The sequence below is a fragment of the Ostrinia nubilalis genome, chromosome 27 (genome assembly GCF_963855985.1).
Source record: "Ostrinia nubilalis chromosome 27, ilOstNubi1.1, whole genome shotgun sequence".
Classification (NCBI taxonomy): domain Eukaryota; kingdom Metazoa; phylum Arthropoda; class Insecta; order Lepidoptera; family Crambidae; genus Ostrinia; species Ostrinia nubilalis.
Window position 1 is genome coordinate 2,982,173 of NC_087114.1, and position 60,683 is coordinate 3,042,855.

General features: G+C 39.1%; 2 protein-coding genes and 1 long non-coding RNA gene across 3 annotated transcripts; 1 reads left to right on the plus strand and 2 right to left on the minus strand.

Annotated features, from left to right (window-relative positions):
* Positions 1-11,804: 11,804 nt before the first annotated feature.
* LOC135084852 (putative ATP-dependent RNA helicase TDRD12) lies at positions 11,805-19,970 on the minus strand. The gene is made up of 3 exons (XM_063979588.1): positions 19,595-19,970; positions 17,450-18,270; positions 11,805-17,009 (listed from the first exon to the last, which is right to left on the minus strand). The coding sequence occupies exons 1-3, from the start codon at positions 19,867-19,869 to the stop codon at positions 12,406-12,408; spliced, it is 5,700 nt and encodes a 1,899-aa protein (XP_063835658.1). The 5' UTR covers positions 19,870-19,970; the 3' UTR covers positions 11,805-12,405.
* Positions 19,971-20,355: 385 nt separating this feature from the next.
* Positions 20,356-45,034, plus strand: LOC135084789 (dymeclin). The gene is made up of 25 exons (XM_063979527.1): positions 20,356-20,466; positions 22,079-22,224; positions 22,826-22,972; positions 23,940-24,081; positions 24,664-24,782; positions 28,673-28,792; positions 30,079-30,221; positions 31,712-31,982; positions 32,368-32,593; positions 32,790-32,999; positions 33,383-33,592; positions 33,979-34,188; positions 34,385-34,594; positions 34,791-35,000; positions 35,243-35,452; positions 35,826-36,039; positions 37,596-37,666; positions 38,295-38,417; positions 39,020-39,145; positions 40,044-40,206; positions 40,998-41,096; positions 41,415-41,473; positions 42,387-42,557; positions 43,594-43,719; positions 44,587-45,034. The coding sequence occupies exons 2-25, from the start codon at positions 22,085-22,087 to the stop codon at positions 44,737-44,739; spliced, it is 3,873 nt and encodes a 1,290-aa protein (XP_063835597.1). The 5' UTR covers positions 20,356-20,466; positions 22,079-22,084; the 3' UTR covers positions 44,740-45,034.
* On the minus strand, positions 31,991-33,777 carry LOC135084946 (uncharacterized). The gene is made up of 3 exons (XR_010259979.1): positions 33,362-33,777; positions 32,337-33,246; positions 31,991-32,284 (listed from the first exon to the last, which is right to left on the minus strand). It is a non-coding gene; the product is annotated as an uncharacterized LOC135084946 (long non-coding RNA).
* Positions 45,035-60,683: the final 15,649 nt, after the last annotated feature.

Sequence of the window (60,683 nt, forward strand, 5' to 3'; positions counted from 1 at the left end):
TAACAGTAATTTTAAATTGATACATTCTAATTATGTATATTAAAGATAAGCAATTTTTCTTTCCACTGTAAAGTTGCTACTGACTAGCACAATGTTAGAACTTAACACACAACAAATATGTTCCAAAAATATTTGGTTCTCCATACAAATCATGAACTCGAAATCACAGAAAATCAAATCAATATTTTGACATTTTAAATGACTGTCACTTTGACAGTTGTTTACGGCCCAAATGTTAAAATATTGATTTGATTTGATAAACCAACTTAAATCCATATAATTTGTGAAAAGAAGCGAATATTTTTTAGGTAACTTTAATTTAAAATATTATTATATTTTTTCATTTGTGTAACTTATCTTAATTTTTAGAAAAAAATATTATTGTGCCCTTTCTTTAAGGCTACAAGTACGGTTCGGTTCTAAAGTATATCTTAATACGTAGCATCCCTACTACTTTATAAGCGAAGGGATAAATCGCCTATTATTGTCCTGTACCTGTATTCCACGCTAGGCAGGCGGGTTGGAGATCGCAGTTTAAAAGATTGATGTTTTTCAGAGAGCGCTGCTGCCCTCTCTGATTATGGCAAAACCCTCCACTATAGTGGAGGAGGCTCATAGTCCAGCAGTGGACTGTAAAGGGCTGTTGATGACCTGTATTCCAAATTTCTATTAATTTTGATATCATTTATTTTGTAGATTAGTTAACTTTTTTCACACAAAGTTACAATCTCCAGTAATTAATATGGATTTGTCACGCAAATCTGTTTTAAACCTAATAAATCAGTAGATAAATTTTATTGTAGTAGTATTTTCTTAATCAATTTATTGTTGATGTAATATCAAATGTATTGAAATGAAATGTTTGTTCAAGTCTATGTTATAGAACAATAAGTAAATGTAAGCGTATATAAAATTAAATAAATGGTTGCTATCGAAATATTCTTTAATTTCTTAATAATTGCCATAAGTTTTGACGGTAGCTTAACTTTAAATAAAAGCCCGGTCGGCGGCCGTGACGTCACATCGACGCTCAAGACTGTGTGAGTTTACATCAAACGTCCTTAGTGAGCGCGTTAAAAAAATATATGAAAATTTTAGTTCTTGAAAGTTTCCGCTAGGGGCGCTGTACAATCCGTCATACATTATTTTTATTGCTGTGTTCATTTTCAATCAGTGCTAGGGAAAGTCGCATTAGCGAGATGCACAGTTAGCTCGATGGAGTTGTAGATTTTTAATTGATATTGACGAATTGCCATTCCGTACCGCACGTATTTGTGATGTGAAAAACGATTTCCCTTTTGAAGTAACTAAAAATTTGAGTGTTTTTGTACAAGTAAAATAAAGTTTGTATTTCGGAATGTTAGTCGTATTAAACTAACCATCATTGCATTGTTAAAAGTTAACTTGCGCAATATTTCATTTTGTGGTGGGTAGTTGAACAGAAACCATGCTTGATAGTTTGAATTCTTTAGTGTACGACGAGCCTGGTGTTATTTTGTGTTTGTGAAGTGTGGTGAACTGTTAAAAACAAATCTGTTCGACTGTTGAACCTACTTTGGACCTTGGGGGTACCTGATGTCGTCTTGAAATCATCATCTACTAAAGGTAAGTCGAACCCTAACTTTTTTATGATGAACAAGGCAGTTATTTGACCGCAATCGCACCTGATGTTAGGTGAGATGCTGTGACTTTTCACACTAATTACCACTAGGATAGTACATAATCAAGTGCTTATTCTTATTATGTTCGGGAAAGACAGCAGCAAGTAACGAATAAAATGGAGCATAAGGCACAAAATAAAACAAGCATTTATCACATAAAGACACATTTATTTCCAGTAGGTACAGATTTGGCACATTTACTTATAACTAATGCAGATCTTACATTAAAGTTTAAACATTGAGTAAACCAGTCGAAATTTTCAAGTATATTACGCTGAGGCAGCGTTGTTTCATAAATGCTGGGTAAAGTCCGGTCGCCGAGCACGTAGAATTTCGTCCAATGACCCCAAGCTACCCATCCTTATCGCTCACGCGTAATTATATTACTGTCAGGCTCGCACACTCACTGCGGCCGCCCGTCGCACAGTCGGATGGGTCATTGGACGAAACTCTACGTGCTCGGCGACCGGACTGTAGTATTACCCATAATCATCCAACAGAAATATTGTTATAAATATTAAACAATAGCTGGTAGGGCCGAAAAGACATGTAAAGTGCCCTTAAAGGCTATTTTATGTTTATTTTGACGTGTCAGAATCAGGCGCGGATCCAGCCCTCAAAAAAGGTTGTGGGCACAGCCACCAAAAATTAGCAAAGTGAGAGTTGGATTGGAGTACTAACTCACTCATGAACAATCATGGACTTACCTGTGTTTTGAACAATTTTTTAATTTGATATTTTTTACATCATCAAATCAAACTGGACTTGGGCAGGCGCGGTAGTAGCGCCAAGTGATCGGTGTGGCGGCGGCGTTTTAGTGGAATGGCTGTGTTCCAAATCACGCTCGATTTTTTAAAGGCTCATCAGTCAGCCGTTTTTATCATCAGCCTATCGATCTTATCAATAGATCATAATATTAAAACAAGCAAATTAGGGTTGTGGGCATGCCCACAGTGCCCACAACGGTGGATCCGCGCCTGGTCAGAATATTGGTCAAAACTGAATAAATATTTTTCATTTTCAATCAGTTAAGTAACAAAGTCGACCAAAAAGCAAGATATCATAAAAACCTGACTAAAAAAGGGCACAAAAAGCAGAAAAATAATTGCCTTCCACCCCTTGTTGTGGATAAAAAAAATCTTTGGACATTTTACACTGTGCCTATAGTCCCAAACTAAAAAAAAAAAAAAATCTGGACACCGCGGTACAGCTTTTCGTCCCTCAAAGAGCAGTGACATCTCTCGGAAAATAACACAAACAAGTTTCATGGAAGGTTTATACATAGGTTCAATTCCCGCCTTAGGCAGTTCGATTTTTTCAAGTTATTTATAATTTTCAAATTAGTTTGAGATGCAACTCTTAACGCTAAAAAATTAAATAATAATATCATGATTGATACTTTCGGAGTCAGTACTTTGAACTATCAATGAAGTAGTGTAGGTTATTCCCGATGTCCCCCACTATTTGTCCACCACTGGTGGACATCGAGAAAAAAAGTTGCAATGTCCACCAGTGGGGGACAGCGTTACTGAAATCTTCCCGTTGGGCCCTACTGGTGGACACTGAGAAGAAATGAGTTGCTCTGTCCCTCAGTGGTGGACATCGAAACCAAAAAAGTTCCGTTGTCCTCCACTATTATATTTGTGTTCATGAATACAAACATTTTAAGTAAATCTTATACTAATAATTAATTATAATACATTCATTTTTAAAGCATTTTTATTATAGTTTAAAACAATCCTTAATTTATACTGACGCCCCTTGGAATTGTGCTTACGTAGACAAAATATGAACCGGATACAATTGTTGAGAAGGCGGAGAAGCTATAATAAAAATGCTTTAAAAATGTATGTATTATAATTATTAGTATAAGATTTACTTAAAATGTTTGTATTCATGAACACAAATATAATAGTGGAGGACAACGGAACTTTTTTGGTTTCGATGTCCACCACTGAGGGACAGAGCAACTCATTTCTTCTCAGTGTCCACCAGTAGGGCCCAACGGGAAGATTTCAGTAGCGCTGTCCCCCACTGGTGGACATTGCAACTTTTTTTCTCGATGTCCACCAGTGGTGGACAAATAGTGGGGGACATCGGGAATAAACGGAATTTTGTAATGTCACTCTGTATAGTAATACTGTAGATAGAAAATTTTACTCAAAGAAAACATTCCTTTATTTTTGAAAAGAAAGAGAACTGCATTCAAAGATTTTCGAAAAACCGCACATGTTAAGCTCACTCACTCGCCTTTGTGAATTGCAACAACTATAATTACTTTCTTCTTAATACATAAATAGAAACTACACATACAAACTCTTTTTGAGTATTGGCATAGTATACTTATAACTACTTCCCTGATTCTCAGTACATAGCAGCATAATAAAAAATCAAAGGTAAATATTTTTGAAGGCCAAATTGCAAAACATAAACGACTTTTAGTCTTCATTTTCCAATTGTGCCCAAGAACCGAGAATACTTAGATAAATATGTTAATAATACACTTACTTAAGTCTAAATATCAATTTTATTGCATGCAATATTTAGGAGCAAAACTCATTTATTTTTGCAAATGGGCTTTTAAAAAGCACCTACACGTCCCAATATTAACCCTACCACTGCTTCGGGACAATAAATGGGCCAGTGCTGAGAAGAAGCAATGCTAGAACTAAGTCGAATAAAGAATAAGAAAATCCTTTAAAAAAAAGGATACTATTAAAGTAAATGATTATTTAAATGACAAGAGTGCATGTACTTTATACTTGCCTAACTCACTTATTACTATTACATTATCTTGTTTAATGTATATGCTGTATCTAATTGAAAAAGAGGCTGACAAAAGTGACTGAGTTTCTTCCGCCACTTCTTCTCAGCACCAGCCCATATGTTGTCCCGAAGTGGTGGTAGGGCAAGCTATACAGGGTGTTAGGTAAATGGGTATATGACCCGACACTAGCCTATGATAACATGGGCTTATAAATGGTATGGTGAAGTCAGAAAATTTATGTCTTCATTTTAATTATTTAAATTTTCATACAAATCGGATTTTATAAAATTTATTTTGTATGAAAATTAAAAAAACATAAAATGATGATATCAAATTTCTGACTTCACCATACCATTTATATGCCCATGTTAACATGGGCTAGTGTCGCCCATGTTAACCCAGTTACCAAACACCCTGTATTTGGGATGTGTATAAGCGCCCTGGAAAGAGCCCAAGTACTGAATAACATTTTTGACTTTGAAGGTTTTTTTCTTGTTTAATTTGCTGTGCACAAATTACTAATAATCCCGCTAACCCCTTCAACTAAGCTAAATTATGCTTATGTTGGTAGTAGGTTCACAACAACAGACCAGCTTTTTTCTGATGTTTTTTTCTCCTATAGCTAATATCGCACGCAATAAAATCAAAAATAATATGGATAGTCCGCACTAATAGAATCTAGCAATTTTCTTAATATAATACGATAAAAACCGTCCAAGTGCGTATCGTGCCACGCGCAGTATAGGGTTCCGTAGTTGCCCATTTCTTCTTTCACCATTAAAATCCTATATTATTGAATTCTCTGATGAACACAAATGGAACGAACTTCGCTAGGTCAGTGTTAAGGAAGCGTAAAACCTTTTAGTAAAGAAAATAAAGAGTCTTTCTGAAATATACAGGTGGGAATTTTAATAGAAATTTTTACTCGAAGAAAATATACCTTTATTTTTGAAATAAAAAAAACTGCATTCAAAGATTTCGGAAAATTCATTCACCACCATTTCATACATTTCCTTTCATTTGATTTATCAAGTTTGTTAGAGATTTCATCCTTATGGACCGTAACGATCGATGCAATAAAAATACAGGATGTATTTTTAAACAGATTTTAGTCAGTTCGATTCCGGGTGTGGCAAGCGAATTTCCGGAAATCTTTTAATGCAGTTCTCTTTCTTTTCAGAAATAAACGAATGTTTTCTTTGAGTAAAATTTTCTGTCTACAGTATTAAGAGTACTTTCCCTCCAAGTGGCATTACAATATTCCACCCTGTATATTTCAGAAGGAGTCTTAATTTTAAACGATTAAAACTTAAGTTTTAACGCTTCCTTAACCGACCCGGCGACCTTTGTACCGCCTATGTTCACCAGAAATAATGTGGGATTCTAATAGTGAAAGATTTTTTTAATATCGGCCCATACTTTCTGAGCCTATTCAATACAAATACAAAATTACAAATTTTTCTTCTTTATAATATTATTGTAGATGCACATAAGTACATCTATTCATATTATGTATCTAGAAAATTGCAAGTTTCTATTACCATAGACTAATAGGAATCCTAAAACTACTTGATACATATTGATACGATTTAATTTCGTACGGAATGTCTAAACATCAATCACATTTATTATGCGCGTCGCGCCAGATCTAACACTAACTTAACTCTATGGATATGGTAGACATTGTCTACTAGACACATATTAATTAAAAAATTAACTAAAAAAAAACAAACAAAAACTCAACATTTTAGGTACATTCGATATGACACGAGATACGTATATTTTAGGCTGTTGCGTTGCACCACGTTATTTTAATCATTACCGGTGTTTTTGTATGGAGTTTGGCAGATTTTTGACGTTTGTCAAAGTTAAAGTATGATGGTGCAACCCAGCCTTAATGTATTGGAACAAAAACTGAATTTTCAAAGTTTTGATAAAGCCTAGGTAGATTGTAAAAGAAATATTTAAATCTTACTGGAAATAAAAAACATAGACGAACAAAAATGCAAAAGGTCTTTGTCCAGCAGTGGACGTCATTCATTTGGCTGTAACGAACGAAAGAAAGAACACGAATAATTGAGAACCTCCTCCTTTTTTGAAGTCGGTTAAAAAGATAAGTATTGAATAATGATTTAATTTGATTAAGCGTTTAAACTTCGTATGGAATTAGCTGAACGTGAGTCACATGTTATATTGACGTGGCAAGTGACGTCACGACATTTCAGTTATATTTTTTAGATCATCATCATCATTTCAGCCACAGGACGTCCACAGCTAAACATGGGCCAAATTGGTAGCGGCCTGCATCCAGCGCCTTCCTGCTACCTTTATAAGGTCGTCTGTCCACCTTGTGGACGTCCCATGCTGGGCTTTCCAATTTTTAAATATTTTTAATGGTCCAGTGTCAGTATGGTCATTAATGTCATTCGCGTGACATTATTATGACAATCGGGAGATGTCAGATTAGCTTAGCACGCGGAAGATTCACGTGCTTTTAGAAACTTTTCTAGTTTAAAAACTATTTAATACTATGCAGTTGTAAGCACTATTTTAATAGTCCATACAAATAAAGAAATTTTGACCATACAAATAAAGAAGTTTTGGAGACAGATTTGTCCTTCACTGCTGCCAAGCTGTAGATCCTACACAGGAGTTACGGTGGGAACGAGAGGTGGGAATATTCCCGTGAATAAAGAAACTTTTGACTTTGACTACAGAATAGTCTACACTCGACTTACATACGTATAAGCTCGCCTTGATATAGGTACACCCTGTATATTGCGGAGCCGCGATAATTGACAATTTGATTGGAGCAATCCTTCACGTTTAAAATCCTATAACTGTCAACTTGAATACGTGAAATAGGCGAAATCGTGGTTTCCAAACCCTAATTGTCTTATTACAAAACATACACTAAGGCCCGATTCGACCATAATTTTATCCGAGAATAACTCCAGTGGGTCTAGACAAAATGCATTTTTGAACGAATCGAGAATAGAATCCGTCAAAACTCCATACCTACAAAAAAAAAGCTTTTCGACCACTTTTCGACTGGTTTGCGATTATAATGTGCACTTTGTCTAGACCCACATCACTGGTATATCTGGCACATTGACAGTTTCAGTATGGGAAATTATGTCAAAACTGACGATTTATTCTGAGATTATTATTTACTCTTGTTTGGTCGAATCCACCCTTTTAAATACTAGGTTTATTAAAACATAGACAAAAAAAACCTTAATACAAAAGGTCAAGGATTATCACTTAACTTAGAACTATGTGTTGTACTAAACTTAACATTTAAAAATAAGAAAAAAGGAGAAGACACAAACATTACAATGAGGTCTCACAGTGTGCGTGGACGCACAGGGTGACACAGGAACCAATAACAGAGCTCTATTCAACGCTGTGCTTTCGATTTGCTGCTTCACTTAAGCAAGTATCGTTTGTGAATACGGGTGTGAATCATCACTTTCTATCAGATGAGATGCAGGGCAAGATCTTTCTCCCATACTCAAACATATCTTAGGCCTGTAGGCGTATTCACGTAACAAAACTTCAACGACATGCAAGCGATTTGATCGCTAGTCACTTTTCGTATTTAGGTGTTAATAGCCTCATTTTGTTTTGATTTCGTTTTTATGCGTTTCAATCGTTGCCTCCGTGGTATTCACCTATTACCTATTTTGAAGTTTGGTTCAAGTGATTAAACGTCAAATGACAAATCGCTGAGTTGCGATCCTATCGAGTAATCGTTCTATTGAAATGACTCGTGAATACGGATTTAGAACTGTTTTTCAATAGGATGTAGCGTTGCAGCACGATCGTACATCCTGCTGCACCGTCAGCATCGACCGCCGGGCGACCCATGAACCCTGAACGTGCACCGTCGGCACTTTACACCGACGGCACACTAGCAAATACCTATAATTGTGTATACTAAGTAAATCATGTATAAATAGCAATTAGAAACAGCAATAAAACAGATATCAACCGTCCGTCGTTGTGTCTCATTTCCCCCCGCTGCGGCCAAGACACCCTTAGCCGTCGCTATGATCAGTCCGGTGAGTCTGCCGGGCTGGCAGCGGGACCCCGCCGCCTACCTGCCGTCCTAACGCTGCTGCCCTAGGCGACCTGGGCACAGCTTCCTTCCTATCAAACCTTATTATGTCTAAGTATTTATTGTTAGGCAGGGCTAGGGCTCTAGGGACTTAGTGTCTTAGGGAATAGGGACTCTAGGCTCAATAGGGAATTAGTTCCCTTCCTGACCTCATATCCCGGGCACGGGAGCGGTGCCTAACAACCAGTGCCTCCCGCCCGTACAGACGACATTTAAACGTTAATCAAAATACGTGAATTAGGCTACTGGACTATCAAATAGATGCAGGACTGGACTAGGGGATTTGTAACATGGCTGCGATCATTATAGATCAAATCCTATAAATAGAAAAGACGTCCATGACTGACTTTTAAATTTTACGCACCAAAATCGTGATCTTCTTTCCTAAACCTTACTGCACCACAATCATGATCTATTCTTAGACCTTAGTGCACCATAATCATGATCCATTCTTAGGCCTTACTGCACGAAAATCATGATATATTCGTAAGCCTTACTGCGCCATAATCATGATATATTCGTAAGCCTTACTGCACCACAATCATGATCTATTCTTAGGCCTTAGAGCACCATAATCATGATTATATTTTAGGCCTTACTGCACCACAATCATGATCTATTCTCAGACCTTACTGCACCATAATCATGATCTATGCTCAGACCTTACTGCGCCATAATCATGATTATATCTTAGACCGTACTGCACCATAATCATGATCTATTCTTAGGCCTTAGAGCACCATAATCATGATTATATCTTAGGCCTTACTGCACCATAATCATTGTCTATTCTCAGATCTTACTGTACCCTAATCATGATCTATTCTTAGACCTTACTGCACCATAATCATGATTTATTCTTTCCTAAACTTTACTGCACCAAAATCATTATTATCTCTTAGACCTCACTGCACCATAATCATGATCTATTCTTTCCTAAACTTTACTGCACCAAAATCATGATCTGATCATCTAAATCACATCAATCACTATGATATTATAGTCTTTGGATCACTCGAAACTTACTAATACCCGCTTAGAATTTGTCAAAGCAGTCGTTTATTGTTCTTACATACATACAGTGACTAGTTATACATTCAAGGTCAACTTATCAATAAAAATAACTTAACAGTCCATTGAGAAGAATTGGGAATATGCATAGGTTTTAAAACTTGACAAATCCTACTATCTATACAGGGTGTTAGGTAAATGGGTATATGAGCCGACACTAGCCCATGTTAACATGGTCATATAAATGGTATGGTGAAGTCAGAAAATTGATATCTTCATTTTAATTATTTTTATTTTCATACAAATCGGATTTTATAAAATTTATTTTGTATGAAAATTAAAAAAATCAAAATGATGATATCAAATTTCTGACTTCACCATACCATTTATATGCCCATGTTAACATGGGCTAGTGTCGGCTCATATACCCATTTATCTAACACCCTGTATAAATGCGAAAGGTCACTGACTGACTCACTTATCACGAAGTCTCAGAAACTACAAGTGCTAGGAGTCTCAAACTTAGCATGGGGGTTCCTTTTAGAAAGTAGGTGCTCACTAAGACGGGATTTTGCAAAATTCAACCATTAAGGGGGTAAAACGGGGTCCACGCGTACGAAGTCGCGGGCGCCCGCTAATAATATTATAAATGCGAAAGTTTTTGTGGATGTATGTTTGTTACTCTTTCACGCTAAAACTACTGAACGGATTCTGATGAAATTTTACAGTATTATTGTTTATACATCAGAATAACATATAGGCTATAATTTATAACGATCTGTGATGCAAAATTTCACGCGAGCGAAGCTGTGGGCAAAAGCTAGTGATTTTATAAAGCCTACTGAAATATGAGAAATATAAAAAACCTTGCATTTTCCCTATTCTACAACCATCTTAATAAAAATCTTAAAGCAAATTAGTTTGCTAAATAATAAAACTACATTTTTGGACCTCAGTCAATTTTGAAAATAGCGAAGTCAAATAGCACCCACTCTAGCCACAATCTTATTCTTAGCAAGCTCATGATTTTTGTGGACCGGACGAAAAAAATAGTGATACAACGAATACGAATAATCGCATTTACCGAATGTTCGTATTCGGCGAATAAATAATTACGAATACCTACTTTTTTTATTTTGTCACGCACGTGTGTATCCGGAAACTATAGCCACAACGACACGACGAGAAAGCCCCGGTCATTATGTAACGAAGTAGTAAGTTCTCTTCCGGAATTTGACAATCAATAGCAGCTCGATTGTACAAGTATTATTTTGTTTTGTGATTAGTTACAAAGTAAAGTGATACAATAACCAAAAAATGCAATTAGTAAATTTTAATTACTAAAACAATAACCATAATAAAAAGAGTTAAATTAATGAGTATTTCACGACTATGTAGATTGTAGAGTATTCGTATTCGCCGAATAGAATATTCGTAAAAGTAGTATTCGTTGCATCACTTGTAAAAATCACTACAATACTGAGAGAAGAACCTCTTTTTTTGAAGTCGGTTAAAAACCTTAACTAAGCCTTAGACATAGATACCCCGCAGAATACAGATCTTTATAGGCCGATAGTTTGGTCGGGCTTTTAATCAGTATGAACATCATCATCATCATCATTTCAGCCATAGGACGTCCACTGCTGAACATAGGCCTCCCCCAATGCTTTCCATATTGCCCGGTTGGTAGCGGCCTGCGTCCAGCGCCTTTCTGCTACCTTTACGATGTCGTCGGTCCACCTTATGGGTACATCCCACGCTGCGTTTTCCGGTACGTACGAACACGCATGTGTGAAAGTGCTTTTTAAAAGTGCTTGCAAAAATAAAATGAGTTTTATGACGATCCAAATTATCGGCCGATTAAAAATCTGTAGTCTGCAGGGACTTTTAACGAAAGTAATGCCCGTTTTCACTATCAATCCCTAATTTTTTTAAATGACCCCTATGAAAACAAAATACCTGTTGTCACCATAGGGGTCACATAAAAATTAGGATTGATGGTGAAAACGGGCATAAATTGTATAAAAATTTCATAAATGTTAGGGAGAGATTTATGAAGTCTCCTAGGTTAATTGTTAAATCGCTTAAATTGAGCAAATCTTTGTATTTTTTAAAACTGACATATCTTTTACGTATAATACGAGTACCTACGTATACTCGGTTTTCACCTTAGTTGAGTGACTTTATAAGAATTTTTATTACATATTTTTTAATAAAGAGATACTTAAAAAATAGAGAGCTTTACATAAATAATACTCGGGGGATGTAAATATTTTTCAAAATATTTTTGAAAGGAGGTATAAAATATAGAAATTATTGTTCTAATATTGGTCGATGAAATGGCAAAATTTTTACAGCAGTAAAAAAGTAAGAAGTATCTAAATAGGAACTAATACTGGTTTTAAGTAATAAAATAATAGTAACAAAAATATAAGTTTTTAGGGTATCACAAAACGAAGAGAAAACTCGATTCAATAAGTAGAAACTTGATAGATTAGTTCAGTCTGCACATATTTGATGTACTTGAATTTGGTTATTCTTACCGTTAGATAATTCCTGGCAATTAGTGGTGACTGAGTTTGTTCCGGCGTTTCTTCTCAGCACATGCCATTATGTTTGTCTCGAAGTGCTGGTAGGGCCCAAAAGATAAGGAGACATGTAAAGTGCCCCATAAGGGCTACTTTTTCTTTTTTTATTATTTACTATATTTTGACGTTCATAACTGCCACTTGTGGTCTAAACTGAATAAATACTTTTGATTTTGATTAAAATTCAATATTAAGACCAGAATCTATGACGAATTGAATCGAGTTTTCGCCGTTTTGGAATACGGACCTAAATCACATTTATCCTTTCAGCGAATCGATATCTCGTTTATATTCGTAGCCTAAATCATCAAGAAAGTCTTCATCGCTCTCCGAATCGCTTTCTCTATTGTGGATCCCCTTCATTACATCCGCCAAAGTATCCCTATAATTCTCCTCTTCTTCCGATGACGCGTCTAGATTATCCACATCATAGACAATCCATTTCTTTATGGCATTATCTTTGGTCAGAGACAGCCAGTTCTTCTTCATAACCTTATTCATCTTCAGCAGTATATACTGCCCTTTATTGCTATGCACAACACTTTTGCCGTCGATTACCCCGTACAACTCGATATCAAAACCATATTGAGTATCATTCGATACAGCATCGAACTTAATCGAGCGTTCTTTCACATCCAAATCGTAATTTTCAACGCCTATGAGTTGGATTTTAATCGTTACAGATGTCTTATTCTGTCGCCAACACAGTTTTGGCTTCCGCAATTCGTCTACGATCAAATCGATGGGAGGATTAGTTTTCTCATTCTTTTCTGATACTTGCGTGCCTTCAGCCGACGATAAATCGTCAGAATCTAGCGTGGTTGATAGACTTTTAACCGCGTTCGATTCGTCGACCGCTTCTGACAAATCTGCATTCTTCTTTGCAATCATTTCTGCTTCATCTTTTTTGGTTTCTGTCGGCATTTCATCAACTTTTGTAGAAGTGCCCGCTTGTGTCTCATCTTTTTTCGTTTCTGTTGGCTTTTCATCAACGTTTGTAGAAGTGCCCGCTTGTGTGTCATCTTTTTTGGTTTCTTTTGGCTTTTCATCAACTTTTGTTGAAGTACTTGCCTGTGCATCATTTTCGTTCTTTCCTTGATTCATATTTTTTATGTGGTCAAAGTAATCTTTTACCATTGGTAGAAACTCGTGAGGGTCGTGGATCGACCAAGACCCGTCAGAATCGTCATCCGAACCCACTAAAGGAACCGACCTGATCGGTTTCTCCGGGAACAAATCAGATAATCGATAGTCCTGTGCAGGAACAAGAGCTTGGGAATCTACATTGTCATCTGTCTTTGACACCTCTTCGAACTCATTATCTGACGTTTCTTTACAGGTTGTCGGTTCCACAGGCTTGTTAAGTACAAGCTGGTCTAGATATTCCATTTCTTCGGTTTCTTGAGCCAAATTCAGGTCTACCATCAACTTATTTATAGCTACATCTCCATCGCCGTAAGTATCGACAATAGCAACTCCGTATTTGTTCCCTCCGGTAAATGTGGACTCTTCTTTCGTGAAGTATTTTACATACAGCTGTTTCGGATCTCCGCTGTTCGTCTCGCACTTATCACAAAGCCAATTAATCGCATAATCAGTCCAGTTTTCTCCGACGGGTTTTATTCCAATCAAACTGCATTCAATCGCTTGGAACGGCAACTGCTTTATGAATTTGTCCGGGATATCCACTAGATCTTTTAATAGAACATCGCGCCAATCTCCTTGGTCAACGAAGAAACATTTTGCTAAGGATTGCGACAATATTTCTTCAACTCTCGCCCTTTCGTACGTAGAATCGTCTGGGAATTTTGCCAGCACGATATCTCCCTTAGCAACTTGACTCACGGGCTCTGGTTTTTCGGTGACGTGCTTTTCTATATCTTTGAGCATAAGCTTCATACAGCTTTCGAATTTGACAAGACGTAAAAAGAGTGTGTTAGGATCGTCAGCTGACGCGAAGAATACTTCAGTCATGTCCTGCTCCAAATGGGCCCATTGGGGCGTGGCTTTGTCTTTCTTCTGCTTTATAACTGACTCTTCTGGAATTGCATCTCTTTCGTCCTTACGCTCAATGCAACCTTCGCAGAGTTTCTCCAACTTGCCAATGTGTTCCGGATTGGCAATGGCGTGTTTATCCAACAATTCCTTTTTGAAATTATATCTGACGACAGTTTCGTTCAATGACGTCAGCTCTTGGCAAGCTTCGAGGGTGTCAACGAAGATGCAGTTTCCAACAGTCAAGACGACTTGGCCTCTCAAATAAAGGTCTTCGTCTTCTTTTGTGATTTTCATAAGCATTTTCTTTGCTTCGTTCGAAAACGTTATATCTTTGTCCCTGGGGCAGATATTTACCAGCCTCACTTGGACTACATGAGACTCGAACGACTTAAATTCTTCCGGCAGGTAGTACAAGTATATATCTCGCGACTTTTCTAATTTTTCCTCGTCGATGAGCTTGATAAGGACCTCATTTGGTGTTCCGTTGTTGTATTTGGACAAAATCTTTAGCACTTGACAGCGGACGAAGAAATTAATTTTCACGGAGACCGCGCACACATCGCCTACTTTGGGTATGCCGTGTAATCTTTGATTTCTCTCGTGACTGAAATACATACCCAATTTGAGAGAAAGACTGCTGTAAGCTTGAGGGTATTTACGCGTCTGCCCTTTAGTTATGTTCGACAGTAATCGAGCTGAATAATGCAGTGGAGTCAAATAGTGCAGGATTTTAAAAGTGACCACACCATTTTTAGGCATCCAATCTTTGGGCTCGTCGCAGTTTTTGAAAACAGCATGACGGTCGTGGCAATTCCAGTAATCAGGGCACTCGCCATACTCGAGCAAATTGCAGCAGATTGGCACAAGATTTTTAGCTTTCACAGCGTCTTTTTCGTGAAGAATAGTCTCGCAGATCTTGTCCAAGAATTCGGGCACTTGGTCGGTGCAGCGCTTGATGAAATTGAGGATTTTAGGCAACTGTTCCACGTTACTGTCTTCCAAGAATACTTTTATTTTGACAGCTTCATTCTCAGTCTTAAAAATCGAGGAGTAGTTGTCGTTCAGAACGGAGAACCGTTTGCAAAACATCGAGAACAGTCCAGGCAACGAATAGTGAATCAAATGATGAGCATTTGTCACGTTTAGATGGTTCAAATTACCGTCGCAGCATACCAGAATTGGACCTAACAACGGTTCCTGGTAATCGTGCCAGGCCTTGCTCAAGTTGTACAAATCTTCAACAGTCATTTTGTTGTCGCATGAAAACACAACATTTTTGTTCTTCGTCAGCTCATTCTTTAAATCATCGACTTCATCGTCTGAGCGACATACAATTACCGTACTCTTGGTACCGTCAATTTCTTTCAAATACTCCAAAACTTTGCCTTTCTTGTTCTCCTTTTTGACAAAGTCGACTGAAGTGCTAGCCTTAGAGTACAAGACGCATTCCTGAAAAGCCCCGATACATATAACTGAATTCGGTGATTTCTTTGCGAGTGGTTCGAGAAAGTCACACCAGACACGGGATAGGACCACGAATTGCACCTTCATCTCTTTATTGGCCCGATTTTTCAACATCTCCTTGATTTTGACGAGGAAAAATTTGACTTCGTTGGAATACACTTGGGACAACCTTTCACAATCTTCGAGGACAAAAGTAGAGAGCCGTCTTAGATCAATACCGAAATCAGTAAGTTGCAATAACCTGACCAGAACAGACGGAGTGCAAATGAACAAATCACAACCGTTCAGCAAGGACGTGGTCATATGAAGCTCGTCCATCCCAGGATAGCAAGCAACGACTTTTTCTTCCAAGGCTAACATCATTTTGGCTAGTTTTTCGACCTCAGAAACGGACTGTGCGGTCGCGCAAACTATGATGCAAGTAGGGCCAACGCTATCCACGAATTCCGACCTAAAATCAGAGATGAGTCTGCACACTGCGGGCAGATATCCTAACGTCTTACCGCTATTTTTGGGGCTGATCATAAAGAAACTGTAGCCCCTCAAAATCACTGGCCAAGAGACCATTTGCAACATCATGGGGCGTTCGACGCCATAATTCTTTAACACCACATGAATATGGTCGTTAAAGTGTATGTCCCTAATATTAGAACAAGGCTCGATTCGCTTATCATTTTTGCAATGGACCATCAAAACTGGGGACACTAGTTTATCGACGAAAACAGACATGTCTGCATCTACGTTTTTGAAAGGATTTACATTGTTTTTAATTGCGTTGGGAATAACTTTTACTGTCTCTTTGGGTTTAACATCAGTTTTTAGACATTTAGGACGATATTCTACACTAATTTTCTCAACTAAATCAGTCAATGTATCATCGTCAGAATCTAGAAACTCAGCTTTGTTCCGTTTAGTTTGGCTAGCGTTTATATCGCTGGAAGAATCTTTATAAGAATCAGATGAAAAAGAAACGTCGCTTTTTGATTTATTTTTAAGTAGCTCTAACTTTTTCCGCATGGCAGAAAACTTTTGCAACCCTTCATGTCTGCGTTTTGAATCTGTGGAACAGTTTGATTCGTTGAGACTTTTATCGGTGCTGTCAAAACTATCGTTTTTGTTTACTTCGGTATCTTTTGGTGGGTTTTGTTTGTGCATTTCTTTTAAATTATCTTTATTGGTAATTTCTAATTCGATATGAGAATCAACGTCATCAAAAAATTCCAATTCATTCGCGACTTCTTTTCTATCTTCGGTATTGCTCACCAGTTTTTCGTCTTGTTCTTCTTGCTCGTCTTTTGTTTTTTCTTTTAGCGTCCTAGTGTTTGGACTCATCCCCGGAGGACCGTAGGATTTGAAAAAGATGATTTCATTCTTCTTATTTTTTAACACTCTCTTGTGTCCTGAAATAAAGTAAATTATAAGTTTCACTCGTCTCAATCAAAATTACTTTTTCGGCCGCGAGTGATTCGCTTAAGTAGCCTTTCGCTCCAGCGTACCACCATAGTGTTTTTCGCTAAAACGTACTTCGCTAAATCAACCTTCGCCACTACGTACGGGACCCCCACGACGCTGGTTTTGAGTGGTCGCCTGATTGCAGTGGTGGAGAGGCGCATGGAAACATTTAAAAAACAAGACGCAACTGAGCAATAGTAACACATACACATTTTGAATGATCCATTTTTGCTATATTGAGAAAATGGAAATTAATAATGGTTTAACTTGTTTTTGTCAACTGTACAAAGAGAATGCAGCTGTCACTTAACACAACTTGCCGCCTTACAAAATTGTATTGTTGCCTTTTAATTAATCATCATAAAATATAAATCAATAATGAACTTACTGCGTAAGAAATAGCCTTTTCCAGTGTTTGTTCGTTTGTCCACCATTACAGGTTTCTCAGGTGCGTCTCCTACATTTGGAGTTGCGTTCTTGTCTCCTGTGTTGCTAGAGAGATCCTCAGAATTGTTTCGGTGGTCATCGATTTTTTTCTTGTCTTCTGCGTTGCTAAAGGAACCATCCTCAGAATTGTTTCGGTGGTCATCGATTTTCACAGCATTCTCTTCCAAATACTTTTTAGTGGCCAACAACACTTGCATGGGATCATTGGCCGATTTCAGGCAGGGTTTCCTCGATAATTCCAGTTTCTTTTGTAAAAACTTTGGCAGTTTTGTTGGCTCAGGGGTTGGCTCCAGGGTTGGCTCATCCACAACTGACTTGCTGACATGGCTAGCTCTCCCGACCGATACTTCATCAATATCTTTACATTTATCAAAGTCCTTCGACTTAATTTTCATATAGTGATCTATTTTGACACCGGATAAATGAAACTCGTTATGCCTTTCCAAATTCCTTGACGTTAACATAGACTCCAAATTTTGTGCGGCCTGAAAGACTGTCGTATGCTTTTTCACTGATTCTTCACGCTTCTTACTTGGTTTTAAAGCGATGTGCTTCTCAATTTCTTTTACGACTTCTTGTGTTCGTAAATGGTCAAGCTTCGTATTGAGATTGCCAAGGCTCAGTTCTTGGTGGAAAAGAACTATATTCTCGATAGCAAGCCCTGATTTAGTTAGAACTTTTGAAAGATCGAATAGCTGTTTATCTTTCTTTATTATGGTGATTTCACCGTACTTGTGAATGTTGTCATCGAAAATTGAATTTCTGAAACAACATTATGTTTTATAAAAATCATGACAGTTATCTTGTAAAAAATATAGGATGAAATGCATTAATTTTTTTGTCGCAAAGGTGTTTTGGACATTACTGAACTTTATAAATATCTATAATATAAAAAAGAAAGTTGGTTTTTGTCTCTGTCCCAAGTAGCAGAATAACTGTTAAATGAACTGGAAGATTGAAAAATATAAGTTATTCTCATACAAAATATTTATTGGTTTGTAATTTCTGTTTAATACCTATATCTACCCATGCGAAGCCTAAGGCCCAGAACACACGGTGAAACGCAATTGCAACGAAACTGCAACTTCTAGTTACTTTTGAGTTGCATCTAAGTTTCTGTCATAGATTCCGTTGAGAGAACACACATGACGCGACCATTTCCAACCGGTTTCAAACTGGTCGCGTCATGTGTGGTCTTTCAACGGAATCTATGGCAGAAACTTAGATGCAACTCAAAAGTAACTAGAAGTTGCAGTTTCGTTGCAATTGCGTTTCACCATATGTTCTGGACCTTAAGGTATTTATTTATCTACCCATGTGAAGTTTAAAGTGAGCCACTAGTTTAGTAAGAAAAAAAGGATATTGAAATGTTTCAATGTAGTTTTGCTGAAAACTTAAAGTGAATAAATTTTCATAACCTAGTTTCATGCAAATTTTTGCAAATTCGCTCTCAGAAACATATTTTATGTAAATTAAATATCTTTTTTTTATATTCAATTAACAATAAATAAGCTTATTTGTCTTTTAAACTACATAAAATTCAATACATCAAAAATTTATCCTAAAATAAAATAAAAATTTTCACACCATGTGAAAAATTGGTGATTTTTAATAAAAAGAGAAATTAAATAATCAGTAGCTATAATGAGATTGTAGTTACCTTTTTTTGGGAAATATTATCTTTAGGAATAGTTCTTGCAACGGACGAAGGCGAGTGAGCTTTACTTGTGTGTGTATGTTTATTTATATGCACATAACGTAGTGTAATCAAAACTTTTGAAGAATGAACAGTAGAGAGCCACCACACATGTAAAGCTCTCTCGCCTGTGATTTGCAACAACTTTAATTATTGTAAAAGAACAGTGATGTTGGACAAACTATAATCATTAGATTATAATAATAAGCATGTCTTTCGCGCAGCTACATCAATGGATGAATTTTATGGATACGCAAAGAACACAAAATGACAAAAAGTACTAAAAAAATATTTTATTTTGGTAGCTGTAGAAGCTCCTAATAATCGATAGACCATTATTTCAATCAATCCGGCATTATTGAAAAAGTATTATCAATGTTTTCAACCTACCTGCGATCTATGTGTGTCGGGCAAAACCATACTTCCTTAGCGTCAGCAAACGTTTCCTGCATCATTAAAGTTACAGCCGGCACCCAATCTCGACATCGCTGATAAACGGTGCTTTCTTTACCGCTCTCCAAGTCTATAGTATTTTCAAAGGGTAGAATACCGTATATTCCTAGTTGTTCGTAGTTGTATTCTTTATTTTCTGAGACTACTTCAACCCATATCAAATGGGGGCTCCGATAGTGGAGGACCTCCACTAAGTAGCGGTCAGGCCCCATGATTATAGTTCCTAGTGCCTACTGCCCGGCCAATTTAGCTGCATCGATCGGCTGAAGACTTCACACAACTATAGTTTTTATAATTTTCAGCATCTCTCGTGGTGGACTCGATTGAAAATTCAAAGAGTGAAAGAGAAAAATAATGAGTGAATGGGCAGGAAATGAGACAAGCGGTCGTCGTTCATTCGTTCCTCGCATATTTTGTCTATGACCATTCATTCAATAATGTTGCCAGTAATGCCAACACACTTTACCCTTAACCCTTAACTTTATCCAAACTCAAACTGACTGAACACGTACTTAATACGATTTATTTTAACAATCGAATTATAACAATCAGGGGCATTGCCGGTAAATTACGAGCCATCATTTTAATTTTCTTGTGTATTTTTTGCTTTTGGTCCTGGATAAAATTGTGTTGTCTGCATGATAGTTAATATTAAAAAAAAGAAAAACAATGACATTGTCAAAAAATTGACAGTTCATGTATGACAAAACGGCAATGATTTCGTGGCGAAAATAGTTTTCGGCGTTATAAATTAATTATTTGTTGTTGTGCTTATGTTCTTGTTATTGCCGAGTCAGTAAACTATCCAGGTAACTTTTTGTTCCTATTAAAACCGTCTGAACAAACGATACTGCTTACTACGCACAGTGTATAGATCTGTTATAGTTTTACCCATTAACTTCTAATAAAACGCATATAGGCTTTAATTTACGACTCAATTCACTCAATACACAGCCTTAGTACATGCTTTACATATCTGATAAGAAATATTGATCTACAAGACGGTTACAAAAGGATTTTCAGCTTAAATTTCAGTTTACTAACATACAACTGCATAGTATGTGTGAAGTGTTGGATCAATGCAAAGAGTATGCAAATCACAACACTTTGAACTCCGACCCCACTAATTTCAATAACTGCAGTCATGTAATGGCCATTCTTGCCTACTATGCTGAATTTAAGAGTGAATATTGTAGGTTTTCTAGCTATAGAACATGAAAATACTATGCTTATTATCTTCTCATAATGTACTTAAGTGTGAACAGAAAACAAGTGTATTATTTGGTAGTCTGTAACACCAAGTTTGATTATAGTTTTTATTGGGATCAACTTCATATCAGTTGTGTTTCTAAAAATTTCTTCCATATTTTAGAAAACATAATTCACTTTCTTTACTCTGATAAAATATACAGATATAAATTACAGTGTGAATCATATTTGATTCACAGGATAAGTGGCAATCTAGTTTGTTTATTATATTGTGATTAGAAATAAGATTATTTTATTGTATTTAAATTGTTATCAATGAAGTGAATTAAAACACACAAGTGTAAGCCTAAAAGTGTAAATCAATAGCTCAATCAGGCATTGAATTACATAAAATTCAAGGCTTAATTATAAGATTTTTGTGTTGCAATATGGCCAATGTTGGGAATTTGGACCAAATCTTCATTGCTCTGCTAGAGAGAGATGTGCTCCTGCAGAGACTAAGGCCCAGAACAGATGGTGAAACGCAACTGCAACGAAACTGCAACTTTCTGATGATTCTTATGAATGAAACTGAAACTGAAAGTTTCAAACTGGTCGCGTCATGTGTGGTCTCTCAACGGATGCTATGGCAGAAACTTAGATGCAACTCAAAAGTACTAGCAGTTGCAGTTTCGTTCCAGTTGCGTTTCACCGTCTGTTCTGGGCCTAAATGACCATAATGATTTGGCTTATTAATCTAAACAAGGGATAAATATTTTCACACTCTTAATGCTCACTTGTATGTATAGTTTTCATTGTTTTTATCATCATCTTCATCTCACCTGATGGAAAGTGATGATGAAATGGTATTAAGTAACTCTTAGGACTTACATAAAGGAGTATTATAACTTAAGTTTCTAAGATCAATCAAAATACTTTTATTTATTTTTTTAAATTCAATGTTTTACATTACATGATGATTCAAATTTCTATACAAATAAAATATACTTGATTTGTACAACCTTATCACTAATTCGCTACCTGAATATTCGGACTGGAATTCGCTGCCCGCTGCTGTATTTCCTGAACACTATAATCCGGGTGTTTTCAAGGCTAGAGTGAATAGGCACTTACAGGGCAGATATGTACCATCCTAGACTGCATCTCACTTAACACCAGGTGCGATTGCGGTCAAATACCTGCCTTGTCTAGCATAAAAAAAAATTGTTACAGTGCAAAATGGGCGTAGCAGTGAGCAAGTACAGTGAGCTGACAGCCAACGAACTGCTGGCTCGGTTCTGCTCGTCCGAAGTGATATGCGCTAACGACCCATTCTGGAACCAGATGCTGGCCTTCAATATCAACCCTCCGGCTAATGCGTGAGTAAAAATGTGGTGAAATTAATAAATAGTTATGTCGCTAAACATACTTTAATAGTAAGAGAGGACATTTATCCATTATTATAACATTTGTTTGTTAGGGCGTGTGTTTACGAACCGATTTCAGACCAGTCCGACATCGGTTTGGGTAAAAGCCGGCTAATCGAAACACGCCCTTACTAGAAAAAAAAACTACTGAACAGATTTTGATAAATCTCAAAATTAATTCATGGCCGACGACGTGTCGCCGCTCATCAGTAGCATGTCTATTTAATTTTTTAGCGTTAAGAGTCACATCTCAAACTACTTTAAGGGTAGGTATACCCAACATTGATGAAACAGACGCTGGCCGTAACAGCATATTACACTTGAAAATTTCGACGGGTTCATCCAGTGTCTAAGTAGCTCAGTTGGAAGAGCAGTCGCCCGGCAAGCGTGTCGTGTCGTGGGTTCAATTCCCGCCTTAGGCAGTTCGATTTTTTCAAGTTATTTATAATTTTCCAAGTAGCATGTCTGTTATGAACCTTAAAACTGAATTTCAAGTTCATCAAAAGCTTGTCATTTGTAAATTGCAAAAAACATTTTAAATGTCTGTTCCCAGTGAAGAACAGCTGATGTTCGATGCGAGCACAGAACCACTACTCCAGAAGTTTCTGCAGAACAACCCACAGACTGGGAACCTTGGCTCCTTGGTGCAGGTGTTCGTGACGCGAGCTACCGAGCTACTGGCCGCGCCCAACAGTGATAAGTAAGTTTGATTTTAGAGGATGTTTCCGTTGGTAAAAAACTTTTTAACTCCGTCAAAAATGACAGATGAAACGCGCCAAAGCTCAAAAATAAGGGCTCTGACTTCACTACGTTGCAGTGTACCACGGCGTGACGTCACGCGGAACTTCAACTTACGAACCATAACTTCGATTACTTGCTATATTTTTTTCAATCTTGATTGACGATCATTTCAGATAGTATGCGAAAATTAAATGTCAATGGAACCAATTCTTCTGAAGCCCAATGGGAATACTAATTGAGCCACCCATAGGTGTGCTCCAGGGCTCTATATTAGGACTTGGTTATTTTTTAATCTATGTAAATGTAAATCTACCTTACTTTGTCGAAGATCTTTGTGGCATGTAGGTAGGGATTATATCTAGGTAGTAAGTTTACCTTACTTAGTGACATAGCCCAACGGATTAGCAAGCTGAAGTGGCAATGGGCAGGGCACATAGTACGCAAAACTGACGTCCGATGGGGCAGCAAGGTTCTGGATGGCTACGTAGCGGAAAACGCAGCGTGGGTGGGACGTCCACCCACAAGATGGGCCGACGACATCAGACAGGCGCTGAACGCAGGCTACCAATAGATCCACATGAAAAATATTGGGGGAGGCCTATGTTCAGCAGTGGACGTCCTGTGGTAGAATGATGATGATGATGATAAAGTTTACCTTCACACGTGAACTTCAAAAATATTGACGACTAGCTGACCCGGCGAACTCTGTTCCGCCTTAAAGGACCGTTTAGACCTACCCTGGACTACGACAAACATTTTAAAACCAAAATCAGCTCAATCGGCCCAGCCGTTCTCGAGTTTTAATCAGACTAACGAACATCAATTCATTTTTATTTATATAGATAAATTTTTTGACTTCACTGGGAATCGAATCCGGGACCTAACCATTAGATCAGAGACTAACATAGTCGTTGTTTTCTTTCCAGTGTGATGCTGGCGTGGCAGACCTTCAACGCTTTGTTCGTCACGCGGGCGGTCACCAAGTATCTGGTCGAGATGGTGCCGGAATATGAGCTATGCCGGCATTTGGACGAGCCACCTAAAATGAGGAATACTGGCTTGGACACGGTGAGTTATGAACTTGAAGTCTTTTTTTCAGAAAAGAAACAATATTAGTAATTAATTTGTTTCGCACAAATAATAAAGTACGGCCAGTCCGATACCTTCACCGTTCGTCAGGTATTAAATTGCCCCAGGTGGGAATTGAACCCACGATCTTACACTTGCCGAGGGAGTGATTTAACCGCTGAGCTATGCAGACATTGGGCAGACGTCACAAATAGTTTAACAAGAACAAAGGCGTCAATAGGCTTAGAGTCTTTAAGTCCAGAACTGTTCCGGTGCGTAGTCGTCACTCGAAAACTTTTCGTTACTGCGGGGTTACTCCGAAAAACGTTGCCCCAGGTTTCGAATGTTGCCATCCCTCTCACGCAAAGCGAGATGCCAGCATGACCGTCGGTGACAGATGGACTCGAAACTACAAACAGCATTTGAAAGTACCCCTGCTATTTACAACAAATTACATATTTTTCAAAAACCATAACTATATTAATACCTCATCATTTCAGCCATAGGACGTCCACTGCTGAACATAGGCCTCCCCCAATGATAATACCTACTTTATTCTAAATCAACCTACCTTTCTTCCAGCCGCCCAAATCGGAGCAGTCCCCAGAAGTACAGACATCCCCCAAAATGAACGGCAGCGAGAGCAAAGTGGAGGTGCTTATAGACGCGCTCATTGGACTGATCATTGACGTACCTGTCACGTGAGTATATGACTTTCATCATCATCATCATCATCAAGTTCTTTAGGCTCCACTTTATGCATGATGACGTTCTTTAATTTACTAGAGGCAAATTGATGATTTGGCTTACACACACGTCTTGCTGTATAATCGATATTGTATTGATTTGTGATCGATAATGCTAAAGGGACCGAAAAATAGTAATTATTAATCGACTAGCTTTCCGCCCGCGTGGAATTTTCTCTATCACAGAAAAACTATCTCGCGCGTCCCTGTTTCAAAAACCAGGATAAAAACTATATTATGTCCTTTCCTGGGACTCAAACTCTCTCTATGCCAAATTTCATCAAAATCGGTTCAGTGGTTTAGGCGTGAAAGCAAGACAGACAGAGTTACTTTCGCATTTATAATATTAGTATAGATTAATCCATTAGATTCCAAATTTTTTGCAATTTATAATTTAATAAATACATAAGGTCATAAAAGTCATTTATTTTTTGCAAGTAGTACAAAATAATCGTATTGATTGATATCCAGTTTTGACAGAACAATGTCGATTATACAATCAAACAATTTAAAAAAAAACATGGCTCAATTTCAGCAAAATAATTGATATTAAGCCTTATCGAAAAATCTATTATTTGAACAAGGGGAGCCTAATAAAAACAATTAAAAAAACCGTACAACTAAGACAGATTTATCGCTAGTAAGCAATCTCTTCCAGACATTTTAAAAGACAGTCCATCCATCTATACTAATATTATAAAGAGGTAAAGTTTGTGTGTTTGTATATTTGTTAAATTGTAAGGGGTAATCTCGGGATCTACTGAACCGATTTTAAAAAATATTTCACCAATAAAAAGCCACATTATTGCTGAGTGTCATAGGTTATATAAAAACCGAAAAATTCCACGCGGGCGAAGTCGCGGGCGGCCGCAAATCTATATATATAAAAGAAAGTCGTGTTAGTTACACCACTTATAACTCAAGAACGGCTGAACCGATTTACGGCCGAATACTGAAACACTACTCAAATCTGTCACTCAGCTGACGGGCTCCTAAATTTAAGTATCCTTCAATTTTAAATGGTATTCTCAAACGCTACTCAACGGATTTGAAGCCGTGATCAGCTAAGCAGCTCTCAAATGTTTACATAATGGCAACATTTACCAAAAAAAGTATGTTTTCATTTACACAAATGATAACTTTACGTCTTTTATCCATTACACGCAGCATCGTTTGGTTATGTATTGTCTTATAAGGAAATATACTCAATCAACTTAACATAGAACAGTTTATTTTTAGTTTCTATTATATATAAATCTCGTTTTATCATATAAAAATTAATGCTTGCATTTTTATTTAATTAAAAAAATAATTTTAAATGTGATACTTTTTATTGCTGAAATCTATTAAGTAGCGATCGTGGACCGAAACGTAACCACAATTGACATTTGTTGACAGAGCATCAAATTGACAAATCAACAACTCTTGGAAATGCTGCTATGCGTGCGATGTCCCCTTAATCCTCAGAAATAGGCATGTTTATGTAAAGCGATTTCATAGCAGCTATTTTGGTTGTTACTTCGTGTCTTCGTGCACTATACGATGCACAGTTGGCTGTTAGATGTGGAAGATATCACCTAGTACAAGTTCATAACTTCCCGTTGCGTAGAACAGTAGGGTTATAATAAGTATTTGGTCCACTGGTTGTATGGCATTTGGTGAGGGGTTTCAAAGAGCTTCCAAATTATGAATCCAGAAACAACACCGTTTCTTTAGAGACGCGGAACCTCGCTCGGAGTTGCATGTCATTATAATAATATTTTTCAATAGCGTTCAGCCTTATTGCATTCCTGCGATTAGATCTAGGTATTTCCTCGAGGCTCGAAAGAAATGATAACGATGACACACATTATTTACCACTATTTAGGTCGATTTAGGTATAAGAATAGGATTTAAGATACCGCGCAAGCACTCTCAAATTTAACAGCTGCTTAAGACGATTTGACAGTTGTTTGAGTAATGCTTAGCGTTGAATGGCGTTTCAGTATGCGAAAATTCATTTAACCCATTAACCGCCGCAGTCGCGTATGACCGACAACAGAATTTGGGGGAACTAGCGCCGGAGTCGGGCATAGCAGACTGAATTTTTGGCGTTCTATTCTAAGGGAATGAGACGATCCATGAGATAGATAATAATAAAAAATCCAGTACTTTGAACACATTGTTTTAATTCATGAATTCGGACTTCATTGCACCTATTAAACGTGACATATTTAGAAAAAACTAACACCATAATTTCACATTGCATAAAGCAATATTATTTTAGGACCTCAGCGCCGCAGTCGTTAATAAAAGACCATAGTGTTGTAGTAAAATCTTCCCATCATTTTAATGAAATGGAAATTAATTATGATGAAAATGTATAAATTCGTTTTAGTTTATGTAGATTTAAATACAGAAAGATAAGTACAACGTTATGAATTAAACAGACGAATTATTTAAATTGTAATACGATATAAATTTTAAATAAACGATGATAGAAAAACGCAAAGATTTGGAAACATGCACAACACTAGCAGTGCGGAGTATTCAACGTTTTCTTAACATGCTCCAGCGCCGGAGTCGGGAATACACGACCGCTTATGACGTCATAGACGCACGGAAGTTTAGAATAGTGAGGTTAAGTTGATAATTTTATCGTATGATGAATATTAACTTACAAGTGGGTAGTTCGTGACTAATTGCTAGTGCAAAATAACAAACCGATACTTTGTAGAATAACTAATATTATCAAACTAATAAAAAAATTAACTGACTACAAAAATACTGATTTTTTTTCTGATAGTTTGCAATTAAATGTCCATCCATGCAAAACTGAAACGGGCTGATAATAAATAAATAAAATCAAAATCTTACTTACTCGGTTACGTTCTACGTAATTATGAGCTTACAAAATGCAGGTAGCGAATAAAATCGTACAGTAGTGGAACCAGACAGTGTAGCCAGTACTTTTAGCCGCATTTGATTATTTCGTGTCCATGAACTTCTTAAATAGTTATAAAAGATTAGTTAAATAATAAAGAAAAAATTACTATTTTAAAGCTAATGTTATTAATTAAATCAATAAATAAATTATGCAGTGGTTGGAATTTATTCGTTAAAATTCATCAATTTATCGACATCCATTTGATCGAGTTACCTCGTCACTAAAACTAATAAAAATAACGCCTCTTACTGCGCCGGGGTCGTCTATACGCGACGTACTGCTTTGTCAAGGTTAAATAGGGATTGAAAATATCGATATTCTGCTGAATTAAAAAAAAAGTTTCGTTTTTTCTCAACCTGTTTTTTATTGATTAAGCTATGAAATAATTCTCTATTTATTGAAACTATTCTTTTTTTAAATATTTATTTTACAAATATACAAATAAATACATACATATTACACGTTTTTTTACACCAAAACGCATCTTGAAATAAAACTATCGCAAGGCTGATTCCCCATCACTAACGTCAAAGAGTTGAAAAAGAGTTGCGGCGCCAGTGGCACGTTTTGATAACAGTGGGCCCGGCGGCTAAAAGGTTAAGTGGAGTTTGAGTGCAACTTAATTTGAGAGGTGCTTAAAAATTGAGAACTGCTCAGATATTGTTTTGAGTATGCGAAATGTAAGTTTAGGAGCTGCTTAACTATTTGAGAAGCCGTCAAATATTTAAATGGCGTTTCAGTATTCGGCCGTTAGCTGAAAATTGTCAGGGAGGTAGTTTAGAGCCAGGAGAAGGACATAGGATACTTTTTATCCCGTTCGAAATTAAAAAAAAAGTTGCTTATTTATTGCCATTAAGGTGGAACAAAGTTCGCCGGGTCAGCTAGTTTTTAATAAGTATAAATATTAATTCTGTTCCAGAGACAACACATACTACTTACACTTGGAGTGTATAAACACACTACTAGTGTTGATGTCTGTATACATGTTCGCCGGCGTCCACGGGCAAGCGAGGCTGGTGGAGACTTCTCTTATATTCAGGTAAGTAAACTAACTAAGTTGGTTCCGGCGTTTCTTCTCAGCACTTGCCATTTATGTTTGATTTATTTATGTGAAGCGCTGGTATGGCCCAAAAGATAGAGACATGTAAAGTGCCCCATACCTTCTTTTATCTAAAATAAAAGGAGAGACTGACTGACTCACTGACATATCAACGCACAGCCTAAACGACTAAACGTAGGCACTTGAAATTTCGAAGGGACGTAGCTTAGGTACCGTAGAGGAGCACTAAGAAAGGAATTCCCGAAACTCCCACGGGAACGGGAATTAGCGGGAAAATCCTTTTGTATGAAAAATCTAAACCGCGTAAGATAGACGAAGGGGGTAAAACGGGATCCACGCGTACGAAGTCGCGGGCCGCCGCTAGTTTACTATATTTTGACGTTCATAAGTGCCGCTAGTAGTCTAAATTGAATAAAATATCTTTGATTTTGATTTTGAATATATCGCACAACTAGATAATGTGTTTTATTAATCTTCAAAAACACTTGTTTTTTTATTATTTTTTTCATGGAAAATAAACAGCATATCGTCAGCCTAATTTTGAAACTGCTTATGTCCATTTATGCAAACTTGCAGAAGGAAATAAAAACTGATTATTTTTCATAGTTAACGTAGAATAATTAAATACAATAATAAATAAAAAATTAAGCAAGGGGCAGCAAGGTTCGTGGCAAAACGCAGTGTGGGACGCCCACCCACAAGGTGGACCGACGACATAATTAAGATAGCAGGGAAGCGCTGGACGCAGGACGCTACCAATCGATCAACATGGAAAGCATTGGGGGAGGCCTATGTTCAGCAGTGGACATCCTATGGCTATGTCCTATATTCTATAGCTAAATAAATAAACTTGAGACAGTTTAGATCAAATATGCTTTGTTTTACAGAAACAGCAAAAAAGTTATTCGCGTAGTTTAAATTCAGCTATCGTGTTAAATTAATAAAATCATAATAATGCCTCGTTAAAAAATCAGAGAGCTTCCTAGTTCTAGATAAGAAAAAGTTATTGGTGTATGTTTTTGAACCTTAAGGGAATAAAGTTATTGTGTTATTATGCCAGTTATTGTATGCGAAAACATATAATTGGTGTAAAGCTTTATATTCAGATAGTTAATAAGTCAATTAATTAACACTGTTTGTTTTCCGAATAAAGTAAAATAAATAAATAAAATAAAGTTAAAAATATGGTGGGAAACATATTCCCACTGCCGTATAAAGGGTTAACTAGCTATACCTCTGTAATTAATAAAGCCTTTTGTCCTCAGAACGCTCTTCCAAGGCAGATACGGTATGCACGCGCCTCTGCTAGTCAAGACCTTGCTTGGAAACTTAGCTGCCATGCTGCCCGCACCGCCCGCTATGTTCGGGACTGGAGCCAATGGTGGCAGCGTGTTGATTAATATTGCTTGTGAGTATATTTTTTGGGGAAAAAATCTGAGAAAAAAATGTATAGCCCGACCAGGAACATAAAAACCCTCGCCATGTTGCGGAAAACTAATGGTACTAATTTCTTTTAATGGCAACAGTAACTGAAAACTTCATTGACATGTCACCTTGCATGTCAGTCTATTGCTGTCAAAGTGTAAACAAACTTTATTTTAAATGTGCGCAATTGATTTTGTGAATTAAATTGCTAAAATCTTTTTATAGTCGTGAAAGAAAAGTGGTTCACAATGTGTTAAAGTATTTGTCGAAGAAAAATACTAAGGGTTCGGACAATATTTTCATTGAATAATGTTTCCGATAAAGGTTGTCAAATTGACTGACATGTTTATCGCATAGTACAGTCCACTATGAAAATTAGCTGTGGTTTGTTACAACTACCTATTTTTTAAAAAAATTGTCACTTTCTAAGTGTTGAATTTTATGGAATTGGGAAAGAAGTACCGAGTTTGAAGCGTTCATGAGCAAACATTGCAGTTGAATATTCAAGTTCTGAATTTGATTATTGATGAACAATAAAATAAATCCTACTAGCTCGATTGATGGTTTCATTTAATTTATTTAAACCAGGTTACCTATAATAATATTTTTTCGTTAATTTATGAAAATATCAAATTAGCCCGTAATCCTGAATCCTGATACATAAAGTTACACAGGTACGACTGTACTCAGTGTTGCACTATCAAATGCAATTGACGCGCCTCTATGCCAGGGTTTTTATGTTCCTGGTCAGGCTATAAAACAAAAATTTTCTGAAAAATATAAAAAAAAAAAAGTTGCTGAAAAATGTAATTTTTTTTAATGACATTTATGCGAGTTACGAATTTGAAACAGTTTTCGAAATGTTTTTTTTTTTCAACAACTTCGATTATTCATTTTGATTCCAAAATGTAAACAACTAAGACTTAAAAAGTCAGCGGAAAAAAATAAAAGAAATGAAAAAAATTGTAAAAAAACAGGTTTATTAAAAATATTGTCAAAAAAAATTTACTTTAAATGACATAATATGTTACAAAACTCGAACTCAGAACTGCCTAAGGTGGAATCGAACTTACGACCTTTCGCTTGCCGAGCGACTGCTCTTCCATTTAAATTCTTTTTTTCTTTTTCAGTTATTACAGTTATATCTTAGGCTGACTTGCACCATCTTACTTTAACCGTAACTTTATTCGTGACCGGTGTTTTTATGTGGAGTTTGACAGATTTTTGACTTGTTATTATAATTATGTTGCTGTCGCGCTCGCACACTCACTGCGGGCGCCCGTCGCACAGTCGCGACAGCAATATAATTACGCGCGAGCGATAAGGATGGGTAGCTTGGGATCATTGGACGAAATTCTACGTGCTCACAGACCGGGCTTTAGTTGAAGTAAGATGATGCAGTTCAGTCTTAATTATTAAAAAAGTGTACTAATGTGGATCGCATCATTCACGTATGTATATCTTTGTCCCCAGCCGGTCTATGGAACATGCTGACCTTCAACACGACCACCCGGCAAACCATCTACAGCCACCCGCCGCTAGACCGCAGCTCGCTCAGCGGCCGGCTCAAGCAGCAGCACCCGCTCAGCAACCAGTCGTGTCTGCTGCTGTTGGCGCTGGCCAACCACTGCATCGCCGACGCCAACCTGTACCGCGCCGCGCTACTGAGCAGCGCGCCCGCGCCGCCGGGTGAGACGACCGTCACGCGACTAGCGCCGTGTGTGCTAGTAACCTCGCGTGGCGCGTGACATGTCTAGTCGCTGGTGACGCGCGACAACCGCACAAGCTGGTGACGCGCGACAACCGCACAAGCTGAGTGTGACGCGTGACCTTAGTCGCTGGTGACGCGTGACCTTAGTCGCTGGTGACGCGTGACCTTAGTCGCTGGTGACGCGTGACCTTAGTCGCTGAGTGTGACGCGTGACCTTAGTCGCTGGTGACGCGTGACCTTAGTCGCTGGTGACGCGTGACCTTAGTCGCTGAGTGTGACGCGTGACCTTAGTCGCTGAGTGTGACGCGTGACCTTAGTCGCTGGTGACGCGTGACCTTAGTCGCTGAGTGTGACGCGTGACCTTAGTCGCTGAGTGTGACGCGTGACCTTAGTCGCTGAGTGTGACGCGTGACCTTAGTCACTTCGCGTGGCAGAGCATCTACTCCCACCCGCCGCTAGACCGCAGCTCGCTCAGCGGCCGGCTCAAGCAGCAGCACCCGCTCAGCAACCAGTCGTGTCTGCTGCTGTTGGCGCTGGCCAACCACTGCATCGCCGACGCCAACCTGTACCGCGCCGCGCTACTGAGCAGCGCGCCCGCGCCGCCGGGTGAGACGACCGTCACGCGACTAGCGCCGTGTGTGCTAGTAACCTCGCGTGGCGCGTGACATGTCTAGTCGCTGGTGACGCGCGACAACCGCACAAGCTGGTGACGCGCGACAACCGCACAAGCTGAGTGTGACGCGTGACCTTAGTCGCTGGTGACGCGTGACCTTAGTCGCTGGTGACGCGTGACCTTAGTCGCTGAGTGTGACGCGTGACCTTAGTCACTTCGCGTGGCAGAGCATCTACTCCCACCCGCCGCTAGACCGCAGCTCGCTCAGCGGCCGGCTCAAGCAGCAGCACCCGCTCAGCAACCAGTCGTGTCTGCTGCTGTTGGCGCTGGCCAACCACTGCATCGCCGACGCCAACCTGTACCGCGCCGCGCTACTGAGCAGCGCGCCCGCGCCGCCGGGTGAGACGACCGTCACGCGACTAGCGCCGTGTGTGCTAGTAACCTCGCGTGGCGCGTGACATGTCTAGTCGCTGGTGACGCGCGACAACCGCACAAGCTGGTGACGCGCGACAACCGCACAAGCTGAGTGTGACGCGTGACCTTAGTCGCTGGTGACGCGTGACCTTAGTCGCTGGTGACGCGTGACCTTAGTCGCTGGTGACGCGTGACCTTAGTCGCTGAGTGTGACGCGTGACCTTAGTCGCTGGTGACGCGTGACCTTAGTCGCTGAGTGTGACGCGTGACCTTAGTCGCTGGTGACGCGTGACCTTAGTCGCTGGTGACGCGTGACCTTAGTCGCTGGTGACGCGTGACCTTAGTCGCTGGTGACGCGTGACCTTAGTCGCTGGTGACGCGTGACCTTAGTCACTTCGCGTGGCAGAGCATCTACTCCCACCCGCCGCTAGACCGCAGCTCGCTCAGCGGCCGGCTCAAGCAGCAGCACCCGCTCAGCAACCAGTCGTGTCTGCTGCTGTTGGCGCTGGCCAACCACTGCATCGCCGACGCCAACCTGTACCGCGCCGCGCTACTGAGCAGCGCGCCCGCGCCGCCGGGTGAGACGACCGTCACGCGACTAGCGCCGTGTGTGCTAGTAACCTCGCGTGGCGCGTGACATGTCTAGTCGCTGGTGACGCGCGACAACCGCACAAGCTGGTGACGCGCGACAACCGCACAAGCTGAGTGTGACGCGTGACCTTAGTCGCTGGTGACGCGTGACCTTAGTCGCTGGTGACGCGTGACCTTAGTCGCTGGTGACGCGTGACCTTAGTCGCTGAGTGTGACGCGTGACCTTAGTCGCTGGTGACGCGTGACCTTAGTCGCTGAGTGTGACGCGTGACCTTAGTCGCTGGTGACGCGTGACCTTAGTCGCTGGTGACGCGTGACCTTAGTCGCTGGTGACGCGTGACCTTAGTCGCTGGTGACGCGTGACCTTAGTCGCTGAGTGTGACGCGTGACCTTAGTCACTTCGCGTGGCAGAGCATCTACTCCCACCCGCCGCTAGACCGCAGCTCGCTCAGCGGCCGGCTCAAGCAGCAGCACCCGCTCAGCAACCAGTCGTGTCTGCTGCTGTTGGCGCTGGCCAACCACTGCATCGCCGACGCCAACCTGTACCGCGCCGCGCTACTGAGCAGCGCGCCCGCGCCGCCGGGTGAGACGACCGTCACGCGACTAGCGCCGTGTGTGCTAGTAACCTCGCGTGGCGCGTGACATGTCTAGTCGCTGGTGACGCGCGACAACCGCACAAGCTGGTGACGCGCGACAACCGCACAAGCTGAGTGTGACGCGTGACCTTAGTCGCTGGTGACGCGTGACCTTAGTCGCTGGTGACGCGTGACCTTAGTCGCTGAGTGTGACGCGTGACCTTAGTCACTTCGCGTGGCAGAGCATCTACTCCCACCCGCCGCTAGACCGCAGCTCGCTCAGCGGCCGGCTCAAGCAGCAGCACCCGCTCAGCAACCAGTCGTGTCTGCTGCTGTTGGCGCTGGCCAACCACTGCATCGCCGACGCCAACCTGTACCGCGCCGCGCTACTGAGCAGCGCGCCCGCGCCGCCGGGTGAGACGACCGTCACGCGACTAGCGCCGTGTGTGCTAGTAACCTCGCGTGGCGCGTGACATGTCTAGTCGCTGGTGACGCGCGACAACCGCACAAGCTGGTGACGCGCGACAACCGCACAAGCTGAGTGTGACGCGTGACCTTAGTCGCTGGTGACGCGTGACCTTAGTCGCTGGTGACGCGTGACCTTAGTCGCTGAGTGTGACGCGTGACCTTAGTCACTTCGCGTGGCAGAGCATCTACTCCCACCCGCCGCTAGACCGCAGCTCGCTCAGCGGCCGGCTCAAGCAGCAGCACCCGCTCAGCAACCAGTCGTGTCTGCTGCTGTTGGCGCTGGCCAACCACTGCATCGCCGACGCCAACCTGTACCGCGCCGCGCTACTGAGCAGCGCGCCCGCGCCGCCGGGTGAGACGACCGTCACGCGACTAGCGCCGTGTGTGCTAGTAACCTCGCGTGGCGCGTGACATGTCTAGTCGCTGGTGACGCGCGACAACCGCACAAGCTGGTGACGCGCGACAACCGCACAAGCTGAGTGTGACGCGTGACCTTAGTCGCTGGTGACGCGTGACCTTAGTCGCTGGTGACGCGTGACCTTAGTCGCTGGTGACGCGTGACCTTAGTCGCTGGTGACGCGTGACCTTAGTCGCTGAGTGTGACGCGTGACCTTAGTCACTTCGCGTGGCAGAGCATCTACTCCCACCCGCCGCTAGACCGCAGCTCGCTCAGCGGCCGGCTCAAGCAGCAGCACCCGCTCAGCAACCAGTCGTGTCTGCTGCTGTTGGCGCTGGCCAACCACTGCATCGCCGACGCCAACCTGTACCGCGCCGCGCTACTGAGCAGCGCGCCCGCGCCGCCGGGTGAGACGACCGTCACGCGACTAGCGCCGTGTGTGCTAGTAACCTCGCGTGGCGCGTGACATGTCTAGTCGCTGGTGACGCGCGACAACCGCACAAGCTGGTGACGCGCGACAACCGCACAAGCTGAGTGTGACGCGTGACCTTAGTCGCTGGTGACGCGTGACCTTAGTCGCTGGTGACGCGTGACCTTAGTCGCTGGTGACGCGTGACCTTAGTCGCTGGTGACGCGTGACCTTAGTCGCTGAGTGTGACGCGTGACCTTAGTCGCTGAGTGTGACGCGTGACCTTAGTCGCTGGTGACGCGTGACCTTAGTCGCTGGTGACGCGTGACCTTAGTCGCTGAGTGTGACGCGTGACCTTAGTCGCTGAGTGTGACGCGTGACCTTAGTCGCTGGTGACGCGTGACCTTAGTCGCTGAGTGTGACGCGTGACCTTAGTCACTTCGCGTGGCAGAGCATCTACTCCCACCCGCCGCTAGACCGCAGCTCGCTCAGCGGCCGGCTCAAGCAGCAGCACCCGCTCAGCAACCAGTCGTGTCTGCTGCTGTTGGCGCTGGCCAACCACTGCATCGCCGACGCCAACCTGTACCGCGCCGCGCTACTGAGCAGCGCGCCCGCGCCGCCGGGTGAGACGACCGTCACGCGACTAGCGCCGTGTGTGCTAGTAACCTCGCGTGGCGCGTGACATGTCTAGTCGCTGGTGACGCGCGACAACCGCACAAGCTGGTGACGCGCGACAACCGCACAAGCTGAGTGTGACGCGTGAAAGCCCTAGCTCCCTAACGTGGCACATGACATCCTTGACGTGACATGGTAATAAGTCTAGAATTCACGTGGCGACCCTAGACACTTGGCGTGGCGACCCTAGACACTTGGCGTGGCGACCCTAGACACTTCACGTGGTGACCCTAGTCACTTCGCATGGGGACCTTAGTCACTTCGCGTGGCGACCCTAGTCTTTTCGCGTGGCGACCCGTCACTTGGCGTGGCGAACCTAGTCACTTGGCGTAGCGACCCTAGTCACTTTGCGTGGCGACCCTAGTCACTTCGGTGGCGACTCTAGTCACTTCGCGTGGCGACCCTAGTCACTTCGCGTGGCGACCCTAGTCACTTCGCGTGTCGACCCTAGTCACTTCGCGTGTCGACCCTAGTCACTGCGTGGCGACCCGTCACTTAGCGTGGCGACCCTAATCACTTCGCGTGGCGACCCGTCACTTGGCGTGGCGAACCTAGTCACTTGGCGTGGCGACCCTAGTCACTTGGCGTGGCGACCCTAGTCACTTGGCGTGGCGACCCTAGTCACTTCGCGTGGCGACCCGTCACTTGGCGTGGCGAACCTAGTCACTTGGCGTGGCGACCCTAGTCACTTGGCGTGGCGACCCTAGACACTTCACGTGGCGACCCTAGTCACTTCGCGTGGCGACCCTAGTCACATCGCGTGGCGACCCTATAGTCACTTCGCGTGGCGACCCGTCACTTAGCGTGGCGACCCTAGTCACTTCGCGTGGCGATCCTAGTCACTTCGCGTGTCGACCCTAGTCACATCGCGTGGCGACCCTATAGTCACTTCGCGTGGCGACCCGTCACTTTGCGTGGCGACCCGTCACTTAGCGTGGCGACCATAGTCACTTCGCGTGGCGACTCGTCACTTGGCGTGGCGACCCTAGTCACTTGGCGTGGCGACCCTAGACACTTGGCGTGGCGACCCTAGACACTTCACGTGGCGACCCTAGTCACTTCGCGTGGCGACCCGTCACTTGGCGTGGCGACCCTAGTCACTTCGCGTGGCGACCCGTCAGTTGGCGTGGCGACTCTAGTCACTTCGCGTGGCGACCCGTCACTTGGCGTGGCGACCCTAGTCACTTCGCGTGGCGACCAAAGTATCTTATGTTAAATTTTAACCAGCTCTTTCCCGCGTCAAGACTCAATTTTTGTTGTGAACACTTTGTCTAATTGTATACTTAGGCTGAGTTGCACCACCTAACTTTGACCGTAACTTTAACGATAACCGGCGTTTTTTGTATGGAGTTTGACAGATTTTTGACGTTTGTCAAAGTTAAAGTAAGATGGTGCAACCCAGCCTTAGAAGTTAGAAGTATTACTTTTCAAGTAATTTCAATATCATGTGAAGTATTTGTTTTAAAAGTCATTTCATCAAACTAATGTATATCGTTTGTTTCAGACACAGCACAGACCCCACAGAAGGACTCAAACGGGCCTGACGTCACGCCGCCTCGAATAGACATGGCTGCTGTAAGTTCAATAATAAAGTTTATTTCGAAATTACATAACCGTCCCCACTTCACAAAGATTCAAGAGCTAGGATAAGATATCCCAACTAATATTATAAATGCGAAAGTAACTCTGTCTGTCTGTCTGTCTGTCTGTCTGTTACGCTTTCCCGCTTAAACCTCGCAACCGATTTTGATGAAATTTGGCATAGAGATAGTTTGAGTCCCGGGAAAGAACATAGGATAGTTTTTATCCCGGTTTTTGAAACAGGGACGCGCGCGATAAAGTTTTTCTGTGACAGACAAAATTCCACGCGGGCGAAGCCGCGGGCGGAAAGCTAGTTCTCTATAAATGCGATGATGCTGTTTAGTTCTTACCATTTTTGTTTTTTGTGCGTAGCGTTCCATAGAAAATGTACTTTGTAGCAGTAGTTTCAAAATTTCATCTTTTTCCAATTCATTTGCAATTTATTGGTTTTTTGTCATAAACTGTGATTTAGTATTGGCTTTGCCAAAACAACGATAGATGCCGTATTTTGAGAAGTGACTTTTCACTTGGTATCAATAGGGAAAGGGTTAAAAAATCAAAGATAGCAGCATTTGAAAGCTAAGAAAAATAAATAAGCTTAAATTAAATCACTTTTCCACAGCTTCACAAAGCTCTCTGTGCAACTGCGGGTTGCGAGCATTCAACGTTACTACTATACGTAATGCTGCATTCGTGTGACGCCTACAAACGATACGTCAGCCAGGTCACGCAGATCGACGAGCTGGTGAGTTTGAGACGTGACACGCTTGAACTCTGATGCATTTTGACACGCTTAAAACATGACACATTTGATACGCTTGAAACATAATGACACATTTGACACGCTTGAAACTTAATGACACATTTGACACTTGCCATAATGGACACACTAACGCTCTTTTGGTGAGTTTGACACTTCACATTTTTTTTTCTTAAAACCTATCGTGTGGGGTATCAAAATAAGAGGCATCAAATTACATATCATATCACCCACAAAAGAACTAGTCATTGATGCCTCCGACTGCATTTGTTAACACTAAGGCCCAGAACAGACGGTGAAACGCAACTGCAACGAACTGCAACTGCTAGTTACTTTTGAGTTGCATCTAAGCTTCTGCCATAGCGTCCGTTGAGAGACCACACATGACGCGACCAGTTTGAAACTTTCAGTTTCAGTTTCATTCATCAGAATCATCAGAAAGTTGCAGTTTCGTTGCAGTTGCGTTTCACCGTCTTTGCTGGGCCTAAGTTGTCTAGTTTTTATCTTTTTAGTTCATTTTTACGCAGTTGGGTTTTTGTTTTTTCAATAATTATTTTATTTTATTCTTTCTCTCTATCCGTCCGCAGATAATCCCGATCCTGCAAGTGTTGTACAACGCGCCTGAAAGCAGTTCCCACCACATATACATGTCGCTGATCGTGCTACTGATCCTGACTGAAGACGACGCGTTGATCAAGAATGTACATTTGATTGTAAGTAGTCATCCTGCTAATATAATAAATGTTAAAGTTTGTGAGGATAAATGGATGTTTCATGTGGTGCAGTTACACTATTCGGGAAATTGATCGAGACATAATAATAGTGTAAATACGCACTTCAGTTAGTTTCGCCGTGCGTCGTCCATACTTCGGTGTGAGTTCTCGCGTTTCTGTTCGATCGATTTACCCCATAGTGTAACTGCGCCATTACTTAATTTGCCAAATTACTACGACAAGTCAAGTAGGTACATTGGTATTTCTGGGATGAGTTGTAAGCCCTTTTTATGTAGCAAGACAAGTTGTTCAGAAGAAAGTTTTTGGACCGCTTCTTCTAAGCTTTACGAGGCAGTAATAGGGTTAAAATTATTCTTTGATCCATAAAAATAAATTAATTAAAGCATTTTTACCCCTATAAAAGTCAATGGGAACTGTGAATAATGTTTTATTTAATTTTATTTTCTTGTGAAGGCCTTTTAGAGGTTTAAAAAGACTTTTTACAGAAAGTGAATGACTTTTTACAATCTATGTTGATTCTACTTTGTTTGTTTATCTATACTAATATTATAAAGCTGATTAGTTTGTTTGTTTGTTTACTTGAACGCGCTAATCTCAGGAACTACCGGTCCGATTTGAAAAATTCTTTCAGTGTTAGATAGCCCATTTATCGAGGAAGGCTATAGGCTATGTACCATCACGCTACGAGTAATAGGTGCAGAGCAAAAATGAAAAATTTTGCGAAAACGGGTTTTCACGCGTACGAAGTCGCGGGCACAGCTAGTTTAATTTAAATGCAAGTGAGCTTACATATAGATTTATCAACAAAAATATACCATGAATTATTTTCTATTAAATATTCTGTCACTAATTTACTTAACGCAATATTTCCTTACAGATGCTAAAAAACCTGACTTGGTACACCGAGCGGTCAATATCCGAGATATCACTAGGGGGTCTCATGGTGCTCGTCATAGTGAGAGCGTTACAATACAACATGGCGCGGGTCAGAGACAAATATCTACACACAAACTGTCTAGCTGCCATAGCGAATATGAGTTGTAAGTATTAACCCTTTATAAAGCAGTGGGAATATTATAGTAATATACTTACGAGCAAAAGTATGGAATCACCCCTTGTGTTTTGTTCCGAGTAATCTTAACTAAATTACTAATAGAAGATACATAAAAATGTACCATTTTGAAGGTAATATTATGGGTGATTCCATATTTTTGCACGCGAGTGTAGTTCCCACCATATTTTGAAACTTATTCGCTAGGGTTAACACATAGAGATGAGTTCGCTTCAACCAAAACGCGTCTTGTTTTATATCCTAAACCACGGAGATCCAGATCAGGGATGTTATGGATATCCGTAACCGTTACCGAAACTTTCGGATATCCGAAATAAAAAAATATCCGAAACCGTAACGATACAAAAGTTTCGGATAGCTTTGGATGTAGGCAGTTTAAATTGTTTTTTGTATAGCATTATATTTAAAGGCATAACAGCCTGATTTACCTTTATAATGCCATCTAGTCTCAATTTTAATTTGTTTATTACTTTTTATTCGATGTTAAGTGTGCGGCCATGAATGAACCGTGTTGGACAACTATTGCAAATTGCATTCTAAAGCACAGATATCCGTAACCGTAACCGAAACATTCGGATATCCGAAATAAAAAAATATGCGTAACCGAAACTACACATCCATAACATGCATCCCTACTCCAGATACACAGGCCAGTCCGGCCAGAACATAACAATGCTGTTAACCCAACCACTGAAATGGACCTAATAATATAATTATCTATGTTTTATTTAAATTATACTATGTCATTTTCCATTTCAGGTGAATTCAGAAATCTACACCCATACGTTGCACAGAGGCTAATATCGTTGTTCGAGACGTTAACAAAGCGGAGAGCGAGGCTATGTAGTGAAATAGAAGGTAACTTACATATTTATCTCAACAAAAAGTATTTTTACATATTTCACATTTTGAACAAAAAAAAATTTTTTATTCGCCATATGGACCGTTTTGGTGGCACTTAAATCCAGTACGAACAAGTACTTTTTGTGTTGTAAAACAGTCGATTTTTCAAGTAAAAATCATGATTATGGTATACAAGCTTTTGCCCCCGGATTTGCTTCGAACTGGCACAGAAATTATCGCGCGGGTCTTCTCAAAACGGAATAAAATTATTTTTCATTGGGTTTCGAACTATCTGTATGTCTTTCATCTAAATTGGATTACTTGCACTTTTAGGAGGCGATATAAATAATTTAGAGTTACCACATCACGCAGAAGAAAAGACAGAAGAAGTTGTAAGTACTTTTTGTGTATTTTTACCCTCTTTCATACAACTTTGACGCAAATACTATAAAGTCTACCCATAACCCAGTTAGTGCCTAAGGCAGCGGTTCCCAAATGGTGGTCCGCGGAACCCTGGGGTTCCGTGGAAAGGCCGCAAGGGTTCCGTAAAAAATATCCCACGTTTCGTGACCGACGTTGTTCGCTCGCACCGACTTGTTTACGCACAAGGGAGGGGCAGGGCGTGCGGGCGGAGTAGTACGGGGGTTCCGTTAAGAAAAGTATAATCAATTAGGGTTCCTTGGCAAAAAAAAATGGGAAACCCTGGTCTAGCGTATAACTCAGCCAGTGCTTGAGGTATGGAAGAGGCACGGGAGGGTGTTTCTTGTTACTTTAAACATCAGCGAGAGTTAAGGTTTGTATGCTCTGTCACGTCATAATATGTCAAAATCACCCCTCCTGTGCTCCCATACTTTAGTTACTGAGTTAAGTACTAGACTAGTTCGTTCGTTCCAGCCGAAAGACGTCCACTGCTGGACAAAGGCCTCCCCCAAGGATTTCCACAAAGACCGGTCCTGCGCCGCTCGCATCCAGGTACCTCCCGCGACCTTCACCAGATCGTCGGTCCACCTAGTGGGAGGCCTGCCCACGCTACGTCTTCCAGCTCGGGGTCTAGACTAGTGCCGACCTATAATCTAACACTAGCGGTCGCCCGCGACTTCATACGCGTGGATCCCGTTTTACCCCCTTAGGGGTGGAGTTTCGTAAAATCCTTTCTTAGCGGATGCCTACGTCATAACATCTACCTGCATGCCAAATTTCAGCCCGATCCGTCCAGTGGTTTGGGCTGTGCGTTGATAGATTTCTATGTCAGTCAGTCAGTCACCTTTGAGTTATTTATATGTAGATATATAAATATAATTTCAGATGGACCACATAAACGTGCTAGACGAAGTACTAAGGATGCTGTTGGAGATCATCAACTCGTGCCTTACGCATCAACTGAGCAACAACTTGAACGTTGTTTACGCGTTGTTACATAAAAAACAGTTGTTCGAACAACACAGACACCATAACATCACGCAGAATATTGAAATGGTGAGTAGATTTGATAATTTCAGAATGTGCTGTTCTTTGATATTGAAAAAGAGTTAGTTTGTTAATGCCTGATTATTTTTATTGTGTAAAGTAACCCTTCCTTTTGCAAATTTATTCTTGCATACTTAAGCATTATAATAAAAGTTGTGTGTATATGAATTAGTCAAACTTAGGCAGGGATGGCCCTTGGTATACAAAAGTAGGGCTTGTTTGTTATTATTACTTAGTCTAAAGTCTGTTCGCCGAGAGTTGATAAATATTATGAAATGTCTTGCAATAGCGACTGTCGCTTAATTATCGCATTCTGTATGGCGGGCGTCGTTTGTCACAACGCGCACTGAGTACCATGGTACGAGCCACGCAGCTGTCGTCAAGCGCCCCGGCCGGCGGGCCGCAATGTGTGAAACGGAATATATTTATTTTACATAAGACCGAAATGAATGATATGACAGTGGGTAGGGCTTTGCCCAACATTGGGATACACTATAAGCCACTTGATAATAATGAAATACTTTTTATCCAACACATGGACGCCACGTGTTTGCCCTAACCGGAATAATTCCCGTAAATTTAAAAGAGATAATAATGATAATCTACCAACTTTTTCATTATAATATCGACAAAAATAATTAGCGGGCCGCAATTTATAATGAGTTTAGAACATCTGATTTTTTTTTTATCAACTCTCGGCGAACAGACTTTATGCAAATGTATTTTCTCAAATGACATGAAAATTATTCAGCTAAATGTTGGTAATGTAATCAATGTAAGTATACTGTTAATATATAATAAAAGAATAAAATAATTTGGTATTAAATGAAGATTTGGAAATGTGAATACATAAAAATTTGGCTCCTCTGATTTTTTCACAAAAATGTTTTAAGTATTTACAGAATGTAGGGTACATATATTTTTTGTCCACTCTTTCTTCACTTCGTTGACTCCTGGTTTTTACATAAGTTAATCGTATAAGATGTCATTTGTAATATTCATAAAGGAACATACTCTCTGTACGATACCTATTCTTTGCCCACAGGTGATAGGTTACTTCTCGACGCGTCTGCAGAGGGTGCAGGAGGGCGCGGGAGGCGACTTGGGGGTCACCGAGGTCCTAGCTTGCATCAAGAAGGGCGCCGAGCAGTGGTCCAGCGACAGGCTCAAGGTAACTACGTAATTTATTCGGTTTATTCCACTTTGTTCTCCTGGGTGAAGAAAGTGAAATATTTTGTAGCCACATTTCACCTCGGAACCATTTCACCCAACTTTATTTTCCAGCTGAATTAAATTAATTCTTAGGTGAACAGATGCGAAGATCTGGTGTGGAAACCACGTGCCGCTAACATTTACGTTGAAACATTATTTACAGTTTTTATTTTTGGCACATTGCATCTATTGAAATGATCGTGAAAAAATATTTTACTTTTCTACCATCATCTAAAATTTACATAACTTCTAGGAATTGGAGCCCAAGCTAATCTTCTATTTTAAGATACAATAATAATTTCCTTATTCGAGTACAGTCAACTACAAATGGTTCGTGACATCCAAAGTAACCAATAAGTTCGCAACACGTCTTTGTCACAATCGAAATAAGGTTGTGTTGTCAACTTTTTAGCTACTTTGGGTGTCACAAACTATTTGACGGTGACTGTACATATTAGGTATCAACTACAGACTACCCAATTGACTATTTGACACCATTCCCCAATAATTCGAAATCACATTTTTTTTAACAGACACTTCATTCTGGTCTTAAAAACTTAATTAATTTTGGTTGCATTGTAATTGAAAAAAGTATGTAGTTTAATTGAGTTGACAAAATAGTGACGTCACTTGCTTGTATTCCCGTACAAAATCTATGGGAGCCTCGTTTTAAGAAGAACGTCAATTCATTGGTGGTTTCAACACGTCTATTGCTTATTGTATAGGGGGCACAGTATTGCCCTCGCCAAGACAAGGCAACAAAATTACAGGGCACTATCTAATTTTTAAATTCTCTAAATTAAACTATCCTATTTGTATTTTCCAGAAATTCCCCGACCTAAAATTCAGATACGTGGAAGAAGAAAGACCAGAAGAGTTCTTCACTCCATATGTATGGGGGCTCATCACCAGCTGCGGAGGCGTGTACTGGGCAAGCGAGTGCGGCGCGCGCGCTGTCACCGATCTACTAGCTTGCTGATACACGATATTCGACCTTATACATAGAGTGTTATGCTCCCCTTTCTGTTGACAGACAACTTCAACTGACACTATTAAGCCAATTTGAAACGTATGTTAATGGAATAAGGCGCTGGGCTAGCGAGTTACCGATCTACTAGCTTGCTGATACATATTGAACCTTAAAGACATATTCTGTTTTCCTTTCTGTTGATAGACCAACTTCTGACACTGTTAAGCAATCTCAAGGTGCATTTTACGCTGGCATATGGCTATAACATCTAGTGCGGCGCGCGCGCTGTTTAGATTTCTTAGCGTGCTGATACACGATATTAGACCTTATACATAGAGTGCTATGCTCCCCTTTCTGTTGACAGACCAACTCAATATTATTTCCTCTTAAAATGAGACTGTCAAATGGGGAATAATGTTCATTTTACATAAGCGCGGTATAATCTAAGTGACTGAGTGCGGCGCGCGCGCAGTTAGTGATTTATTGGCGTGCTGATACACGATATTCGACCTTATACATAGAGTGTTATGCTCCCCTTTCTGTTGACAGACCAATTTCCCCTTCAACTGACACTATTAAGCCAATTTGAAGAGTATGTTAATGGAATAAGGCGCATTTTAAATCAGCGCGGTATAAACTAAGTGACTTAGTGCGACGCGCGCGCAGTCACAGACCTACTAACGTGCTGATATAAGATTTTGTACCTTAAAGACATTCTGTTTTCCTTTCTGTTAATAGACACTCAAATCTGTATGCGCAAGAGCAGATTATAGTATCAAGCTAATTTGAACTGTATCTCATTGCAATAAGACGTTTTACACTGGCATCTAAGTTACGGATAACGGATCTCTTGACGCACTAATGTTCTAGACTATCAAGCTAATTTGGCCCGTATGTCAACGGAATAATGTTCTCCTTTCGTAAATTAGACAATCGACAGCTATGTGCGCATAAGCAGATTATTTGTGTCAAGCAAATTTAGTCCTTATTTTAATGGTATTAAGACGCGTATTACATCGATTCTGAGAATGATGCACCACCAGTCACCACAGACATTTTATTGACTCTGCCCCCTCCACTTTATTTCTTCTGTCAAATATAGACAATTATTAAACTGTTAAATATTATAAGTTAGTTTTGTTTAAAACAACGACCATACAAATTATTGTATATTTCCATACAACATAATGTAGTGAAATTAGTTTTAAGGTTTTATTTTTCATACATTTTATTTATCTGTATTAATTTAATGTTATCACAATTATTGTTTGCATTTACATTCGTAAAAGCTAATTAAAGAAATACCAAGCCAATTTGAGTTTTTTCAATATATCTATGGTTTAACCGAGATATCCTATTTCTAGATAAAGTTAATGATAAAACGCTAATAAATAAATATCCTTGGCCATTTTACACTCCACGCCCTCTGCCCCATCTAGGGGACATAGGACCATAAGTCATTTTACACTGCTTCATCTAGTCCCGAACTAAGGAAAGCTTGTACTATGGGTACCAGGTCCAATGCATGGATTTATTGACTAATCATAATTGACATTAAATTTAATTTTCTCACTCTGTAACCATTCTGTATATTTGCATGTCATAGTCTATGACTAAATAGGTCTTAAGTAACATTAAATCTAATCAAATAAGAACTACTCTGTAACCACCTATTTAAGGCAAATAAATGATTATTATTATTATTATTATGTTTGTACGCTTTGGAGCTCACGGGTCAAAAGTGGCCCGGTCCTTTATAAGGCTTGCGTGGGGATACAGATCCAACACGTAGAGGCCGTTTTAAGCGCAACATAATCGACAAAAGTGAAAGTGGTGCACATGCTGGATCTAGTCTCTGACTATATCATGGGATGTAGCCAGAGACCATCCCCAGCCTGTGCACAGGAGCTATTGCAGTTATTGGAGAATGGACTAGGGTTATGGATGAAGGATGGATGGACTGGTTACTGGGCTATGGATGGAGACTACGGGTCACCTGCCTGGTTCATAGTCTCGGACTGAAAAAATGGCAGGCGGTGACTAGCCAGCGACTAAATGGGCCCCCCCTGGCGTCATGGGTCGTATAGACCGGACTGAGGGGCAACATTGGCGTCTGCCGGCTCAGGGGTGTAGAGAGGTGTGCTGCGCTTTCTCCGAAGTTACTCGCGGCGTTATGCCCTTTAACACTTCCACCCCTGGAGCATATAGCTCTAGCGACTCCACTCTGGCCGGCCGGTTAAGGCAAGCCAGAGGTGAAAGTCCTGCAGACCCTCTCGGATTCCACTTCGGCAAGCCGAAGACGAGGGTCTTGACCGACTCTCGGGAGCACTCGGATTAACAACTGGCCCCGTGGTGTCGCTACTCACCAACAGCTCGCCACAAAGCTGCCCTGCGGGGCTTATTATTATTATTATTATTAAAAAAAATGCCTGGTAAACTTACTTAAAAGACTTAATGCCCGTTTTCACCATCAATCCCTAATTTTTACGTGACCCATATGGTAACAATTACAACAGGAATTTTGTTTTCATAGGGGTCACTTAAAAATTAGGGACTGATGGTGAAAACGGGCATAATGCACACAAATGTAATAGACAAAAATGTATTTCAAACATTTTACTCGAAAGAGTTTCATTTCACAACTCAGCACCAGCTGATATGATGGTGTTAGGGACGCATAATATTCATGATTATAATCATCCAGCTACATGACTTCCACTGCTGCTCATAGACCTCCAATGATTTCATAATAGGCCGGTTGGAAGTGGCCTGCATCTTCTAAAATCTAAATGGTCTATCCACCTTTGGTGGACATCCCATAATAATTTATCATTGTAGGTACTATATATTATTATTTATTTATTTTATTGTATTTATAAACGAGATGAAAAATATAAACATCATCTAAAATTAATTCACCCTACCATTACACAGTGTGAGTCACGTTAAAGTGTACATATGAAAATATGTGAAACTAGACCTATTTTTATCGACAAAAAAGAGGTCAAAAAATTTTTGAGATTTTTTTTTTATTTTTTATAGATTTTTTTTTCTTCCAATTACTTCTCGTAAAGAAAACGTAATAACTTTTAAACTAAGAGGTATATCCTGATAAAATAAAAACATTAATAATGCTAAATAACAGGCGATACTAAAAAAATACATAAAATACCCAGAAAATGCCAACAAATAATAAAAAATTATACTTTTTGAAAAAAATCTGCTTAAAAATTCGTATTTTTTTGGTTATTTGATAAATTTCTCAAAAAAATGCCCCTATAATAGGTGGTTTTTATTACTTTGTATTATTCTCTATCGTATTATCTTTGTAAAACCAAAAATCGCATGTCTCTATCCCTATCACAACATTTGCTATGATCGTTTGAACAAAGGCCTGCCACAACATTATTCTCCGCTACAGGTAGAGACAATTTTAATTTTAACTAAAATGCTTATTTTACTTCGAAATCTTTGGTTTTTATTTGAAATCTAACTTATCTTTATCAAAATTACAAATCTAGAGCCATTTTCAGTTTCGTTGTTAACGAAGCGTTGAATGGCGCGCCCGGAGAGGCTTAGTTCAAACGATCATTGCAAACGTTGTGATAGGGATAGAGACATGCGATTTTTGGTTTTACGAAGGTAATACGATAGAGAATAACACAAAGTAATAAAAACCACCTATTATAGGGGCATGTTTTTGAGAAATTTATCAAATAACCAAAAAAATACGAATTTTTAAGCAGATTTTTTTCAAAAAGTATATTTTTTTATTATTTGTTGGCATTTTCTGGGTATTTTATGTATTTTTTTAGTATCGCCTGTTATTTAGCATTATTACTGTTTTTATTTTATCAGGATATACCGCTTGGTTTAAAAGTTATTACGTTTTCTTTACAATAAGTAATTGGAAGAAAAAAAATTCTATAAAAAATTTAAAAAAAATCTCAAAAAAATTTTGACCTCTTTTTTTGTCGATAAAAATAGGTCTTGTTTCATCTATTTTCATATGTACACTTTAACGTGACTCACACTGTATTATAATCGTTATCTATCATGGGAATAGACACATGCTATGTGGTGATCTCAAGTAAGTTGCTTTCTGGCGAAAGTATTTTCTATTAGTATTATTTAAACTTAGATTAATAAATACCTAATTAATAATGGGTCATTCTAAGTTAAGAGGTACTTTCGATGGCAAGGGCAAAAAAGTACCTTTTTTTTATTCTAATTTCCTAATTAACCTATTTATTACTTAAAACTAAATGTCTTCTACATGCTCACTTAAATTTATTACAGAAATGTACACAGTTTAGTCACAATAAGTTCTAATACAAGAAAAACGTCTCTACCCTGGGCTGTCCCAAACCCGACTTTATTTGTAAACCAATTATTACGAACGTAATTTTATTAAATAATTACTTCATCATCGTTAATTTTATACAGAACAATAACTTAGGAACACTGTCTTATAAGTCAAATTACATAAATTCCAATTTTTCATAAATAATATCAACGCCGAAATTTGTCCTCCGTATTTCGTGTCTCGTCCCCTGGCTTTTTGTTTTCGTTTAAAAGTCAGTTTTGTTTTACTATTTTGTGGAAGTTATGTCCTTTAGTGCATAGGATGTAACGTGAAGCTATCAGCAAGCGGCGCATAAGCCGACTGCGAAGTCATTTTAACCGCCATTTCAGTCACGCCGCTCGCTGGGTGTAGAAGTGTTGAGTGAATGCAGTATTTCCTCTGGTAAGTTTTATTCAGCAATTAGTTGTTAAAATACTAATGTAAACTTCAATATTTACTATGAATAGTGCATACATTGTTACGTTTGGATGTGAATTGCGTACGAGAAACACTTTTACGGCTATTTTAGATATTGATCGAAAATGTATCTCCCCTGCCGTATTTCCCCTGGCTTTTTTGATGGCAGGGGAGATTCGTAATGACCAGGGGAGATACATTTGTATGCGTTTTCATGAATACTTCTATATTTTTCTCTGAACCTTTACTTGGTATTATGTATGTCATAGCTTTACAATTTAATATGACTTTTTTACAGAAAAAATGGCATCTAGAAAGCTAAAGCCCTTGAGAAAACCTACCCGAATATGAAAATTTTCACCGTAGATACACCGTAGACATACTATCGGAAAAAGCAGCAACATTAGGTTCTACTGAAGGTATAAAGACTTTTTCAGGCACAGTAAAGGTTCACCAAGTTACCGGTTGCGTATTTATACCTGACATTATAAAAAGTTTGAGATGCTTCTGTGACTCCAGCCAGAGTTATGTCATCATTTTGAATTGGGTACCTACTTTGGATTATCCACAAACACATGCTAAAGTCACTGTTTCTGTGAAGGAAACTACGCAACATCTTTTCGTCCAAAATACCTCAGTGCCTATAGACGAAAGTTTTCAATCAAGCAACCTCAAGTGGCAAAGGGCAGGGCACATAGTACGCGGAACTAACGGCCGATGGGGCAGCAAGGTTCTGGAGTGGAGACCTCGTACCGGAAAGCGCAGTGTAGGACGTCCACCCACAAGCTGGACCGACGACCTCATAAAGGGAGCAGGAAAGGGCTGGATGCAGGCCACCACCAACCGGTCATTGTGGAAATCATTGGGGGAAGCCTATTTTCAGCAGTGGATTTTTCAGTTCGTCCTATGGCTAAAATGACGATTATGAATTGATGATGATGTTTCTTTAATCTCCTGGGATCAGGTTTTAAAAAAACTACCCTAACCTAACTTAAAAATGAGAGGGCAGCATATTTTTTATGCCTTAATGAATCTATTGATGTCTTTGAACGCAGGTTTTACATAAAGATTTTTTTAGTTACCTCTCAATTCAAATGGTTATTTAAGTACAAGAAAAGTTTAATACTGTTTCAGAGAAGTTTTTGTTTCTTTTTATTTCGTTATTGACTATTGATAGTTGTTTTGATGGAAAGTAAAAGTAAGAACCTTTTTATGTTTTGTACCTAGGCTTAAAATACATATTTGTTAACAAAGTTTGCTAAAAAATGAAAAGTCTGATCATAAATAATTCATAATTAAAATTAAAATAAATAAATAAAGTTGATTCCTAAAAATACACTGTTTTTAGTATGTCTATGTCTCTTCCCTGTCCATAAAGTATCCTCCCGTGTGCACCTTGTCTCTACCCTGGACTGAGTATTTACCCTGGTCGCTTATAAAACGAGAAAAAAACAACAAATTGACTGGCCACTTTGTAAACATTTTCAACTTAAAGGTTTCCATAAAACACATGTATACTTAAGTAAAAATCTTTAAAAAAATGCCGTGCCGTCGCTCCATACAACACATTACCTCTTAACTTAGAATGACCCTAATATCTTCCAGTTTTGACCAAACATATGTATAGCGACTAATATTTATATCTATGTAATATTTATCATCAATAAATCTGTAGGTCGAATGAATTCTGTTTTATTTTGTGATAAAATACCTACCCTCCAACTAGTCTGGAAAAAAATTCTATAGACTGCTGACGGGCTAGTTACTAAAACAATTGAAAAGTAGGTAAATTCATTATTTTACTCTAGCAGTAGGTATGTATAGTCCGCACTGTAGCGGACGAGGCGAAGAAGATCGGCAAGACCTGGAGCGAGATCAAGCGAGAAACTCAAGACCGAACGAGATGGAGGACTGTTGTGGACGCCCTCTGCCCCATCTAGGGGACATAGGACCATAAGTCAAGTAGGTATAGTTGAATTTAACTATAATGTATACCACCTACTCAGAGGCGGCGTAAGGCGTAGGCGACGTGGGCCACCGCCTACGGCCTCGCGGTACAAGGGGCCTCGCGCATCAAAAATTTTGAAAAAATGTATACAAGGTGGAGATGACAATATCACAATACGAACATTGACTATTAAATATAAATTCTTGATAGCTAAACAATGTAGTTAAAAATAAAAATATATTTTTTTCCAAACAAATTCAGCCATAATCAGACACAAAATTAAGCAACAACACGGTTTTAAGTGACGAACATTATTCTTTGGCGCAATATTCCTTTAAAAATAATCACTGAATCAAGAAATCAGAAACTGTCAGAATAGACCTTTGACCCTTTTTTTTATTATTTCATAAAATCCGTCTTCAGGTCGCCACAGAACAAGGCCTCGCGAAATCTGTCTTGCCCACATCAAATTTAGGTCTTGCCCCGCCTCTGCACCTACTTATTTATTTACCTACAGAATAGCAAAAGATTCTCAGAGCAAACTCTTGAGGACGATCATGAAATTAGATTTGTAAAATAATTATATTACCATAACGTCCATAACTTCTAAAAATCTCATGTAAAAGCGGAAATACATCTACGCTTTGATTTGAAGATTTAATTTAAGCACTGAATTAATCATTTGAATTCATTAAAAGAACCATGATAAAATAATACGATTCAGAATTCAAATATCCCGCTTTCGTTACCCGCCCTTTGAACCATAGACAATTATTTCTATACGTATGAAACATGAAGCTAAAGATAATAAAGCTTGTAAAAATGGAGGGCAGCAGAGTTGGAACAAAAACTTGAGTCAAATACCTACTTATATCTATCTCGCTCTCTGCGGCCCTACCTCTCTTTTTAGTGTGAACTGTAGTATTGCTATCTTCTGATTTAAATCTCCTTGTAAATTCTTCGAAATAGCCAATTCACTAACCAAATCAGAAGTAAAACAAATAAATAATTAATATTTGAAACTAAGATTACCTAGTTAAATAAAAAATCACAAAATTGTCGGCCATTTGGGCTTAATGTGTTGGCGAATCAGGGAATTACAATCCCAATTCCTGGGTAATCGGTACCATGTGGCAACATCGGCCCAATCCGGCCCATCATGGCGGTTGTTTACTATTTTGTTTATTAAGCAGTTAATTTCGTTTGAGATTGTTTACAGGAAATAATCATTGTTTTATCACAAGAATTGGTGCAAAATTTTGTAGTGCGTGGTTGCGGTAGTACGTGGTGTCCTGGAAGTGACATAAGATTCCACGCGTAAGTGTTTATTTCGTGATTTCCGACATTGGATCATTGTAAACATTTTTCACATTTTTTACAGTAATTTCTTCCTAAAACGTTTTACCAGTAATTACACTTATCATTTTTAATGATACCTATGTCAAGAAATAAAGATTTTACATTGGTTTCATTGAATTTGAGCAATTTTATATTTTTTGTTTATTTAGAAAGAGCGAGTCTGCCCACAGAGAGCGAGATAGTGATACTTAGTTTGTGCTTCAAGTAGGTATTCGGAGTGTGGCCTCCATTTTTATCTGTAGCTTCATGGTATGAAATTCGTCAAGCAGTGGAGATTTGGAGAACATATTTTTTTATACAAGTTCTACATTCGTGTGTGTGGACTTTCCTATTTAATATCACTTACAGTCCTTAACTCCTTACAGATGCACTTTCAATGTCTGAAATAAAACTGATTTTATTTCTCCTTATAATCGCTGTTGCCATATAAAAAAATCATGAACAATACATTTCCTTTCCTGTCATTTCCTTCCGTTTTTTTCATCAATATTGACAATTGACAATCGAAGAGTTTGTGATAAAATATGCGTAAACAACGGCTTGTTTATTTATTAAAACTACCCGTGATTTAAAAACGTCCAGTGAAAACTCATGATTAAACTCTGTGTTTTGTGATTAATTAAATACTGTTTACATACAAAAGAGCGCCGCGCCGAAAAAATAAAGGGTGAGTGCCTTTCCTTTTGATGTTCGATTTTCAAATTTAAATATTTGCCTTCTTTCTTTATGTCAAACTGTTCATAATTTAATTTTGCGCATTTTCTGTTCATTTGTTTGCACCTCACTATTTATTTCTTATCTGATTTTTGACAAAAATTAAATGATAACTTAAAGAAATACTAAACTTCAAGGGAAATAATTAAATACTAAAATCTTTAGTAAAAATCTACTAATATTTAATTGGTAAATAAAGAGCATTTTGCTTTTGCCATGGAAACAGGAAGTACCTACCTAATTAGTTCAATTAATTTTATCCGAATCTATACCTTCATTTATTTTTTAATGAATAGCTGATAAGCTATTTTACTGCCAAAGTAACTCATTTTAGAAAAACACCCCATAGATTTGATGTCACTTGCCCATTTCCAAGTTTCTAGCAGTTTAGGTGTGCGTTTAATAATTACATTTTAATTAAATCGTTTCATCATAAAAAACATAATATTTATTTACCTAAATTATATAGTTCCTGCCCCATCTAGGGGACATAGGACCATAAGTCAAGTAAATTATATTTCTTTTAATTTATAATATTAATCGTAACCATCTACTTGTCGGAATGTAAATTGATTAATTTGACAATTCTAAGACAAATTGTGATAAATCCATCCAACATTCAACATACCATTAAGGAAATTCCTGTCGGTTGTCAACGAAATTAATTTTAACGACCACTAAACTACCGACTTGATGACTTTTGCATTTGCTCCGGAGATGTGAGATAGATTATTTCCTGACGTATTAGTCTTGTTGTTTCCTTTCTTTGGATTTACTTACAAAACTTTGTCGTTAAACTTAATGAGATAATTTAGACGGAGTGTTAATCGTGATGATGAAATAAAATAATTCTAAAGTACAATATCCACAATACTATGTTCATCCTCGGACTTGCATTGAAACTTTTAGTAATATTGTTTTAAATGCTTACGATTCTGCTTATACTGAAAAGGGAAACACCAAATTTAGCATAAGAAGCTTAATGTTCCTGGGCTTTTTTTGGCTTGAATTAGTCAAATCCAAATTAATAAGAAATCACATTTATTTATTTATTCCACTATCTACTATGTAAATTAATTTTCTGCTTGGCTCAAACATTGACTGGAAGAGAATGCCATTAGCATTATGTTAGCCTTTTGTATACCTACTTTGATATTATTCTGTGCTATAAAGATTAAAAAACATCTTTAGTATGTTTGTTTGCAGAATAAATGCGTATTCTGCAGGCTGATTCTACTGCTCAAATGCAGCAACTTATAAAGTTAGTTGAATATTCAAAAGTGAATGAGGATCATTTCGATTTTTAGCTGTGAATGCAGATTTATAGGGCTAAGAAATCCTTAATATACAGTCCAAAAATTTTTGTTCTACGACAAAAATTGACGAAGTTATGGCCAAATTATTACTTAATCTTCGTAAGTAATGATCCGATTTGTATAATTCAAAAAGATATATCTTTCTTATGTCTTAAAGATTAACGTAGATACTAGTTTTATTGCATTTTCTACAACAGTACTGATCCTCATTAAAATATTACGGCTCATCATTCCTTCCTATCATAAATATCATAAGCCATTAGATTCATACATGTACTCACAATCACAAAGCGCCGAAAGAAACTGTCCATTCTTAATTGGATATTCAATTATTTATCCATTGACCCCTTTCGACGCTTCCATACATTCATACGGCGTTAGCCCGCCGAATTTGGCTAAGACACACAGTTAGAATCCTAATAGACGACGTAAGTTATGGCTGGGCTATTAAGTCGGCGGTTATATTCAGTGGGTTTTTAAAGTGGCGCGAAAAGGGACGCGAATCGTGTTCGATTTTCAAGTGCTGTGGAGTTTTGTGTTTATCTCTGGCCAGTGCTTGTTGCGTAATATTTAAAAAAGTTTAAATCTTTTTAAAAAAATTAAAGTTGCCAGTAATTTTCCGAAAAAAAAAAAAGGTTTCGTTTCTTTCAATGTGTAAGACTTGTTTAGTCTCAAAATACCTCTTTGAACTCAGTGAAATCAAAGCAATGCTTGAGTATAGTGCTAGTTAGTACCAGTAAAATGTTAGAAAATAAACAGGATATGACCCATAATTTAATTTAGCTGAGGCTTCCAAATATTTCTAAAGATACCAAAACTGCAGTTTCACTGGGAGCTTATTATAATCGGACGAACCTCAGTTGTGCCTCAGTCTTCGTAGCTCAGTTAAAAATTATCCAAACTGTGGCACTTAAGACAGTGTTTTCAACTATTGTCTGAGACAAATACCACAATAACCATTCATAAACCACCTCAACGAACTTCTTCCTGCAGCTGCTAACATTGGGTCGCCTATAATCGTATCATACGTAACGGCTACGTACCTACCTACTATTAAAGAGATTTCTAATCAACTTGGGTGCGTAAAACCTAAAACTGAAATACTTTTTCTGAGCGTGTTATACATAAACGGCGAGATACCTTGTGTTCTAGTTAATGCAATATCTGAAACTCGTCCGCGAAACTCCTTAATGCTGGAAAATAAACAACATAAAGAATAAAAATCATAGGAAAATGTCTGTTGAAATACCTAGTAGGTACTTTCAAAATTTTTAATATGCAGTTCTTTTTTTAAGTCAGCAATTTGACTTTTAAACTCAATGATATTTTGTTTTTATATAATATCATTGTTTAAACTACGATTCATAGGGCAATCTTAGATTAATAAAACCTAGATAGATAGTCAGTGCACGAAAGGTGAGGCAGTTTTTAGGGAGCCGGCAAGGCTTACCCGTAAACGTCACATGAACTGTCAAAGTGAAAAATTGGTAAACACGTCCGACGACTTTTAATTAATTAAGACGGTTTGTGCTGTGAAAGGGTGTCTAAATACATCAGAAAAACGAAAGAAAGTGACCAGTGTTACATTTCATAAGTAAGTACTACGATTCGACGCGTATTTTGCTTGAATTTGGCTTTCAAAAATTAAATACGGGAATGATACCAGTAACAAGAAAATTTATTTCCCAATTGTTCGCCGTACAAATACACTTCCTTTTTTTTGAAATCGAGACTTAAGTCGATTTATCTTATTGTTATTAGGTAGGTACTTTGAATTCAATAAATAAGTAAGTACATGATGCGTTTTGTTTTTGTTAATTATAAAATAATTAAAAACGTATTAAAAATTTCCCTACTTTCGGGAAAATCGCCTTCACTGTCTACACTCCCCAACAAAATTGACACTAATGACATAAGATTTTTGCCTCACTCTTGACGAAGCGTTTGTATGAAGACTATCTATCTAGGTTTTATTAATCTAAGAGGGCAATTATGTCATTTCCGCAATTCCTATTTGTCTATGATTCAAATGTCAGTGTCTGATTTGAATGCAGCCGACAGTGTTGTTCCTGACAAATTTAGGGTTGCCGTATTCTAATTCTAAAATTGCCGGATTTTTAAGGAAAACTAAGAAAATTGCCGTATTGTATAAAATTTTTACTTGGAAGGTTTAAATTTAAAAAAATACAAGTGATGTATAATGTACTATGCGTATACTACTTTTAAACTTACTTATTTTATTCTTCACTTTTTAAGGTTTTGAATAATTTAGTCCAAGAACCTACCCGAATAAAAGTGAAGAATCTACCAAAATGAGGAAATAACGATTTTAGACATTAAAATCTCGGAGATATGGTTGCATTTTTGGCGTTTCTTTTCGTGGCGCTTCTACTTCATCTATGGTTTACAAGTTTTTGCGTTCCATTAGACGAAATATTTATTTTTTGTTTACTAAAACTCATGAAAAACTCTAAAAACTCTACTTTACTCAATTGCCGTATATTTTGATACGGTAATCAAAGTGCTGCCGTATACCGTATTTATGGTGCCTAAGATGCCTGAATGCCGTATATTACGGCAATTGCCGTATCAAGAACAACACTGGCAGCCGATATCTATTATAAACATTTTGATCGATTGTGCCATCGAAAATCGATACGGAGGCTCGGGGTCGGCTTGCGGTCGCGGTGCAAAATTACTGCGGTTAGATGCCGTTTAATACGGTTATCTGCGTTTGTTTGCTATGAGGATAGCTTTAACGCCTGATAAACAAATCCATCTTACATAATATTGTGTCATTATTTGTGTTTACCATAGTTATTATTTTTTCATCTCTTTTACTCAAGAGATTAATGTAAAAAACTGTATCATTCAATAAGTTCTATCTAGATCTAGTAAAATAAGTATGCAGCAGTTTAATAACTGAACACCAAGCTTTTGTAAAATAACACCGGAGTTTCACTCTGTCGTGGAGAGGACCACAATCTCAAGTTGCCTTTGGAAGTTGCCCGAGATAGGCACTTCGTACAGACACTAACTGCATCTGAATCTCATCGATTTATCAAGTTCGAATTGAAATGTTCTTGGCATTATTCGTGATTAATGCTTTTATTTCTTTTTTTTTTTTGGCATAGCTAAGCTTTTTGTTAATGCGGGCATAATATGCAACGTATTGCACACTGCACCCAACTGCATCAAGCAAGCGAAGGAACATCAAAATAATTAAATCAAGCCGATTCGATTCTATTTCCGAGTCCGCCATCAAATCTATCTCGAGTTCTCAGACAGCATAAAAGAAAAAAGTCATAGGTCGACGCACCCGACTATTTGGCCAGTATCCAATCTTGCACAAAAACTGCATGCGCTAGACGTCGTCCATAGACAACAATATGACGCAGTGAAGTGTCCTCCTTGGCTGAATAGAGACTGCCAAGTCGGTGTCATTGTTTTAAAAAGTTTAATTATCTATGCTAGAAATTTGGCGCGAAAATCTCATGTGAGTTTTTTTACTGTCACTTCTTAGTTTATAATCTGTAGGTTTTTCTGGATTTAAATATTTGAATTTTCAAAATTTGAACCATCGTAGGGTTGTCAAATCTCTTATGAAAACAAAAATACCTATTATTTCTTCTATAATTTTTATCTCTTTAAATATTAATCCAACACTGAGTATACATTTTAAATAAGTAACTACCATAGTATTTTACAAACTATATTTGAACAACTCTACATTTAAACCGAAATAGATTATGTTAACTCGTAAATGAAATGTCCAAGAGATATCCAAGCATGTTATTTATGTTCCAGTAAAATTAACAGCTCTCCTTGCTTATGTTAACTGTATTTTTAGCGCGCAGTAACTTTGCTTTGTGCGATATATTTTTCTTGAGATTTATTAAGGTAACGGCGACTTTGAACTAAGTTAAAGACTTATAATTATTTAGGAAAATTACAACATGGTTTAAAAGAAATAAAAAAGTACAAAAACTTTTTCTTTTACAATCATTGACGTTGTGTAAAATAACGCATAATATAGTCAATCAATTTAGATTTTTACTAAAAGTAAGGTGACGTAAGTTACGTCAAAATTAATTCAGTGGATCGCCGTTTAACTTTTTGTTAAAAAGTTAAAGAGCTTTCATTCGTTTACATGATTTTAGTCTGTCTACGTCGTTTGTGAAAAGTAAACACTAAACAGTCATTCCTATTTCAATTGACATAAATCAACGCACAGCTTAAACGGCTAAACGTCGGCCCTTAAAATTTGGAAGGGACGTAGTTTAGGTACCGTAGAGGTGCACTAAGAAAGGAATTCTCGAAATTCCCACGGGAACGGGAATTAACGGGAAAATACTTTTGTATGAAAAATCTAAACCGCTTAAGTTAGACGCTTGAAATTTGGCATGCAGGTACCTTAGTAAACTTAAAGCATAGTTACAACAGGATATTGCAAATGGGAGTTAGCGGGAAAAAACATTTGTATGAAAAAAATGTAAACCGCGTAAGATAGATGAAGGGGGTAAAACGGGATCCACGCGTACGAAGTCGCGGGCGGCCGCTAGTCTATACATATTAATCATCAAGAAAACATTACCTAGCCACGTGAAACCTAGGCGACCTGTGCTAACACGCCGCCTTGTGCTCGTTTCAACATGCGACACCAGTCCAAGGCCTGCCCATTCATATGTTACGATGACTTTCTATGATACTGTGATATTTGTAAACTGTGTGCTTTTATCTCAGTCAGCGCCTGAGGTGTGGGAGCGCCACAGTAGGATGTTTTTGAGACGTTAAACGTCAGCGAGACTTCAAATTTCTTTTAGATTTGTATCGGTTCGTTTCAGCAGAATGACGTCCAGTCTTCCACTGCTGGAAAAAGGGCTACCCCAAGGATTACCACAAAGACCGATCCAGTCTGCATCCAGGCACCTCCCGCGACCTTCACCAGATCGTCGGTCCACCTAGTGGGAGACCTGCCCACACTACGTCTTCCGAAGTTCCTGTTAGATTTGTATGTCACGTCATAATAGGTGTGTTTACCCCTGCCGCTCGTATACCTCAGGCACTGACTCAGTTAAGCGCTAGACTTATAAGGGTCCGTGGCCGAGTCCCCCAGTATTTGACGCACCCGTGGTGGACGCCCCCGATTTAAATAAATTTAATATCATATTTTTTTCGGCTTTTGCACTACGTACAGTCAACGAAAAAAGTGCACAAGCTAATTATTATACTAAACTATGCATGTTTGACGCTATTTATGCAATCTGGGAGCAAAATTTTAACCCAAAACCAGCAGTAGTAAGAAACAAAAAACTTTTGTAGGAATTATTTTCATTTCATTAGATTCATTTTTGTGTTTAATTCTACTGGCCTAATAAAAATTTATTCGTTTATAAACATTTTTGTGCCTGACTGTACATTTGATTAAAAATTGCTTCAAATCGAATTTAACTGACCGGGGGCGTCGACCACGGGTGCGTCGAAAACTGGGGGACTCGGCCACGGACCCACTTATAATAGGTTGTACCAAAGCATCATCTGATTGTAAAGAGACTCTACTAAGAAGAACGTAACTGTCATAGCATGAATCTTCCCATCTTATTAATTTTGAGACGTGTGTTGAAATCTCAGAAAAGCTATTTTTGTTTTTAGAAAAAAAATATTAAAATTAAATAAATCCTTTTCAAAACACTTAACCCGTCTAAAATATAGCCTTCCCTACCAATATCGTCGCGTAATACGCAAAATAATAATAAAACGTAAAAAACAATGATATTAAAGAATTTTTATATAATATCATTGGTAAAAAAAATAGCCAAATAGCTCCTTAATCCAGAACAAAATCGTTGCATGT

Coding starts and splice junctions, on each gene's coding strand:
- LOC135084789 (XM_063979527.1), top strand. CDS start 22,085: ATGGGCGTAGCAGTGAGCAAGTACAGTGAGCTGACAGCCAACGAACTG. Junction 24,082..24,663: donor GGAATACTGGCTTGGACACG/GTGAGTTATGAA, acceptor CCTTTCTTCCAG/CCGCCCAAATCGGAGCAGTC. Junction 40,207..40,997: donor TGCCATAGCGAATATGAGTT/GTAAGTATTAAC, acceptor TTTCCATTTCAG/GTGAATTCAGAAATCTACAC.
- LOC135084852 (XM_063979588.1), bottom strand. CDS start 19,869: ATGGGGCCTGACCGCTACTTAGTGGAGGTCCTCCACTATCGGAGCCCC. Junction 18,271..19,594: donor CCGACACACATAGATCGCAG/GTAGGTTGAAAA, acceptor ATGTTGTTTCAG/AAATTCAATTTTCGATGACA. Junction 17,010..17,449: donor AAAAGGCTATTTCTTACGCA/GTAAGTTCATTA, acceptor ACTTTATTTCAG/GACACAAGAGAGTGTTAAAA.